The sequence below is a fragment of the Eumetopias jubatus genome, unplaced genomic scaffold (genome assembly GCF_037043125.1).
Source record: "Eumetopias jubatus isolate StellerSeaLion01/CBP00866 unplaced genomic scaffold, mEumJub1_p1.0 scaffold_13, whole genome shotgun sequence".
Lineage (NCBI taxonomy): Eukaryota > Metazoa > Chordata > Mammalia > Carnivora > Otariidae > Eumetopias > Eumetopias jubatus.
The window spans coordinates 52,680,102-52,752,190 of NW_028274819.1; the positions used below are offsets into that span (position 1 = coordinate 52,680,102).

Genomic DNA, 72,089 nt, shown 5'->3' on the forward strand with positions numbered 1-72,089 from the left:
AAGGGAGAAAAAAGGAGAGAACAGAAAAGGAGGAAATAACAAATGTTAGAAAGCAAGAAAAAGGCAAGCAGAGAAGGAAGGAATCTAGTGGGAAACAGAATGGCAGAACAGATGGACAGATAAACTGGAAGTGAACAAGAAGCATGGAGAAAATTGAGACACACTGATTAATGGAAGCAAAGACATAAAGAGAGAAAAGAAAATGTGACCATGTGTTTATGATAGGAGTATCTTTGTTCAGAAATGATCCCACCTGCCCCCACTCAAATAGGAGACCCAATTCCTCAACCAAATTTTCCCATCTCACCCTGGACACTCTGAGTCCTTCCCTTTACTCTCTTTACTACATTCTAGGCCCAAATGAAGACCATCATTACCAACACCTGGGCTCCCAGAGAGTTCTAGCATTCCTACCAGGTAAGGTCTTTACCTCTGTATGAAGTTGACCAATGTTCTACTCTGTCAAAGTGGGTAACTCCTGAAGGTCCAGAATTTGGTAAAAAAGCATGACCTAAGACACCACCTGGTCCATCAAAGGGCCAACAATCTCCATGGGCTGTGGACAATGACAAGCTATTGTCACAATGGGGGATCAGGGAAAGGGCAGGAATGGTCCTAGTAAGCCTCAGTGCCTTAGAGTACCATGCAACTGGATAATGCTAGAGGTGTGAGAGGGCTAAGGCACCATCTATGCAGAGGAATGGGGTGGCACCAAAAATCTATTTATCTTCTGTGGTAAAAGAAGAGGAGAAGATGGCAGAGATTGAGTGAAGGTTATATGTTGGACAGAAAAACTTCTTCCCAAAATGAAAGGAAAAGGGAGAAGGAAACTTAGACTCTATAGTGTTTTATAAATAGGTTGGATCAACTTTGAACAGTGTTTCAATAGATTTGAGGGCTACACAACTGCCTTTTGACAGGCAAATGTACAGTCACCCTCCTTTACTCTGTTCACACAACAGTGCATCTCCTCCCCTATCTCCTGCTACATTGTACTAAAGATGTCTTTCTGTGTTATAGACTTACTGATTTCCATTAGGTTTGTCTTTTTTCAAAAGCTGAACTAAGTGGACTAGGTTTTTCTTTATGGATTGAGACCATTTGCCCTTTACATGGGACACCATACCCTCCTTCCCATGTCTGTTTCTTACCTAAGTCCCAGAAAGAAATCTTGATGTCTGCATCTTGATTTTTCACTTGCTGGAAAATCAAGAGGGTCACATTGCTCCAGATGGAAACTGTGTCTTGCATAATGCCTTTCACTATGGATGGGTTTATATCTCTTGGGTAATTGATAATCCTGAAAGAAGAAATCTTTAAGTGGAATAGCTCAGAGGTATGGGAATTATCCTACGTCTAAAAAGAAATGACTGCTTTGGGGCAAATCACTTAATATTTTTGGGACTCATTTTGCTCATCTGTAAAATAAATTCCCAAAGAATTAAACCTGCAAAATATAGATTCCTAAGAATTTAGACATTTGTTAGATTTCTGAGAATTTTATCAAATTCCCCACATTCCTATATAAACCAAAGTCTGAAAACCATAGCCCTACAAAGTAGTTATGAAAAAATAATCAATGTGGACTCAATTGAAAAATGTACAGCGTTCTATATAAGTTATTATTAGTTGGCTTTGGATGTCTCTAACATGCTTTGGATTCCCCACAGAAAGAGTACCCTAGATAGGGAGCAAAAATACGTCAAAATTCTCTGCTATAAACAACCCCTCCCCCACCACACACACACACACACACACACACACACACACACACACACACACACACACACACACACACTTCAAAAAAAAAAAAAGTTTTAACTAAGCAGAAGTCAGTAGAAGTGCTTCCAGGAGGCACTCATTGCTCCAGGCTTTAACAACAAACACCTGTAGGTCAAAGTGTGCTTATCCCATTTAGAACTTCCTGGGAAAGTGGAGTCCCATCAGCCCCATCAGTTACTCCACAGTGGGGATGGTGTGGCACAGCCAGCGTCTGCTCATCCTGTAGGTCTGTCTCATTCAGATGGAAGGGCGGCAGGTGCTGTATGTCTTCCCCCTGGGTGAGGAGTGGTGACTCTTTCTTGGTCCGGAAAATCTGATGGGAATAGTCCTGGATGAGAGGGAAGGGATGAGTACTTAGAGAGGATAAGGGCAGACTTGCGCTACCAGCAACCTGGGGCAGAGCCTCTTTTGAGGTTCTGGGAAGGATGGGGCTTTCTGTATCTGGCCTTCTTAAACCTCCTGTTCTCAGTTGAATGATGACATCTATCCCTGATTCTCCTGTCACGGGGAGACAATAAAATAAAAGTGACCTAGATAGCCTGTTAAAAATTCTCCAGAAATAAAGCATCCAGTGTCAGGAAAGAGAGGCCCAAGAATAAAGGTATAAGGTGTTAGGTGGGACTTGTCCAGGGAAGATGGTGTCTGGTCTTCCTGACCAATTGAGGTGTTCTCAATCAGGACAGAATCTATGACTCCCATGACATAAAATTTGGCCATTTCTGCATACCCAGTTCATTTGCATTTATACGTTCCATTCCATTAAGATACTTTTTTAGAACTCATTCATTAGCTACTCCCTGTCTCCATTAACTTTCTTACCATCTGGTACTGAATTTCAACTTCTGGGGGAAAAAAGAAGTACACCTTATATTACAGTCAGGCTCTATCTGTATCTATGTTTGAACTCTAGTATTTTAAGGGCAGTACTTATTCTAACTTGGCCTACACCACAGTTCTTATGATAGTACTTGATATAAACTCATGATTAATTTTTACATTTGGTATAAAATTACATTTTTATGCCTTTATTTTATTGTGGACTTGGCTGGGCACTCAGAGGCATATGATTTAGCATGTTTTTCTGGACTAAGTATGAGCAGGAAATTTTACCCCGTCCTTGAGTAATTATGAAGTACACAACTAACACCAGTTTCAGTTATTTTGGATGCTTAAAAAGTCTAGAACAAATTCACAGTTGCTTGACAAATTTCAAAGTGTGTAGTAGACAGTTTGAGAGGTTTCTCAGTCCATAGGAAGGACAAGTTTATTAGTCCATTTAAATCACTTCCTCTGATTGCTCACCACCTGCCAGATTCAGAGATGCAGACCCTGAGTGTTCTTCTATGCCCTTCCAGGAGTCTAAGAGTAGGGGAGGGGAGCACTGCAATTGCATTATTCACTAGGCACTATAAGAACAGTACTTTTAGGGGCCCAAAGATGATTTCATTACTTCTGAAATCAGAAGAAAAAAACCTGAAAGATTAAAGAAAATGAAAAAAGATTTAGTATGTAATATTAATATATTCATTTCTAGACCATGTGGTAACTGTATGGATATAAAATATAATGGAAGAAGAGCCCACAACAGACCAATGTTACAACATGGTCAAATCAGCACACCTACCTTAATAAAGTCCAGTCCTTTAAGGTCGATAGCAGGGGGCACTGGGAAGGCCAGGCACCAAGGCAGGAAAACAGTAACCTTGAAGACGGCACGCTGCATGGCAAATGCTCATTCTCCCCCTGCCTTAACTCATGTACCTAACATTGATCATGGAGCCTTTATAGCCATGCTGGCCACATCCAGTGACTCATGCTGCCAGTTTGCCCTTTCCTTGCACTGGTTAGTGTCGTCATTGTCCTTCCCGAGCTGAAGGCAGAGTGGTCAGCCTGGCAGGGTGACGACAGCAGCCATGGGATTTATTTTGCCATTCATTTCACACCTAATGGCCCTCAGAATACCTGGCCACAGCCCTGTCAGAGGAAATAATGGTATATCTCAGGTTATAAAGGACATTATTATTTAAAAATGGAAGAAAAAAAAAACCAAGAAACTGGAGACATAGAAACAATTTATTATACCTTTGCATATAGAATAATTTCTTTACTAGTCACAAATATTACCTTGCTCCAGAAGCTAAAAAGAGAGAGGTATGTGAAATTGAGGAAGAGAGTAGCATCCACTATAGTGAAAATTTAGATCAGAATATGAAAAAATCTCTGAGACCCATATAGAGGAGTTATAGGGACACACAGAATGATAAAGTTGCTAAAAATATGTTTGAGAAAATAAGTCAATTGACTATAAATTGAGAGAGACACAGAAATTTATATACACAGCAAAAGATTTCAGTTGATAGCCTTCGAGATCACACAAATATGAGTATGAACATTAACTCAGCTACCTAAAAGTTGATCTACCTTAAGCAAGTTTTTTAATACTGTAAAGCCTCCATCTCTTTATCTGTAAATTAAGGAAACTAATAATATTCACATAATTTGATGTGTAAGGGAGATAGAAACTGAGCACTGGGCTTGGTAACAGTAATCACAATAGGCAAGAGCTATTTTACAATTATTTTTACATTCACACGGACACAAAAATTGAAGCAGAAACAAAGACCTGGAGACACCGAGAGAGAATGATTCAAACACCAAGCTTTACTGAACACTTTCTGAGTGCCCAGACCTGAAATTGCCTCCAATGAGGGAGACACGGAGTGAACAGATGCAGTTCCATTTCTTGCTCTCAGGAGCTCATTCTTTGGCAACCCCAGGGACACCTGCTACACTGCTCCTCTGAGGACTATGCCTCTCCCTCCTATTCCTGCCAGTTCCTCCAGATAAACCAAAGGGGATAAAACGACTCTGGGAAGAGAGTGGAAATAGGATAGGGAATGAATGGAGAAAGTAGGGGTGTTCATTACTTCTGACTCACCCCCAAAACTCTAGATCCCCGCTTCTACATCAATTCCTTCTGACAATTGATCTTAATCAAATTTCTTTCTTCTTCTTCCAGGGGTGCCTACTCCCTGAATATGATACCATCCAGGTGTTGTCCCTGCAAACACAGGCTCAATAGGTCCAATTGGTCTACCTTCACCTATTCTCTGAAAACATGCCCTTCTAGGGAATGAAACTTCCATTCATGCTCCTTTGGAGAACTGTAGCCCTCTGCTCTGTCTTCCCATCCCTGTCTTCCTCATGGCTGGGAAAGACACCATATTTGATTGCTATTTCTCTGCCTTGGCAATATTTGGCATTGGGGAGTGGTGAAAGAGGCTGTGAGGACTGTGCCAACCATGATCTTGGCATTAAGACCAGGTTCACAATTTCATTAAATGTTAGCCTGATAGCAAGATGTGATAGAAGCCAGAGTTCCAGGCCTTGGGCCTATAGTAAAAACAAAAATCAAATAACAGGTGTTAAGGATGAAAATTGAGGATCATATAAGAACTTGTAAAACATAGGCAATTATTGAGGACCTATTATGAAATAAGTCTGTATTTTATGCCTTTGGCAAATATTATAATAACTTTATATGTTAAAAGATGGGACTTGGGGCGCCTGGGTGGCTCAGTCGGTTAAGCGTCTGCCTTCAACTCAGGTCATGATCCCAGGGTCCTGGGATCTAGCCCCGCATCAGGCTCCCTGCTCAGCAGTGAGTCTGTTTCCCCCTCTCCCTCTGCCCCTCCACCTGCTTGTTTGCTCCCCACCCTGCTTCTCAAATAAATAAATAAAAATTTAAAAAATAGATAAAAAAATAAAGATGGGACTTGAAAATAAGAGATAACATACTAATGTTATGTAGTTAAGGAATAAAGTTAGTTTCAAATTCAACACTGAAATGTTCCACCAATAAGGGGGAACAAAATTATATATAGACGACAGATAATCAATCCATCAATAGACGATAGGTAGATAGATGATAGATGGGTAGATAGATAGATAGATAGACAGACAGATAGATAGATATAGAAAGATAGGTAGATAGATAGATAGATAGATAGATAGATAGATAGATAGAGGATAGAAAACCACTACCCAGCAGCAACAGGGAACAAATCACTGACACATACAACAAAACAGGCAACATCAAAAATGTTAGTTTGAGCTAAACATGTGTGATTATAGTTACATTTATGTGAAGTTCAAGAAAAAGCAAACTAATTTATGGAGAGAAAACTGAACAGGGATTTACTCTGTGGAAGAGAGAGAGGATTGATGGTAAAATATACACACAAGGGAACTTTCTCAAGTGATAACACCTTCTATTTATTGACTAGAATCTGGATAATACAGGAGGATTCACTTTTCAAAACTCACTACTTAGTTATCTGTGCATTTTACCACATGCTAATTATACTTCCATAAAAATAAGTATCATTTATTTAAGTAAATAAGAGAAATGTAGATCAATAAGGTACCAGATGTTACACACACTTCATCCTGAATGATACAGGACTATAATATAAATGGTAATATCTGCGGTCAAATGAGCATATATATAATAATGTTGATTTTTTTTAAGGTGGGAATGCTATAAACTAGTTTACATTCTAAGAGAAGGAAGTTATATTCTAAAGATATGGGTAAATAAATAATGGATATTCCAACATAAGAATTAAGAAGATTGGAAGTATTTGTGGTAAACTTGGAGAAGTGAATATTCTAAATCTGGAAAAGGCAAGATGGAGTTAAGATTGCCTATAAACCAGAGGTGTTTATTGTTAGGTAGGTATAATATAAAGATAGGTTATTTCTTATAGCCTTTTTCAAATTTGTAAAATATGATTTTGTTCACTATGTTCCCATAGGCCTTAATCTTCATTTCCAAGATGAATAAACTAAAGTTTAAGAAATAGTACAACCTCTCCATAGAAAAGGTAAAAATAATAAGATTTGCATCTCTATCTGGTTAACTCTAAAGCAAATTCTATTAAATGAGCATGCTGCTTATATTTACTGGCAGATATCCATCATTATACCATCAACACATCCTTGGTCCTTCAAACAGAATAAATTCACAAACCTTGGAGCCTAAGCTCAGGGGAGTCACAATGTTAGAAATAATGCCTAACTGTCAAAAGTTACTAGAAGTTTTCCAAAATGTATTGTAACACTGAAAAAAGAGCACAAAACTTTTTGAATCTCTTATGTCTCCTCAGTTATTCTGAAATCTCTTTTTTAACCCCTCCCACTCATCAATCCCTGAAATGCTCCTGCACACATTCTTTGTCAGTTCTTCATTACTCTCCTGTCCCTCAGAAGTGGCCAGTTGGAGGTTGGCTTCACCATCTAGGCTAGATGTCTTCAGGAAGTGAGAAGTTGGGCCCTCCCTGACCCTTGACAGGACATGATCAGAGTCCCCCATAAAGGGCAGTTCTTCAGTTACTCTGACTTGTTCTTATAATTCTGGTGCAGAATTGTTAATAAATGAAATCCCCCATGTTTCCCAGTCTGTAAACTACACCATAGACTCATTAAGGACCGACGGGGACTTTTCCAATTTGCACTGATAGATATAGCAGACTTTGGAACCAAGAAGGAACTCATTATTTATTAGATGAATAAACGTGTTCAGTGAAAGAATCTCATAGCTACTAATGAGATTAAGTTGTTTGTATCTATTTTGCTAGTGGTAAATGGGAGCACATAACTCAAGTTTCTCAACCTAGGGCAGATAAAAGTTACAATAATTTATTGAGTACATATTCTATGTCAAGCATGTACTATCTTTCTCATTGACACAACCATTTGTGAAGTAGGAGTTTTATTACTTTCTTCTTAGACTTAAGGAAACGAGGACTTCACATTTGACCATCATTTGACAGTCATAATACTCAAAAAAGAGTGTCTTAATCTGAAGGCAGAACAGTTCATCACTGAAGTGGACTGCCAATTTCAAAGAGATTGCTTCATCACTTGTGGTGCTACACATCACTGCAATACTGTTTCTGGTGATCCCAGGGTGCACTACGCAATGTGATAGGGTGGACTCAGATGAGTAGACACCTGTAAGACTGACCCAGTACTCAAGTAAATGAGTGCTGGGTGCTGAGGCCTCGCTTAACCTAAGAAAGTAAATGAGTGACATATTAATAATTCAGCCACAGACAAGAAGTATGTGTTTGAAGTACAGCAGCGTTTCTTGAAATGCGACGTAAATATGAATCATTTGAGGATGCTGTTAAAGATATAGATTCTGATTCACTAGTCTTAGATGGTCCTAGTATGTTTATAAGTTTTTATTTTAATTCCAGTTAGTTAACATACAATGTTATACTAGTTTCAGGTGTACAATACAGTGATTCAACAATTCCATACAACACCCAGTGCTCATCACAACAAGTGCATTCCTTAATCCCCATTACCTGTTTCACCCATCCCCCCCACCTGCCTCTCCTCTGATAACCATCAGTTTGTTCTCTACAGTTAAGTGTCTGTTTCTTGGTTTGTCTTTCTCTCTCTCTTTCTCTCTTTGCTCATTTGTTGTGTTTCTTAAATTCCACATATCAGTGAAATCATATGGTATTTGTCTTTCTCTAACTGACGTATTTCACTTAGGATTATACTCTCTAGCTCCAACCATGTTGTTGCAAATGGCAAGATTTCATTCTATTTTTATGGCTGAGTTCAAAATATATATAAAATACATCTTTATATATACATATATAAAATACATCTTCTTCATCCATATATATATAATACATCTTCTTCATCCATATACATACAATACCTCTTCTTCATCCACTAATCAATCAATGAGGACCTCATATTTTTAATTTCTAACAAGTTCTTAGGTAATGCCAATGCTGCTTATCTAAGGATCACACTTTTTGAGCAGTTACAAGGCAAGAGGTTTTGAAAACGTAGGGAGTGTAGAAGCTGTGAATTCAATAAGAAAGCTTTGAGAATGAATACTAGATTTTACATTTTACTTTAAAAATGAACAGCTATGAGAAACAGTAAGCCATTTCTCCTCCCCTCCCTACCCACACTTTCACCCTCTTCATCATTCCAATAGCATCTGATGCCTGGGGCTAAAAAATCTGGCTTAGTCCCAAAATCTTTCCCAGCAGAGTATGGATTGTTTTCCAACTCCTTCTGGGTAAACTTTCATAGTGGCAGGAGAAAAAAGCATTTTCAAAGTACAGGAATGCATAAACTACATTTGTGTGATTAAGGTAATGAGGCGGCAGGGGCTGGGAGGCATTTTCCAAAGCTGGGAAATTGTTGCCTTTGTTATGACACTGGAAACTCTTCTGGGAAAAAGTGACTCAGTATCTCATTCATCTAGATGTAGAAGAAATGTTTCCACAACAAAACTAGACTTTGGGCTTAGACTGAGAAAAGAATTACTGGTAGAGAACGTAGGGGACAATCAGAGATGGGAACAAGGGAATTGTACAGGCTGTGAAGAGTCATCAGTACCCCTACGGCAGTACAGAGCAACAAAAATGTTTATCATCATGTTTAATTATTTAATTATTATCAATGTATATTTTCTCTCCTGAAACTATTCTGTATTCACAATTTATCATTTCTGTCCAGAGAATACCATGTCATTTGTGATACAAATGTTATTAAGATACAGAGCCTTCCTTAAATTAGTTTGCCATCTCATAGAATGTTTTGTAAATTAAACATATAATTGTGAGACAGTGCTAAGCCTTGTAATAAATATACACAAGTTAGACTAGGGACTGACTGAATGAGATGTTGACCTGGGTTGTAACCTGGTTTGGTCAGAGGAAATAAATATAGGAGTAACCCAGCTCTTGTATTTAAAAAAGTATCATAGGAATAAAATAAATAAAATTAAATAAAATAATAATATTAAATAAAAATAAAATAAAAAGTATTGTAGGAACTCAGGGGAAAAGCCTGGAACTTTATGTCAATCCTTTTGGTTGGAGTGTAGCTTTATATTAAGCAAATCTCTTTCATGGATATAAGAATGTAGAGAGAAGGGGCGCCTGGGTGGCTCAGTCGTTAAGCGTCTGCCTTCGGCTCAGGTCATGATCCCAGGGTCCTGGGATCGAGTCCCACATCGGGGTCCCTGCTCAGCAGGAAGCCTGCTTCTCCCTCTCCCACTCCCCCTGCTTGTGTTCCTGCTTTCGCTGTCTCTCTCTGTCAAATAAATAAATAAAATCTTAAAAAAAAAAAAGAATGTAGAGAGAAGTGGGAAACAGATTATCCAGCCTTAAAATTATGTAAAATAATTTATATTATTTACATTTTATAAATGTACATTTACATTATCAGTGTTTGTTCAAATAGGTATAATAATAATTATCAAAAAATAACCACAATAATAAGAGCAGCCAACTTTTACTGATTGTTAAGTGTCACAAGCTATTTATATGAATTAGCCCATTTAACCCTATTTTATAGATTAGGGAATTAAAACTCAGAGAGTTAAACAATCTTCTTAGAGTCAGAGGACTTTAACTGGCAAAACCTGCAATTTTTACCTATAACACATATACACACACACAAACACACACATACATACATATACACAAAAACACACATATATGTGTTATAAAAATTGTACATTCTTCACCAAACAGACTGACCACAGACTCTGAGGCTGCTCCATGACCTGGCTCTCACCCTGTTCAACCACGGTCTCAGGCACTCCTGGCTGGCTGGGAATCTAGGAGGAATTATGCCTGTCCACACCCCTAGTAAAAGGTCCACCTACCATAAACATGACTGAGCTCAGAAGCAGACTTGTGACCTGGCTCCAGTCTCATTCAACCAAAGTCCCAGAGGCAGTCCTATCTGTCCAGGGACCTGGCAGGAGAAGGTCTTTACCTACCAAAACCAGTCTATAAAGACTGGAAGAGGTGACAGCTTCTTAAAATACGCAGACACAAATGGAAGGCTACCTGGATCATGAAGAATCAAGCAAACATGACACTAACATAGGAAACCAATAAAGCACCAATAGCTAACCATAAAGAAATGGAGATCCATGAATTGCTTGAGAAAAAATTAAAAATGATCATCTTAAAGAAACTCAGTGAGCTACAAGAGAACACAGACAATTAAACAAAATCAGGAAAACAATACAAGAACAAAAAGAAATTCACTAAAGAAATAGAAACCATAAGAAAAGAACTATCGCTGAAAAATACAATTACTAAGCTGAAAATTCAATAAAGAGCTTCAACAGCAAACTGGATAAACAAAAGAAAATGAGGGAACTCAAAGAGAAGTTATTTGAAATTATGCAATTAGAGGAACAAAAAGAAAAAAAAGTATGAAAATAGTGAAGAAGTCCTGAAAGAGTTATACAACACCATGAAGAGAATGGATATACATACTATAGAGGTCCTAGGAGAGAAAGGGGCAGAAAGCTTATTTAAAGATATAATGGCTGAACTTCTCAAATCTAAAAAGGTTACTGACATTCAGATTCATGAATCCCAAAGAAACACAAGTACATTAAATCCAAAGAATTTTACCCTGAGATACATTATAATTAAATTATCAAAAGTCAAACACAAAGAGAAAATTTTAAAACAGCAAGGAAAAAGTGAATTATTATTTTTTTGAATTATTATACAAGAGAGCCCCTATAAGACTATCAGCAGATTTCTTACCTTGCAGGCTAAGAGAGAGTAGGAGGTTATATTCTTAGTACTGAGAGAGAGAGACAAAACAAAACTTCAAGCTAGAATGCTTTGTACAGAAAATCCATCCTTTAAGAATGAAAGAGAGATAAAGATTTTCCCAAACAAGAACTGAGGGAGTTTGTCACCAGGAGACCTGCCTTAGAAGAATTGTTTTAAGTTGTTCAGGTTGAAGAGCTTCAAGTTGAAGAACAAGTTTTTCAAGTTGAAGTCCAAGTAGAAGAACTTCAAAAAGTTCTTCATTTTGAAAAAAGGACATTAAACAAGCAAAAAAGTAAAAGTAAAATAGCTCACTAATCTTACATAAGAAAAAAAATCTCAATGCTGAAGATAAATATAAAGAGAAACAGAAAGGTGTAATGGTAGTGTGTAAATCACTTAACACTAGTATGTAAATTTGAAGACAAAAATAGTAAGAATAACTATAACCACAGAAATTTGCTAATGGAAAGATAATGTAGAAAGAAGAAAAAATTGGCATCAATTACATAAAATATGCTGGGAAAAGTGTAGATTATAGAGATATAATTATAGTTAGTTAATAGTTATCAGTTTAAACAGACCACTATATCTATGATTGGTAAGTGCAAGTCCCATGATAAGTACACACACACACACACACACACACACACACACACCATACAGTAGATACGCAAAAAATAAAGAGAAACAAGAAAATACAAAACTGACAGAAAACAATTAAAAAATGGAAATAGTAAGTCCTTACCTTACTAAATGTAAGTGGACTAAATTCCTCAATCAAAAGCTACAAAGTGGTTGAATGGATAAACAATACACAGCTATATGCTCTCTACAGAAGTCACACTTTAGATTTAAGGACACACATATGCTGAATATGAAGTACTGTTGAAAGATACTTCTTATGAATGCTAACTAAAAGAAGGCAGAGATGGCTATACTTACATCAAACAAAACAGATTTTCACTTCCAAATTATCACAAGAAACATCAAAAGTTATCATATAATGAAAAAGAGTCAATTCAACAGGAAAATATAACATTTACAAAAATATATGCAACCAAACATAAAGCACCTAAATATATAAAGCAAACATTGACAGATTTAAAGGGAAAAATAGTAGTACAAGAATAGTAGGAGGCTTTAATATCCCACTCACTGCAATGGGCAGAAAGTCAATAAAAAAACAGCAGAACTAAATGACACAATAGAAAAATGTGGAGCTAACAGGTAAATGCAGAGCATTCCACCCAATTCTTTCTTCTCAAATGCATATGCCCCATTCTCCAAGGGATCACATGCTAAGTCACAAAAAAGTTACTTAACAAATTTAAGAAGATTGACTCATTCCAAGTATATTTTCCAAACAAAATAAAACTAGAAATCAGTACTAGAAAGAAAATAGTAAAATTCATTAACACATGGAAATTAAAAACACTCTTAAACAACTATTGGGTAAAAGAAGAAATTTAAAAAGTTACCAAATATCTCCAGACAAATGGAAACAAAAACACACATAGCACACCACAACTTATGGGATGCAAGAAAAGAAGTACTAAGAGGGAAGTTTGTAGAAATAAACATCTATATTAAAAAAGAAGAAAGCTGTCAAATAAACATCCTAACTTTATAACCCAAGGAATCAGAAAAACAAACAAACAACAAAACAAAACAACAAAGCCTAAAGTTAGCAGTAGGTTTCTGATTCGGATGGACTTCTTATCTTTGTTCCCATATAGGTAAGGTGTTTTGTTCCTTTGAATTCTTTTAGGATTTTTTTTTTTATCTTTGATTTTATGTAGTTTGAAAATGATAAGCCTAAGTGTAGTTTTTTTGATGTTTATCCTATTTGATGTACTCTGAGCTTCTTCAATCTGTAACTTGGTGTCTGACATTAATTTGATTTTAGGCTTCTCTCTTTTTTTCTTAGTCAAGCCAAGGGTTTATCAATTTTGTTTATATTTTCAAAAAAGCAATTCTTTGTTTTGTCAATTTTAAAACTATTTTTCTATTTTCCATTTCATTTATTTCTGATCTAGTCTTTATTATTTCAGGTTTTCCAACCCCGCATTAGTTTCCAAAGTGGTTTCTGCTAGTGAATTCTGCTCCAGTTAACTGAGACTCCTTGTATTCATTTTTCTGTCTCTCTAATCTTGGGTGCAGGGGCTTGTCTGTGTCCTCACCTCTTAGTGCTTCTAGGAGAGTTGTTAATTTTTCACTCACTTCAGGATGGAGAAGCAATTTCCAAGCTCCTTACATATGGAACCAGAAACCAGAAGTCCCTATTCTTCATGTTTGTATCAGTATTTTGAATTCTTTATTGACTATGCTAAACAGTTAAACAATATGCTTATAATTGTTTTGTTATTCAAAGAAATATGAGCATACATCTTGACTTCTGGCTTAGTAAAATGAGGCTATTTGTGTCCACAAAATTTCCTTTCACTGACTATATTTTTACTTCCAAATTGTTTATACTGTTTTGTTACCACTAAGAAACCTCTCATGTTTTTTCCTTTAAAAGTTGAAGATATACATGGAGGGGGAGATGAACCATGAGAGACTATGGACTCTGAGAAACAAACTGAGGGTTCTAGAGGGGAGGGGGGCAGGGGGATGGGTTAGCCTGGTGATGGGTATTAAAGAGGGCACATATGACTGGAGCACTGGGTGTTATATGCAAACAATGAATCATGGAACACTACATCAAAAACTAAAAAAAAAAAGTTGAAGATATACAAATAATGGTCTTAATTTTATGACTGTGGGAATATACATAGTGCATAATTATTGCACACCCATTTTATTTGCACAGTTACTTAAATTTTCTTGTTTTTAAATTAATTTTATTTTTTAATTATTTTGCTTTAATCACTTTCTTACATTGTTTTAAATTTGCAAGCATAATGCAAATCCTAGACTTCCCATGCATTCCTCTAGATATTGCCCTATTAGAGCTCTCCCTCATCTTTTTCCAAACTAGACTTGACACCCTCTAGCTTGTTGCACATGTGACTTCCTGGGACTTACTTTAATTACCTTATGGTTTCGCACTGATTTTTAGGGCTCATGTATTCTCCTTCTATTAATTCACTTGGTTTATTGGAAACTACCCTCAAATAACTTCTTAGGTTAAATTAATTATATCTAAGTACTTAGAAACATTAGCTCCTTTGTCTTCTAAAATCCTGTGTAACTACTGCAATTTTTTACCCACATCTAATTTTATTTGTTTTGCAGTCAAATATATTATTTTTAGATGTTCATTTATTTTTCTCTAAAACCTCTTGTCATTCTATCTTTATCACTAATGCTTTAAATTTTCACCACAATATGTTTCATATAGATTTTTAAAAAATTCATAATCCTGGGAACCATTAATCCAAGACTTCCCATTAAACTGATAACATATGACCTCCTGGATTAATTTTTTTTTCTTTTTTAATGTTTTCCATCCTCATGTTTTGTTTTTGCTGGAGATTTTCTCATATATTCAATATACACATTGACTCAAAGGTTTTTAGACGTACTCTGACAACCTCCCCCCAAAAAAGAATACGTGGGTCACAGGGAATGTTGTGCCTTCTGTTCTCACAACTGTGGATTCTGCAGGATTGTAGGTGGTGACTTCCAAAGGTGGGGTAGTCTTTGCTACAACTGCATGGAGTTCAACTGCTCTGTCCCTTAGTCCTATTTCTTTCTTTCCCACCAGGTCTTTAACCCCAGAGCACTCTCCAAATAAACTCTGCACACAAATACTCACCTCAAAGAGAACCCAACTTGTGATACCATCACTAACAAAGACAAGTACAAGCAACCTGAGAGGAAAAACTATATGCATACACATCACAATAAAAGGCTATATTCTTTAATATAAAAAGCACTACCACAAACTAATAAAAATTTTTTAAAAGAGCATACACTCTCACAAACTAATAAAACTTTTTTGGGGGGGCTCCCTGCTCGGCCAGGAACCTGCTTCTCCCTCTCCCACTCCCCCTGCTTGTGTTCCCTCTCTCTCGCTGTGTTTCTCTCTATCAAATAAATAAATAAAATCTTTAAAAAAAAAAAAGAGCATACTCTAAGAATAAACAAGAAAAGAAGACTAATATCATTGCTTTTACAAGGTACAAATTGCATTTATCAGCAGTAGCAAAACTGAATATGAAAACAAAGGCACAAACATAATGACCTTGGAAAGCAAATGTGACACTCCTCCAGAAGAGCCACATAGAGACTCTCTGAAATTGCAGGTGACAGAGGAATCGATTTTGCGTGATGCAATGGGAGAGGCCTCCTAGGGCAGGTCTTCTAGGGCATTAAACATAAATAGCTTATATACATAAAGGGAATTCAGCTGAACACTGCTTGAATTAATTCATTTAAGCGCTTACTTGTGGGTCTTTTATTACTTCTGGATAGTTTCCTGAGTTCTCATCCCCAGAGGCCTTTGTTATGCTAAAAAGGCATCCAGGTAGAAGGACTAGAATCAGACTGTCCTGAACAACTTTGTGGCCTAACAACTAGGATTGGGGTGGCTTCATCCTGCATTCATTTCCTTTTTAATCTTAAAGTATAAATGCAGTGGCCAACACCTTGGTAAGTACCTGAAAACCCTCATAATCTTATCACTCAATAACATTAAGATATGTAACTTTTCCCCTGGCAAGCTATCATGATTTTCCTGCTTAATTCCTGCTTCAGTTTCAGGATATGCTCAGCACCTTAAGCTGTCCCGATGACACCATCCTAACTACATTAAACATCGCTCTACCTTTAACATAAAGAACATGATAAACAACCTTATTTAACAACTTCCATATAAATAGTAAACTTTATTTAAACCCCATCCTTTAAGGACATCCTGTGTCTGTTACTTAAACTGCATTTTTTATATTTTTGCAAAGTACAGAATTGGGTTGGGTGGGTCTTTCTGAGATGGAAACAACATACTGGAAATGTTTCTATACAGTGTTTTACTTTCCTGTAGACTCTAAAAATGTCACACTTTAAAGCAAATAAAATAGCCCTTCCAGAGAGGTAGAGCATTCATATATATATATATAAAATAGCAAATAAAATAGCCCTTCCAGAGAGGTATAGCATATATATATATATATCACCTCATTGAATTCTCTCTTTTTTTTAAGATTTTATTTATTCATTTAACAGAGGAGAGAGTGTGCACAAGCAGGGGAGCGGGAGAGGGAGAAGCAGGCTCCCCACTAAATAGGGAGCCCGATGCTGGGGTTCGATCCCAGGACCCTGGGATCATGACCTGAGGCAAAGCAGTTGCTTAACCAACTGAGCTACCCAGGTGCACTGGTATAGCATTTTCTAAAGATTTATATATATATATAATTTTTGGAGAAGTAGAGTTGATAGTGAAGAATAAATAATGTGCTCATTGAAAATGTTATTACCCCATTTTTCTTGATTTATCAATAAACAAATTTTTTTATTACATTAAGAGAACTATATGTCAAAAAACAATGCCAAGTTATCGACAACCTATGAAGTTTGGGAGAAATATAATATCATTTATTATAAAATCCAAAACATCCTAGGCATTTATCTAATTGTCTCCTAAACATCTCATTTTGGGGGGGGAATAAATGTCACTAAAATGTTTACAGACAACCCAGAGATAGAAGTAGTTTGGGCAGAGGAAAATATATATAAGAAGTTGGAGGTGGAGTTCAGGCCAGAAAATCCATTCAGAAGGCAATGAAAGTTTAAGAAGCAACAACAACCTAGAAATAACTGAGGGTGGATTACAGTGATTGGAGTTTGAGATTATAAGATAAACAAATAGCAGAAAAGAAATAGTTAAGAAAAAAAGGGAACATGAGTTTTCAAGAATTCTATATCATGTCAACAGAATCATTGTGACAAAGTGGTTGAAGATGTATGTAAAGATAAGAATGGAAGTACTAAGAAATGGCCTAAATAGTTCAGATCTGAGAGACATTATCAAATTCCTCATGACAAAGATTGATGAAGAAACCTGCAATTAGCTCTAGTGTATTATTGAATAAATTAGTAGATTAACTCTTATTTTCCAAAAAGCACATGATTAAACAATTCTCAAAAAAATCAACTTTTCCTGAATATAAGCTCTAACAGCTTGTATTTTTTAAATTGTATTGAAGTTTTGATGGAGAACTTTATTCAACATGGTGTGGTAAGCTGAATCAGGTATGTCAATTTGCACTTTATGCCAAACATGTAGTAATAATAAAATATAAAGGTAATAAAAAGACATTGCCATGCTCCTTAGATAGACAAATAAAAAGACATTGCCATGCTCCTTAGATAGACAAATAAAAAGACATTGCCATGCTCCTTAGATAGACAGATAGAAAATACATGATAGATGATAGATAGATGATAGATAGATAGATGAGATAGATAGATAGATAGATAGATAGATAGATAGATAGATGATAGATGACAGATAGATAGATAGATAGATAGATAGATAGATAGATAGATATGAGACACCATGTAAAAACATATAATTGTGTGTTGAAGTTGAATCCACAGACCCCTGTGGCTGCTGGTCTAGAGGCATATTGGTGATTGGCAGCTCAGCACCTGCATGGGACTCAGCATGATAGTGCTCCGTATTTGACAAGGGACCAGTATAAGTTACCCTGTTTGGTACATGAAGCTGTTAATCCACGTGGAGAGTGGAAATAGGTGTTGTCACAGCCCAAGTCTACTCCAGGTCTTGAGATAGTTGGTGGGTGGGGAATGGGAAGGGCAAAACTACTCAGTTCTCATTTGAAACAATATCCTTTTACCACTATAAAAAGACAGTACAGTTGACAAATGAGGAAGGAAGGAAAAGTCAACTGCTACATCTAAGTATGGGGCATAAACAAAATAAATCATCAAACAAACAAGGAAATTTTCACTCAAGGTGAGATTACAAGTAAAATTCTAAAACATATATGAAGACGAACACTGATAAACTCTATAATCTCAATAATACTCACTAATGAAAAAAGAAAAACTAAAACAATTTAAAAGGAGTTTTGAAGCAGGCATGCTTAAGATCCTCAAAACTTGAAGGCAGCATAATAACAATATAATCAATGAAAAATTATGGAGGTATAGGTAGATATAAATTGAAAATAAAAATATGAATTGAAAAAGAAAAATAATGAAATAAAACTCAATAGTTGGAAGACATTTCAGACCAGCCACAAATGAAAGCAGAATTAGTGAATAAGAAAGTAGTACTGAAGAATGCACCAAAATGCAACAAAAACAAATGAAGAGTTTGAAAATATGAAGCAATCTAACTAGGAAGTTAGATTGAGAAGGTTCAACATGTCCCGGCTAGATATATTGCTTAGCAGGTAATGTTGAAAGTTATAATGGCAGAAGATATTCAAAATTGAAAAAAAAATACATGACTTTTCAGGTTGAAAACACTAAGTTACAAGCAAAATAAGTTAATTGTAAATCTCCACCTGTGTATTGCATGTTGCACTGCAGAACATCAGTGATAACGAGAACAGCCTAAAGACTAGAGGAGGAGGAGAAAATCTTAAATAAGGGGAATGAAAGACCATGTGCCAGCAAGAAACAGATGCACATGAGGAAGTCAACTGAGGAGTGTCTCCTGAAGGATTTCTTTACAGAAGTACACACATGGTTAAGGGAGCAAAAGAAGATAAGGAGGCACTCAGAGATCTATGGTAGGAAGGGAGGATACAAAAAGAGAATGGCCAGCATAAACAGGCTTATAATGGGCTTCTATAACAAAAATCTGCAGTATTCCTCTACATGACCAGTAATCATTGCAAAAATAGAAAAATAAGAGAGAAAAAATGATCCTATAAATAATGGCAACAACTGCATAAGGATTCTAAAAAATTTTTACAAGAGATGTAAAATCTCTGTGGAGAAAGTGACCAAATGTGTTGGAGAGACATAAAAGATTTGAAGAAAGAAAAAACCCATGTCTACATTGGAAGACATTGTGTAAAAATATATTACTTTGTCTCTGAATTTTATGTAAATTAATTGAAATTTTAACAGTATGTAAGTTATAATATTTACATTAAAAAGTGAAAGTATCAAGTTCTCAAATTGGAAAAGAAGGACCTGTATAATTATCTTAGTTGACCAATCAGTCCTTGTATAGAACTTATACCTTTACAACTTGTATCTGTTGTAAGATTCAAATTTGATATAAATTTGTTTTCCTTTTCTCTCAGTTTTTGTTTTCAGTTGGATATTGATGACCACTCTTCCTATCTTTCTCCATTTAGGTTTATATCTAAGAATTATATGCATATTGCTTGGAATCACAAGATCTCTATGACTGCAATTGGATAGAGTCAGGCGTCTGAGCCAGTCTATTTGCAGCACTGCAGGAAGCCTCTCCCAAGCCTCTCATCTTGATTCCTTCATTTACCTGGCATGTCTACCTTCAACACCTCTAAAATTAAAATCTCTACCTTCTTCTTGATTGGGATCCTAGGAATGGAGCATGCCAACATTTGGATCTCCATCCCTATTTGCCTCATGTACCTCGTTGCCATCCTGGGGAACTGTACCATTCTGTTTTTCATAAAATCAGAGCCATCTCTGCATGAAACTATGTACTACTTTCTCTCCATGTTGGCTCTCTCTGACCTAGGACAGTCCCTCTCTTCTCTCCCTACCATGATAAGGATATTCTTGTTCAATGATCCAAAAATTTCCCCTGCTGCCTGCTTTGCCTAAGAGTTTAAATTCATGGATTCTCAGCTATGGAGTCATCAATTCTTCTCATCATGTCTTTTGATTGCTTTATTGCCATCTGCCACCTTCTGAGATACATCTCCATCCTGACCAGTGCCAGAGTCACCAACACTGGTCTTTCCTTTTCTTTGAAAAATGTTTTATTGATCCTCCCTTTCCCTTTCACTCTAAAACATCTAAGATACTGTAAGAAGAACCTCCTTTCTCATTCCTACTGCCTCCATCAGGATGTCATGAAGCTGGCCTGCTCTGACAACAAGGTCAATGTCATCTATAGCTTATTTGTGGCTGTCACAGGCATCCTAGATTTTACATTTATTTTCATGTCCTACATGATGATACTGAAAGTGGTATTGAGTATAGCATCACAGAAACCAAGGCTCAAGGTCAAGAATGTAAACCCTGATTAAGACTAATTTTCAAAAAAGGTAAAATTATAGTTCTCACAAAGACATAAAATGAACAGCCATTAGAGATCTAATTTAATTCATCCTTTTTTGTAGGCTCCACACCCAGCATGGAGCCCAAAGTGGGGCTTGAACTCACCACCCTGAGATCAAGACCTGAACTGACACCAAGAGTCAGATGCTTAACCAACTGAGTCACACAGGTGCCCTAAATTTAACCCACTTTTAATGAAAGAACCAGATAAATGATATAACCAGTTCAAAGGAGACCCCATATAAAAGACATAAGAATATTGGAATTAATTTGCAAATGAGTACAAACAGCCTCTTCCACTTCATGGAACACATGCTTATTGACTTTCTACTAGGCAGAATTTATTTGCAGGTCTACCTACATGAAATACTTTGATTGCTATTAGTATCTACAACTTATAGAGTTGGAAAATAGCTCAAAGGCATTGAAAACACCAAGTCCACAGACTCAGAATCAGATAACCCATAAGAATGTGTTCTAAACAATGTAGTTTTCCACTGAAGCACACATTTTCCCCTATGGTCTCCCCCATTTTAAATAAAGTATAATTTCAAAGAAAGATTATTCTTGATCACAAAATAAGGCTTTCATTTGATTTTACCTCATTATTTACACAGATGCAGAAAGAATGGTAATATACCAAATGGGCCTTCTTAAGTTTTCAGTTCTGGAGATTTCTATACAGAATCAGATTGGTTGTTCAAAAGCTGCTATCATATGCTATATCTAGGATAGGGAGTTACAACCAAGACGTTGTCTTCATCAAATTACTCCTTCAGGTATCAATACATTTGGGCAATATTTTCTTTTCTCAGACTCCCCAAAACATCCCAGGATCCTGGTCTGTCATGGAAGTGACCTCCCTTACCAGCTTTAAGGGCTATGCCTGTAAGTCAAGTAATAGGCTAATTTACTTGAGAGAGCTTTGTCAGCACAGATTTTTTACAGTCAATTATAGTTCCCTAAAAGTCACTAATCATACTTGATTAAATGAGCAACATTTTCAAGTATGAAATTCTAGGAAAGGCCTTGGTTACATAACCAATTCTTCAAATTATATCCTAGGTAAAAAGAGGACAGGTTCTTATTGCACCCAAGCAAGTACACATTGTAATGAAAAGAAACACACTTGGGGCACTTGGGTGGCTCAGTCGGTTGAGTGTCTGCCTTCGACTCAGGTCATGATTCCTGGGTCCTGGGATCAAGCCCCACAACCAACTCCCTGCTCGGCAGGGAGCCTGCTTCTCCTTCTTCCTCTGCCCTCCACTCCCTTTGCTTGTGCTCTCTCTCTCTCTCTCTCTGTCAAATGAATAAATAAAATATTTTTAAAAAAGAAATACACTCGGGGCACCTGGGTGGCTCAGTCATTGAGCATCTGCCTTCGGCTCAGGTCATGATCCCAGGGTCCTGGGATCAAGCCCCGCATTGGGCTCCCTGCTCAGCGGGGAGCCTGCTTCTCCCTCTCCCTCTCCCCCTGCTTGTGTTCCCTCTCTCGCCGTGTCTCTCTGTCAAATAAATAAATAAAATCTTTAAAAAAAAAAAAGAAATACACTCAATGAGAGTTTCTGAACTCTAAAGAATCAATAACAATCAGCTACAACCTCAAAATGTTTCATTTTATAAAAGCAGAATCTATTGGATTATTGTTGGTTGGAAATAGCTTAAGAGAAAGAAAAAATCCTCCTTATATATTCAGAAAATAGAACATAAGATAACACCAACAATATTCCAAACAAACATAATAGAATGTTACCCATCAGTTCATTCAGTCCTATGCAATTAATTCTTGTTCTCTTGGATCTTGGGTTAACAGTCTCATGAAGCTATCATCTACTGACTGAAAAGAGTCCTGAAAATCACCACTCAACCCACTGGAATAATCTGAAAGTTACCCCAAGAGTCTATTCTTTGAAGTTTGAAGTACCTGGTGTAGGCCTTCTCCACAAGCTCTGGCTGGATCCTTTTCAACTGAAGACAAAACTCTGGCCTGTTGCTAATTGCAGAACTTTCATGAATGTACAAAAAACTATCTATTGTTTTAAGATATTTAAGCTAATATAAGAGTGTTACATTAATCTTAAATGTCCATTGTTAATTTTACTTACACCATTCAAATATTAAAAGTCTAATGAAAGTTCATAATATACATAATGCAACTGACAAGTAAATTCTGTTGTTTCCATGATAAGCAAAACAAGATAATAAAATTATTATCAAAAAAAGTTTTAAAAAAATGTCTCTAAGGATAATGATATAGCCTACACACAAGGACAGTAAATGTTACATCTATTGTATACAAATCAATAAGCATAATTTTTACAGTGAAAACAATACTGATATATAACATAATAATCATGAGAAATAATTTATATAATATACCAAGAAAACACCAACACTATACCATGAATATCAAGGAAAGAGATTCAGTGAATCTGGAGCAGGCTTAGAAATCTCTGTTTATAAAATTCCACAGTGAAGCCTGAGTGCAGTTGAAAACTACCATCTTTCCACAACCCTCAGTTTGTTGCAGAAAAGGAGGTGGGTGGGGGGATGGGCATCGAGGAGGGCACGTGATGTGATGAGCACTGGGTGTAATATGCAACTAATGAATCATTGAACATTATATCAAAAACTAATGATGTACTATACATTGGCTAACTGAATTTAAATAAAAAAATAAAGAAATAAATAAAATGAATTTCCACATTCTTAAAAAAAAACTACCATCTTTGCAAATGCTAGATGATAATTAAATTTTCCAAAACTTTGTCAGTTTGTAGAAGGAAACACATATAAGTTTAAGGGAGTAAAGTTCACTGGAGGAGACAGACACATAAAGGCACAGTTATACACCGTGAAACTGTTCTGATTATAGCATATTCTGCCAGAGGGAGCAAAGGAGGCTTAAGGGGTGTTTTGCTCAAAGGATTAATTCTTATTTACAGGGGGTTGGATGACTCTTCTGGGCTCCAGTCCCCTTTGAGTTTGCACCTACAGGGAGTTTTCTTTTTCTCTGGGTACAGCCTGCTGAGCTGGAACCCTCAATGTTTTCTGGGCCAGTAGGAAAGCAGCAAGGAGGCAGGACTAGATTCTGAAGGTCAGGATAGACTGTTGTGTCTACATAGCAGTGAAATTCTGGTGACTGCATGCCAACTCCACTTCCTCTTTACTCTGACATGTGGGTCCAACAACTTACCAACTTACTAGTAGGCTTCCTGATGTTCATAGCTACCACTCGCCTTTGCACCAGCTTGAGCAAAAAATTCACATAGTATCTGCCTGGCTATGGTTGCTGAGTGATTAGGATGGATGCCATTACCTTAACCCTCTAAAAAGTCCAACAATTCTGTAAATGCACGGTACAAGTCCAGAGTCCTGCTAAATGATAGCAGTCAACCAAGTGCTAGGCCAGAATCATGGACCAAGCACAGAGAGAAATTCAAAGCCTTGAACCTGGCTGGCTCTGGAGTGGCATGTTGGCTGAACGGTCCAGTTATGGCTGTGCAGATACGAGAGACCTCTGAGTTTGCAGAGGGCTTTGGTAAGAAAGCAGTAAGGACCACAGGGAGTTACTTTATCCATAGTCTGTCCTAACTCCACATCCTTCTTCATAGTTTTAAATATCTGCTTTACATTTTCTCTCTTGTGATGAATAGAAAGCAGTCTTATGATTCTAACAAAAACTATGAGTTCACGGATTTTAAGTATGGGTGTGAAGGTGAGTTTTGTATAAATTTCATTTAATCATTTAATTTGTAAATAGTGGCCTCCAAATTGAGGGTATAACTTTTCATTCATTTAATTCTGTCAGTGTACATCAAATGATATCTGCTTATATAAGATCCTACGAAGCCAGAAAGAGGACAAAGAGCACCAATGATATCACAGACCACACAGCCTCAGGTGACAAAAACTTACCACCTAAGTTTCCTTCTAAGACTTTTATTGTTTTAGCTATTTTTAGGTTTAGCTCTATAATGTATTTTGAGATAATTTTTGTGCAAGATGTGAGATACAGGCCTACCTTCATTCTTTTAGATACGGATATTAAGCCTTATTAGCCCCGTTTTTGAAAGAATACTGTTTTTTAAAATTAATATTATTTAATAACTACAAATGCAATTGTAGTAAGTGTTGTCCTTCATTCATCCTATATTTCTCCAAACAGTCTTCAAACTTAAAGGCAAAACTATCCTTAAAATGTTGCTACAGGAAATAGAGGCTATGAAATTTACTGCTTCCTTCATGCATGATGAGCTCAAGAAAAGCATTTAAAATATTTAAAATATCTATCTGCTGGAAATTACTTGTGCAGATTAATATGCATTCATGTTTCTCTTGATATCCTATCTACATGGGTCACGCTATTACTCCTAAAGATATAGTTTAAACTATATTGTTTTAGTCCAAGAATTCTTATACAAAAAAGCTGCAATCCCCAGATTTCATACCAACGTTTAAAGCATACACATTTGAACTAATTTATTCATGCGATTGCAGGAAGGCTTTTCTGAGATCCATATTCTGATCCCCTCACATTCCTATACACAAATTAAATGATCCTCTCACATTCATTCTTTAACACCTCAGAAGTGGAAACCTCTACCTTCTTCCTCATTGGGATTCCAGGGATGGAGCATGCTCACATTTGGGTCTCCCTCCCCATCTGCCTCAGGTACCTCCTTGCCATCTTGGGGAACTGCACCATCCTCTTTTTCATAAAAACAGAGACCTCTCTGCATGAGCCTATGTATTATTTCCTCTCCATGCTGCCCTTTTCTGACCTGGGACTGTCCATCTCTTCCCTTCCAACCATGCTGAGAATCTTCTTGTTCAATGCCACTGGAATTTCCCCTGATGCCTGTTTTGCCCAAGAGTTCTTCGTGCATGGATTCTCAGCTATGGAGTCATCGGTACTTTTCAGCATGTCCATCGATCGCTTGATAGCCATCTACAGTCCTCTCAGATACACCTCCATCCTGACCAGTGCCAGAGTCATTAAGATTGGCCTTGTATCTGCTATAAAAAGTATCTTATTGGTCTTCCCTGTCCCTTTTATTCTACAGAGGCTGAAATTCTGTAAGAAAAACCTTCTATCCCACTCCTACTGCCTCTACCAGGATGTCATGAAGCTGGCCTGTTCTGACAATAGGGTCAAAGTCATCTGTGGACTGTTTGTGGCTCTTACATCTGTATTGTACTTGGTGTGCATTTCTGTGTCTTACGTGCGGATCCTGAAAATTGTTCTGCGCATTGCCTCACACAAGGGCCGCCTCAAGGTCCTCAACACTTGCATCTCCCATATCTGTGCTGTGTTCATCTTCTATGTGCCTATTGTCACCTTGGCCGCCCTTCACCGCTTTGCCAAAAATGCTTTCCCAGTTGTTAAAGTCATCATAGCTGATATCTTCCTTCTGTTTCCCCCTCCAATGAATATCATTGTGTACTCTGTGAAGAGTCAGCAGATTAGAAATCGGATCCAGGCAAAACTATGTGAGAAACAAGGTTGATGAGCAGTTTCTGCCACAGTGAAAGCTCAACTCTGCAATTTCTGAACAGCTATAGAAACCTGAAGATGGTAATGACAGAATAGAGACTGAACACAAAGAGCCACACTGCCTGTACTCAGTGGGCCCATGAAATGTCTAGTTATTGATTTAATTAAGCAGCAACACAATCTAGATTAGATGTTTTAGGAGTCAGGATTGGGGTTGTTGTCTTCTTATAGCTAAGTGTCCCATTTCCTTTCTGATTTTTATCTCTCTGTGCAACCAGCTATCTATCAGTCTTAGCCATAGCAGTGCAGTCCTAATTAGAGTTAAAAGATTTTTAAACTATCATTCTAAACAAAAATAGAAAAAAGTAAAATAACATGTTCATGGCTTTAATTATCTTAGGCGTGATCAGCAGTAACTAAAATGTGCTGATTAAGCACACATACTCAACCCACACACAGACTCAGCATCTCCTGAACATCTAGTGTGTATATGTGTGTGTGTCTGTCACCAGCAATTCATATAAACTATTAAAAATTCCTCTGTCTTATAGTAGTGTGATATATGTTTCAAGATACAAGGTTCACATACATAAAATGATTTAAATTAAATGCAAAAAAGCCATCAAAAGGAATGAGATCTTGCCATTTGCAACGACGTGTATGGAACTGGAGGGTGTTATGCTGAGTGAAATAAGTCAATCAGAGAAAGACATGTATCATATGACCTCACTGATATGAGGAATTCTTAATCTCAGGAAACAAACTGAGGGTTGCTGGAGTGGTGCGGGGTGGGAGGGATGGGGTGGCTGGGTGATAGACATTGGGGAGGGTATGTGCTATGGTGAGTGCTGTGAATTGTGCAAGACTGTTGAATCACAGATCTGTACCTCTGAAACAAATAATGCAATATATGTTAAGAAAAAAAAAGAAGTTAGCAGGAGGGGAAGAATGAAGGGGAGTAAGTCGGAGGGGGAGACGAACCATGAGAGACGATGGACTCTGAAAAACAAACTGAGGGTTCTGGAGGGGGGATGGGTTAGCCTGGTGATGGGTGTTGGGGAGGGCACGTTCTGCGTGGAGCACCGGGTGTTATGCACAAACAATGAATCATGGAACACTACATCAAAAACTAATGATGTAATGTATGGTGACTCACATAACAATAAAAAAATTAATGAATTAAATGCAAAAAATAGATATGCAAATATTTCACTCATTTATATTTTTAACTGTTTGAAATTGACTCCATAAATTACCTCCTTTAAATGTATGTTGGGTTAGCTATTCTTCATCCAAATATATTTATATATATATTATATACATAATATTCTCTATTTACTACTGCTATGACGTTAAGCAGCAGTATTTTTTTTATTGTCTATATCCTTAACATGCAAGTTATTTAAGAAGCAATCTCACTTCTGTGGCGCCTGGGTGGCTCAGTCGTTAAGCGTCTGCTTTCGGCTCAGGTCATGATCCCAGGGTCCTGGGATCGAGCCCCGCATTGGGCTCCCTGCTCTGCGGGAAGCCTGCTTCTCCTTCTCCCACTCCCCCTGCTTGTGTTCTCTCTCTCACTGTGTATCTCTCTCTGTCAAATAAATAAACAAAATCTTTAAAAAAAAAAAGAAGCAATTTCTCTTCTGTTTTTGTCAATATCAAGCAAAGTACCTGCAATATCCTAGTTGTTTATTGTGCATTTATTAAAAATTTCATGATTTGACAAAGCCCTGCTGTGGGATCTAGATGACTTATCTGTCCCAGATTGTTCTCATACAAATACATATGTTAGAAAAATGTGCACACATTTTCAAGTAGAAGAGGGAGATATTTTTTAGCCTTAGAAATCACTGTAATAAGAGATGTATGATAAATCATTAAAATCTAAATGTAGATATTTTTTATGTCTATCAGGGTTTCTTATTTGGAAGTGTGCTTTCACCATTTCCCTTGTTTAAGAGAGTAAAATGGTTCTAAGCATTTATGAAGGATATGCATGCTTGCTCTAGAGGTTCTAGTTCCATCCACATCATTGCAAATGGCAAGATTTCACTCTTTTTGATGGCTGAGTAATAGTGCATGGAAATACAAATCAAAACCACATGAGAAACCACCTCACACAAGTCAGAATGGCTAAAATTAACAACTCAGGAAACAACAAATGTTGGTGAAGATGTGGAGGAAGGGGAATCTTCTTACACTGTTGGTGGGAATGCAAACTGGTACAGCTACTTTGGAAAATAGTATGGAGGTTCCTCAGAAAGTTGAAAATAGAGCTACTCTACGAGCCAGCAATTGCACTACTAGGTATTTATCCAAAGGATACAAATATAGTGATTCGAAGGGGCATATGGACCCCAGTGTTTATAGCAGCAATGTCCACAATAGCCATGCTATGGAAAGAGCCCAGATGTCCATCGACAGATGAATGGAAAAAGATGTGGTATATACATGCAATCTATTTTTAATAAACTTTGTAAGTATATAAAAATATTCCATGATTTTAATCAGCTTTGAAGATATGAATAAAATGTATGATAGTAAAGTCAAAGAATCAATTAAACTATGTCTAGGGAGCCCAACTAATGTAGAACTCACTTATTCTACAAATTAATTAACTGAGGCAGAAAAGAGAATAAAAGCAAAGGAAATAGCACTTGGAAATCATTTTAAAAATGGAGTAATCTAGGTATCAAAATGCTAGATTTCAAGATACACTACAGAGCTGTAGTTATCAAAACAGTATGGACTGGCACACAAAAACAAACACATAGGTTAATGGAATGGAATAAAGATCCCAGAAATAAACCCATGCTTATATGGTCAATTAACACCATAACAGAGGCAATAATGTACAATGAGAAAAAGATAGTCTCTTCAATAAATGGATGCCGGGAAAACCAAACAGCGACGTGCCAAAGAATGAAATTGGGTCACTTTCTTACACCAGACATAAAAATAAACTCAAAATGCATTAAGGACCTAAATGTGAGGTGTGAAACCAAAAAATTCCTAGAAGAAAACATAAGCTGTTACTTCTTTGATATCAGCTATAGGAACATTTTTCTAGATACGTCTTCTAGCAAGGGAAACAAAAACAAAATTAAACTATTAGATCCCAGTCCAAAATAAAAAGAGTTTGTGCAGTGAAAGAAAATATCAATAAAATAAAAAGGAAATATGCTGAATAGAAGATATTTGCAAATGATATATATTATAAGGGTTTAATAGACAAAATCTATAAAGAACTTATACAATACAACACCTAAAAAACAACCCAATTAAAAATGGCCAGAAGACCTGAAGAGACATTTTTCCAAAGAAGGCATACAAATGGTCAAGAGACATGTGAAAAAGATGTTCAACACTACTAATCATCAGGGAAATGCAGATCAAAACCACCGTCAGACATCACCTTACATCCACCAGAAGAGCTAAAATCGAAAAGACAAGTAATGACAAGTGTTGATGAGGATGCAGAGAAAAAGGAACCCTCAGGCACTGTTAGTGGGAATGCAAATTGATGCAGCCACTGTGGAAAACAGTAGAAAGGTTCCTCAAAAAATTAAAAATATAATTACCACATGACCCAGTAATTCCACTGCTGGATATTTACCCAAAGTAAACAAAAATGCCAATGTGAAAAGATATATGTAACCCTATGTTCATTGCAGCATCATTTACAATAGCCAAGGTAGGGAAGCAACCCAAGTGTCCATCAAAAGATGAATGATAAGCAAGATGTAGTGTGCACATACATTTGCAACAAGGTATAATGCTAAGTGAAATAAATCAGTCAGAGAAAGACAAATACCATATGATTCCACTCATAAGTGGAATTTACAAAACAAAACAAATGAACAAATATTAAAAAAGAGAGACAAAACAAAAACAAAAACAGAACAACAAACTAAAAAAAACAAAAAACAAAAAACCCAGACTCTTAAACACACAGAACAAACTGGTCATTACCAGAGGGATGTGGGTAGGGGGATGAAGGGGTGGGTGAAATAGATAAAGGGTATTAAGAGTACACTTATCTTGATGAACACATTTTTTTAGAATTTAACTGTAAAAAATGGAGTAATCTCATGTGTATATAGGATCTCATCAGATATATGGGATCTCACTAAAAGTTCCCTACTGAATTTAAACCTAATTCTAATACTAATACCATTACTCCACACTCAACTCTGAAAATCAAAAAGCTTACTTTAGTGAGATACACACTCCATTACAAGTGACAACAAACCAAATAATATTATCTTAAAACATTCTTAGATAAGATATTATAATGGCCTACAGATATGGAGTGAAATCTGTAGGACTCTGGGGAGCTACTGCATACTTCAGTACAGGAAAGGTCATTTGTACCACCAACTCTCAGTGTCTTCACCTCTCTTTTCTATTTTGTCAGCGTTCTCAATGAAGCTAACCCACATGGTATGGTGAGTGGTCACAAGCTGAATAAACAGGCAGTGGGGACACTTCTTACATCTCATCTAACAGAGAACTTTCACTATCAGCTCCACTTAAAGGATTAAATATAGCTTTCTTAATATCCTAAAGAGAACAGACACTATAACCAAGGAGATGAGTTTAAGGCCAATCGCAAAATTAGTCATGGCAAATGTATTTAGTAATAACTGTGAATCATTATGGAAAAATAAAGTCATCTTTGGAATGTTATGCTTCAGAATAGAGACAGGCAGTCAGGTATATGTTATCTTAACTGATAGCACCTACACAAGATCCATGAAAGCCCTCTTCCTGAATATAACTGAAGTTGTATCTTTGTTTTCAAATATTCTTTCCTAAAAATTGAACTTTACCTATATGTTTCCATTGAGGGATTGCTTAACCTGCAGTCCATCTCTTTGATATGCATATTTTTATTAACACTTGGTATATAAGGCCAAGAGGAACTTCAACTAACCTGTAATGCCTTTTATTTATTATAAGAAAAATGCTTCAGGGACGACTGGGTGGCTCAGTCTGTTAAGCGTCTGCCTTCAGTTCAGGTCATGATCCCATGGTCCTGGGGTCAAGTCCCACAGTGGCCTCCTTGCTCAGCAGGGTGCCTGCTTCTCCCTCTGCTTGCAGCTCCCTCTGCTTGTGCTCTGTCTCTCTCTCTCCGACAAATAAATAAAATAAAATCTTTAAAAAAATAAAAATGCTTCAAATCTATATGATCAAATGTTAATAATTATGATATATACACATAATTCACCCCATTGTGTCAATACTCCATATTTGAAATATTATCTATATGCAAATAAAACTTTCAAAATAATATTATATAAATGACACATGCAAAAATATAAACAATGTCAGCTTACACAGTAAAAATTCACATGAATAGATGTTACATTTACCAAAATCTGTCCTTTTACTCCACAGCAAGCCCAGCCAAATGGGAAAGATACTAAAGATAATAAAGTTAAAAACAGAATACGATTGGGGCGCCTGGGTGGCTTAGTAGTTAAGTGTCTGCCTTCAGCTCAGGTCATGATCCCAGTGTCCTAAGATTGAGACCTGCATCTGGCTCCCTGCTCTGCAGGAAGCCTGCTTCTCCCTCTCCCACTCCCTCTGCTTATGTTGTCTCTCTCTGTCAAATAAATAAATAAAATCTTTAAAAAAAAGTATATGATTTAAGATGCCATTTTTTTACAATTCAATTCATTCATTCATTTATTCCACAAACATTTACTAACCTACCACATGCCATTCAATGTGCTAGAGACTGGGCATACCAAAATAACAATAATAGATATGATAACTGCCCTGTGGTAGCTTATTAACATTGTCATAGAACAAATGGAATCAGTCTCTAAAGTTGGGCAATAAGCCAATAAACACATAACACCACCCTCCCAATTGTGACACACACACACACACACACACACACACACACACACACACACACAATGATAATAAAAAACCCAGATACATTCTGCCTTCTCCTTAATGAGAAGGAATCGGAAAGTGCAGAGATAAAGCAAGAGTTGAAGGTAGAGCATTCTGACAACATCGCCAAGGGAACTTATTTCCAAGGAGGATGAAAACAATAGGACATGTGTAAAATAAAGTAACTATCATAAAGTTAAAGAGAGATTATTACAGAGGATTATGGTAATACTCTGTTACACTTTCTCTCTTAAATCAACTCAATATTAGCTCCCATCCAAGACTATATATTAATGGAGATAGTCTTGGATGGGAGCTAATATTGAGTTGATTTATATATATATATATTACTTCAAGAGCATTTTCTCTGGAATCCCTAAAAAGTATTTTCTTTGTTACAAAGGTCAACAAATGTGAGATTACATGTTCCATTTAATACCCTAGAATTAACTAATAGGCAGTTTAGAATGAAGAGAAAACTGTAAGATTCTATCATCCATTCATCCTGTAACTCCATAAATACTGATTGACCATCCTCTTTGCATGAAATACGTTCAGTTATCAGGCATCCAACAGACCTGAGTTCCTACCTTACCTCTACTGTACAACCCTTACATGATCGTGAAGAGACAACTTGACCTCCTTGAAAAATATTTTCTTCATCAGTAAAATTAAGATAATAAGTGTACTTGTCACTATTCGAAAGATTCAAGGACTCAAAATCACCATCCAATAATGAATGAAAGTCAGTAAGTGGAGCAAATTAAATTCTCAATAAATGCTGACTATTACTATGAACAAAATGTGAGCCTGAAGAGATTAAAGGGATCAAATCTGGAGTTTATAAAATATTAAGCATAAAGGCTTATTACGGAAATGGGTCCTAAGAAGATGTCAGAATTGGAAAAGGAGAAAATGAAGTCTATTGGAAGTTGATTTTAATGGATATTTATATTCATTTTATTAAATGAAGTTGATGTTAAGGGATATTTAGTTAGTGATGTCCAGGAGTAAATATGTGGAAGGATGAATCCAGGCTTCAGGAGTTAAGCCTAGGCTAAAAATGTATATCATAGGATGTTTGCCCTACATCATTTCCTTGAATGCAGATTCAACTCACAGCATTTCTGTTTTGACTCTGTTCAGAGCAGAGGAGTAATATCTGAGCCAAATACCCAACGGAAGTGTTAGAGACTTTGCACAGGATTTACTGTGCCTTTACCACCCCTGGTTATTAAGGACATCTCTCCAACCAAAATGGTCCCTAATTCACAGTCTAGATACTTATTTCATTTCTTTGGTATTAACCATCTCTGTGGATTTACTGCATCTGCACATGTTTATTCTTATTCTCAGAACAGATTCATCCTGGCTGCAATCTCCCCAGGATTCAATGCCCCTTGGGATATTGAGACAAGACTTTGTATATAAGGAGGCACCTATGGCGACAGACTAGTCATTGATTTCTAGGATCCTTCAGCTACTCTCAGAAGTACTCTCCAAAATGTCCACTCTCTGGTGACTGCTCAAATATCTTCATCTCTTTTGCTTTCATTCTCTTTTTTGGCAATCAACTGCATACAACTTCATATAGAGCAGGAAGAAGCCTCCAAAGGCCACATCTCTAGGAAAATTTTTCCTTTCAGAGATGTATAAATGGACTATTTACCTTTTAGGGGATCAATCTTCAACAGAATTCAGATTCTTCTAAATTGTGATACTGACTTCATTATTATTGTCTCTTGTCAACACTACACAAGTGGTCACAAATTCCAGGCCAGGAGAACATGAGACATTATCTGTCAGTAATCTCTGCAGTGATTGCTCTTACAAATATATACATGATTTGAAAATAGTGGGAATTTTTTTAGAGGATATTTAAATAACCAACAAATTTCAGTTGGCAGGGAATAGAACTAAGAGTAGTTTGTGAAATCATACTTTTGTGGGAGTTCTGGGAGGTAGGAAGAAATTGAGTTGTGAGATTCCTTTGCCTTCATAGTGTCATTCTAGAAGTCATGTATTCTACCCAACATCCTATTTAGGATGTGAAAGCAAGGAAGAATAGAGAATTCCACATTAATTGATTGGAGTTTACTAATATTTCACAGGGAAAATGAAATTAGATTAATATCTGAATGTAAAATATAGTTTTTAGTTTCTCTATAGGAAAAACATGGTCAAAAGGAATTTTCTTCATTATATAGCTAGATATCAGTCTAGATTGACATCCACTGCTCACTAAATGATAGTCACATAACTATTTTGCTCTGCTGAAAAAGAGCTAAAAAGAGCCAAAATTTCAACAACTGCATTTTTTTCTATCATATTTCCAGATATCCATATTTACTAATTCAAGAATCTCTGTTTCATTGTGTGGAGCCCTCTAAATGCATCATGTCTATTACTAATAAATCGAATGTTGAAATCACCACCTTCTTCTTGGTTGGGATGCCAGGGCTGGAATATGCACACATCTGGTTCTCTATCCCCATCTGCAGCATGTATCTTTTTGCTATTCTGGGAAACTGCACCATCGTTTTTGTCATCAAGACAGAGCCCTCCTTGCATGAGCCCATGTACTACTTCCTTTCCATGTTGGCCGTGTCTGACATGGGCTTGTCCTTCTCTTCTCTACCCACCGTGGGGAGGATCTTCTTATTCGATGCCCCTGAAATTTCTGCCAGTGCCTGCTTTGCCCAGGAATTCTTCATCCATGGATTCACAGCAGTAGAATCCTCAGTGCTCCTGATCATGTCATTTGACAATTTCCTAGCCATCCACACCCCCCTAAAATACAGCTCCATTCTGAATCCTGTCAGGGTTGCCAAAATAGGAATAGTATTATTCCTTAAGAGTGTCCTCCTGGTGCTGCCCTTCCCCTTCACTCTGAGAAGTTTGAAATATTGCAGTAAAAGTCAATTATCCCATTCCTACTGTCTCCACCAGGATGTCATGAAGTTGGCCTGCTCCAACAACTGAATTGATGTCATCTATGGCTTTTTTGGAGCAGAGCGCTCCAGAGTGCTCTGCCTTATGATAGACTTTATGCTCATTGCTGTGTCTTACATTCTGATCCTCAAGACTGTGCTGGGAATTGCACCCCAAAAGGAGCAGCTCAAGGCCCTCAATACCGTGTTTCACACATCTGCGCAGTGATCATCTTCTACCTGCCCATCATCAACCTTGCCACTGTCCATCACTTTGTCAGACATGTCTCACCTCTCTTCAATGTTCTCATGGCAAATGTTCTTTTACTTGTGCCTCCAATGACGAATCCCATTGTGTACTGTGTGAAAACCAGGCAAATTAGAGTGAGAGTTCTAACAAAATTATGTCAGAAGCAGAATAGTCATATATTGTAGAAAACCTATCTTGGGAATGTCTTGGATAAGAGTTTAAAGGTGAGTTGAGAAAACCTAGTATTTGCCACAAAAAATCATCGATACTTTTTTCTTGTTATTATCATCAGATTTATTTTATTCAAACTGGATACTGAATAAGGACATAAAACAAGAAATAGGAAGTATGTTTTCTGAGGTTTCCATCCCAATTTAAAAAAAATGAAAATAGATGTCTCATGATGTCATCTCTGAAAAAAGCAATAAATTCCAATCAAGATAGTGATATGGTAGTTTATCTTTCTACCAAAAATGTATTTCTTAATCCCATATTCAATCTACCTATACTAAATTCTTTTGACTCTAGACCCAAATTACATCATAATTCAGCGCCTCATTATCTCCTTTTTAATACTCCTAGTGTGTCACCAGCATTTCTTTAGTAAATCATTTCAATAACCTCCATAGTTTCCAAATGTCTACTTTTGCTGCTTTCTGATTTTCTTTTTAAAAGAAAGACTGAATGATACACTATCTCTTTTAATTCTGTACTCTAACTTCTTTGGGATTAGAATTAAAACTATAAACACATACTAAAAATCTACACATGTCCGTGGCCCTCTCTATATCTCCAATATTATCAGATAAACTACAGCTACAGTGGCCTTCTAAAAATTTGTTGAATTTACAAATATTTCTGTTTCTTTCAGGTTTTCATATCTGACCCTTATTCTTAAGATGCTCTTGTCCTCAATTTCATTTAACTTTATTATTCACCTTTTTAAAGTTTGGACATAATTGCATAATAGATTACCTGAGCTCTCAGTTCAAAGTATGATCCTCCTTTTAAAAAATCTTTTTATTACTTGTTTATTTTTTATTCTTCATGATACCTATTATTATTTGCAATTACAGATACAGCTTATCGGTTTTTTATTTCTACTTTCTAAATAGAGTGTGCTATTAATGGGAGGAAAGACCATATCTTTTTTTTATATCTCTGTGCCTATTATCTATGATAATTCTAGCACAGAATAGATCTCCAATAAATAACTGTTAACAAATGAACGTGGAAATGAGGTCATGTTTTATAAAGGGTATTTTTTGTTGAACAGTTCAAAAATACTCCATTTAGATGGGATATAACTTTCTTAAGTTGTTTGTTTCAAAAGTAGGCATAGCACAGATGCTCACAGATTTTGAAAGTAGGAAAAAATAATATGGGATTAGGGAGGAATTTTTTGTTTTGGGTTTGATGGATGACTAATACTTCAAATTCTCCTCCTAATGTCATTGAAAACCTTGTGGATCATAGAAAAAGTTTCTTACATCTTCTTATCCCCACTCATTAACCCAAGTCCTCTCCACCACCCACACCAGTTCTAATCTCCTGCACTTTTATCCTCAGGTAAGTAGACAATTTCCAGCAGTGATAAATGCTTAGGAATAATAATCAGCCTTTAAAGGGATAGTTTCTCACAATTAATGAAAAACTTTCAGATATAAGCATTGTATTTGAAATGTTAATATATGCAAAATATACTTCTAGGCATTTTCAGGCACACATTCTATTTTGATTCTCACAATACCCAATTTTATAAATCATTCTTCCTATTTTTCCATTGAAGAGACTGAGGTTCTGAGAGATTATTTTACTGAATTCCACACACACAGGAAATCAAAAGCTGGGAGTCACACCTTATCCTTTATAACCCAGGATACTACTATTTGGCTACATTTTAGCTTTCACATTCAGCATTGCCTCTCTTTCCACAATTCTGTCATCAGATCTGGGAGCTAAGTGCTTCTGTGTCTGAGATGCATAATTTTCCATAACCTCACAGATGTAGCCATGGGCACTGAGTGCTATAGCACAACAAAGCCCATGTTGACATACTTTATTAATTGTAAGAAATGGAAGCACATATTTTCCCAGTGTGGAAACAGGCAGCACAAAGAAGGCTTTGACAGTGTCTGTTAATAAGAAGAGGGATAATAAAATGGATTTGAAGGCTATTAAATTCTCATGGTTTATTGTACGGGCATGTCACACTCAGCACAATTCATGTTTCAGGTTGTTTCTGACCTCCTTAATAAAATAAGACAAAGGCAAGATAAAGCTACAAAAATGCCAGTAGAGTTAGGGGGACTTTATGGTCACCCTGATTATTTCCACATGTTCCTGGAGGAATGAAAGCCTAACTCCGGGCCTCCTAAAACAAGGGTTCCCAACTGGGAACAATTTGGCCACCAGAAGACATTTAGCAATATCTCGAACAACCATTTTTGGTTGTTGCAGCCTGGGAGGTGAGGTGTGTTATCAGCATCTAATGGGTAAAGATTAGGGATGCTGCCAACCCATTCTACGGGACTCACTCTACAATGCACAGTACAGTTGCTTACCAAAGCTAACTATTCAGTCCAAATATCATAGTGTCGAAGATTATAAACCCTGGTCTAAATGTAACTGTCAAACAAGAAATGGTTACCCCATGGTTACCCAGATTGCCTTGAGCTAGACTACACAGCACTTGAGCATAATCTGCTGCCAGGGAAGTCCCTCAGAAAGGCACTCAGTGGAAGACTGAGAAAACTTCTGGAAAAGCAAAAGAATCCACTTTTAAGATGCTGGAAACACTCTTCCTTTACAAGAAGAAACAGCAAAGACATATGAAATGCATATAAACCTTATCAGGGGACGATAGTTTAAAGATTTTTAAAAATTATGATGTTTTATTTTTTGGTGTTTTTGTTTTGTTTGTCTATTGGCCAATTACGATAAATTTGGGGAAAACATTGCAAGGGATGGTACACTGTATAAAAGTAAAAGGACAAAAAAGGGCCATTATTTCCTAGATGTATTATGCCTGAGAATCAGGCAGAAAGAATATGCCTTTGTGATACTACAGTTACATGAGCACATTACTGTAATTTTCAAAATAGATGACTATTTGCCTGTGTAGCCTAAACATCTTAGTGTTATTAGGGCCCTTTCTTTAGCATATTTTCCTCAAAGATGACCTTACAAATTAAAACCTCAAGCAAATTGGAAGCCTACTCCTTTCTAGACTTCAATTCTGATGTGCAGAAGTGAGTGCCCAGTTGCATCAAATCAAAGACACCACTGATTGTAAACTGCATTCCAATTTCAGAGATCTTAAAATGTGAAGAATGTGCATCTTAGAATACATACAATATATTATTATTTATATGTCGAAGTTGTTCCTGGTCATTTTGTCTAAGGACATTTTCAGACTTATGCAGGTTCTGTAAATCTTAAATTCATCAGTGGCAAGAGACTCAGAAATAAATGCCTCCATTTCTTGTACATGTTTAGAAAATAATTTCTTTGCAGTGTTCTCTTTTTCTGTCTTTTTCCCTCTCTCACAGGCACTCTGTTTTTATTCCTGTATGACCATTCATCAATCAGTTGTTGTTGTTTTTTTCCCTGAGATTCTTCAATTTCAGTTGGAGATGTTCTACATTTCCCTTTTGCCATCATAAGCTGTTTGATAAGTTGTTGATCAAAGAAACAGTCCAAGATTCTCATTATAACTGCATATTAAAGTGCTCAGTGAAGACGCATTTAATTATTCAAAAGCCATTTGTTAAATACCTACTTTGTTTCAGTCACTTTACTACATGCTTATGAAAAAATGATTAATGTGATGAGAAAATTTTCTATAATACATTTCAATTCATTGAGTATAATCAACCAAGTGAATTTAATTGTAATATAAGCACTGTCAGCTGGTTTTCTTTTTTGTAATGCAACTCACTTAAGTTTGGTTGACAAGGCAACCACTTCAAAGAGACAATCCACTTCAAAGATAAATGTATGGACAGCCACTGAACTAGATAAATGCCAGGCTATCCACTGCAGTCCAGACCTCACATCTACCCACCAGGCTCCTTTGTTTCAGAGATCTTGATTGATTTCCATAAGTGACCATTTGGACCACTTATTTTTTCTCTACCTGCAATGTACATTCTGGCTCTTATGTTTTAAAATCACAAATAAAGAATGAGCACATAAAACCCTGAGCCCCAACAAGAGCAGAACCCCAGACCTGTGCCATGTGCTGGCAAATGAGCCAAGAACAAAAGTTGATAAATAGCTGTTGAATATCAATATGACCTCCAAGCTCTTATCATACTCAATTTTCTCTATTTGAGTTTGTATTATGAGCTCAGGCCTAGATCCATGTCCCCCGAGTCAACCCCTTAGAAGATTTTCCATGAGGTGTGTGGTGTTATTCTCCAAAGAGCTCTTGCTTGTAGCCATCTCCAAGGACTCTTCTTGGCTTCATAAGATATTGTCTGCAAAGCACAAAGGGGAGTCTATAAATTCTTCCCTGATTCTAATCTCTTCCTTTCCATTGACTTTGGGGTGGAGTGTTACATTGGTTTAAAAAAAGTCACAAAAGAGGTAAGATATAAATCTACTCTTTCAGAATATTTGACATCATTTGTATTCCATTCTCTATCTCTTTGGATCCTGAAAAGATGGGCTAGATGTTAAAACAAAAGTAAATCAGGGGGTGCCTGGGTAGCTCAGTCAGTTAAGTCTCTGACTGTTGATTTTAGCTCAGGTCATGATCTCAGGGTTGTGAGACCAAGCTCCAAGTGGGATTCCACATTCAGTGTAGAGTCTTCTTGGGATAACTCTCCCTTCCGGTCTGCTCCTCTGCCTGATCTCTCTCTTCCTCCCTCCAATAAGTACATACATACATATATATATAATACATACATACATGCATGCATGCATAAAATCTTTTTTAAAAAGGCAAATCAGAAGATTTGCTCATAGAAATTGAGACTCTTTCAAAATTACCAAAGAGAGATAGAATGTATATGTTGATGGGAGTCTATCTAAGGAAATTTCAGAAATCCCCAGTCTGAATGAGATGTATGAGAAGGGTCTATATCTCAAATACTGCATGATTTTTTTCTTTATGTCCCAGTGGCAGATAGATACAGGACCTTGGACAAATTATTATACCACTCTAAGATTTTTTTATCTATAAAACAGATAAAATTATAGCATAACAACATAAATGAGAAAATCTACCTAAATCATTTAGCAGGGTGTCATATTACTATATAAAAATTTTAAAATAATAAATATATGATAAAATAATTACATTTATGGATGCTTGTCATATACACTTAAATTAAATCTCAGTAATACCTAGTTCTAAAAAAATATTCTTCAAGACAGTGGTGAGACCAATGTCAGAATACAAATGGTCAGTCTGTCAGTCTATCGTCATAAGATAATTTTGGTCAAATCTAGGCGTCAGAAAAGCAAGTAAGTTCTATGGCTTATCTTACTGATAAGATAAGGAGTTTCAGAAGATGGGCAAACTCATAAAATGGTGGATATCATTTTCTTTTTTCAGCCTTGGCCTTTCTCTTGTGTCCTAAACACTCATCCTTAATAAGATACAGATCCCAAGGAAACCAGGTCCTTGGACAATACTATGGGTGTTCACTCATTTGGAGGTTGAGAAGAAGAGCAAAATCCAGCAAAAAAGCAGCCAGTATGATACTGAAACACTAAGAGATTATACTTTCTTAAAAGCCAAGTTTCTCCCACATTCTTGACATTCTTGGAAAACTCTTAAGAGTCAACTCTAACAGGTAATTAAAAATGAAGGTGATTGTGTGGATGATTGCATGGAGAGTTAATAATTAAGAAAATGGGGGGCAAAAACCAATAAAGTTAATGACTTTGGAAAAGACAGACACTCCTTTGGACGAACAGCCAAGGAATTGTGTTGTCAAATGTTAACAAGCACAAATATTTCTTAGTAATGAGCACCAAATGAGGAATCTAAAGGAAAACAAAAGGTCAAAATTCACATATATGTTGTTTCACAAAATAAATGAAGTTTAGTCTAAAAGGAGACAGCTAATGGAAGAAAGCATTACTCTCTTCAATGCTGGGGAATTACATTCAATTAAATAAACAATTATGAAGCTGCAACTGTGTTTCACTAGTAAAAATGCGAGGCACTGGAAATGCAGTAGTGACAGTGTGCCCATGATTCCCTACCCTTATATTCTAGCTGTAGGAGAAGACAGATATCAATCAGGAACTAATGGGGGAGATAATAAAGAAGTTATTTTGTGTAAATGGAATTATATTCTGTACCTGCAGAGAAAAAAAAATGAATTACATATAACCACTTTGTGATAAAATGAAAAACATGGGACAGATTCCAAACTGGTTGGGAAACAAAAACAACAAGTGTAAATTAGGCCCACTGTTGGCAAATTAGAATCACACTCACTCTACTAATTATTTTAATAATTGTGTTTACTGAGAATCCATTAAGTATCAGCTATTCTGTTCAGGTGTTCCCTCCAATTGTTAAAATCAATTCTGGAAGAACTCGATACACATGTTGGGAGTTAAAATGGGTTGATGAACTATTTTAAGGTATTAAACTGGTATTTGGAGTACAAGTTTCTGAATTATGACCCAAACCACATGTGTACTGAGCAGAATATATAGGGAATGGCCAATAGTAATTAAGAAACTCATAGTTTATGACTGAAGGCCAAGGTGGACATTTCTTCTCCCTAAACTCAAACCAAATTATACTAGTTGATAACTCTAAAACATGCCTGATTGTACCAGGCTCTGAATAAAAAGAAGAGGGAAGAGGTTCCCTTTTTAGAATATAAGGAAATAATTTTTCTGGCAGATTAATTTTTCCTAGGTTGCATGGTCACATGGTTAGAAAGTATCAGAGATAAGGTTGGAATCAGCTTTATCTTTTATCTGAATCTGAATCAAAATACTCTCTCTCTCTTGCAATACTGCACACCAAGCCACCTAGATCTTTCTTATCTAGTTTCAGAAAATGATATCTAGAACTAGAAGCATCCTAACAACTTGAAGTTATCCTTTGCCCACATACAGAATTGAAGTTTCTCAGCTTCCCATGGCCTCCATCCTCAGCTAAGCATCTTGAGAACTCTTCAGGGAATTCTCAGCCTCAACAGAGGTCCCGTGGGAGAAGCTGCTGGGCTCTTCAAAAAGACCCTGTATTTTAAGCAGAGAATATTCTTTTGCTGTGCTAGCGCTCATCCTGAGTTCTAACTGGTCTCTCCAGCTTTTGGTATGCTCCTGTATATATTGCAAGAAGAATCTGCAGATGGCCACCAACACAGATGCTGATAATCTTGAACACCTTTGTGTGAAACTATTTGAGGAATAAGTCGGAGGAAGTCAGAGTGTCATTGAAATCACTGCTCAACACATCTCTCCTCTTTTCTGCCATAGACATTAGGATGACATCCCTGGAACCCCAATAAATTAAAGTTGAAGGGAGGATCAAGGATGTATGATATATTCTAGTGGAGGAACTAGCCAACTTTCTCTGATCTGTTAATCTGGAGGTGAGTGCCTTGGAGAAGAAAATGTAGTCATTGCACTAAAAATTATGGTTTAATCTCTACTGCATCTCATCTCTTTTTTCGAACCACTCACTTATGCATTTATTCAGCAGACTTTATTAGGTTCCAAATCTGGACCAGGGTTGCAAGTCTCTAGTCAGTCATACAGCAATTCCATCTCTCCTGTGCTAGTTATGGCTTGCATTTGTTTCCCCTCCCATATCTGGCACACTTGCCTCTTACCCATGCCCAAAATATAATATGCAAGTAATATATTTGGAAGGCAAGATAATAGCAGGGTGAGAGATACAATGGATGCAACTCTTCACTAAGCAGCAGAATGATCTTTCCTGTCTGGAGATACAGGAGTGAAACACATTGCCTCTAAATGTTTCTTCTCTTTCACAAACTCTGAAATGGCTCACCGTAAGATGGGTGGAAACCAGCTTCACTGTGAGTCTGCTGGCTGAAAATCTACACATATATTTAAACTCTTGTTTGCACCTCCCCTTAACTGATGGAAAATTCCCCCTTCTTTCTTATCATTCCTTTTTAAAAATTCTGTTGCTATTTTCTGTCTTGGTATCGGAGCGAGATTGCATTGTCCCCTGTGCTGCCCACAGCCTACCCTGCAAATGCTGTGATGGTGTCTTTTCCTTCACAGCTCATCTCCTTCCGGTCTCCACCTCACTTCTTCATTCTTTTTCTCTTTTCTAACTCTGGCTGGAATCACAAAATAAGAGGGGTTTTATTGTTATATGAATTATTGTATTATTATTTTATTATTCCTTGCTTTGATTAACACACGAAAGGCAAAAGCTGGGTACAGAGTTTTCTTCTGTCTTTGTCCTCACTCTTCAATGTCCCTTTACTGAGAAAAAGAAAAAGAAGCGTTCTGAAAGAGTACCCTGAACTCCCCATCTGTCCTCCTTAAAATATCCTGGTATCTTCACTCATCCTCTAAGAATTTCTCTTAGAGGAAAACTACAAACACTTTTTACTTATTCCTCCCCACCCACTGATAATTTCAGCCCTTATAATCTTTCTCTAATCTATCAAAATATTCTCTAAACAACTGATGATGACCTCACCATCATGAGTGCAATACCTTTTTAGAAACCTTTTTTCTCTTTTTTGTAGTCACAGTGGTGACGTGACTTTAGTGATATAATACACTGCTATTTTTGTTCTGTTTCCCTGATTCTCCATTGTCTGTCTCTTTTAGCTCTTTTAAGCTTTTTATGCATGTGATAAACAATATACTAGTCACACTGTATTAATATACATAGAACCCATTATAGTGTAATTGAATAATTATTCAATTATAATTAATAATTGCAATTAATGTAATTGAATAAAAGTTCTGAAGGCAGAAGTTAAATAGAGCCCAGTTCAGGCATTACACAGACAGCCCTATACCTGTGTGTCATATTGATCCAAACCCCAAAGCCATAGCTTACTGAGAGCCTTAAAGTTTAGTTTCCTTATTATAAGCTAAAGATTAGAGGCTTTTCCTGACCATTTTAGGCTTCTCTTTGTTATTTCTGTTTCAGATCTGAGGCATACTTCCTCTGTATCCTCATCTCTACATCTAACCCCAGCTTAACTGCCCTGATGTTGGAAACTCACATCTCTTCTGATATCTCTCCGAACTAAGCCCCAATGTGCCCTTTCCTAGAATTACTTGTTTTCTGAAAATCCTGTTTCTTCTCAGAAATTTCTCAGTTCCAGACTTCAGATTTGCACAACATAATTTGCATCCTTAGTCAACAAAGGTTTTTATGTAGATTCAGGAAAGGCATCACTCTGGTCACAAGTTACAAGTTCAAGGAGTTCAACAAACATTTACTCAATGCTTCCTCTGCATTTCCCTGCAGGCTAAGCATTGTGGAATAAAGCACAATCCCCAGCCAAACTAAAAATACATTTGAAGGCATATTATATGCACTTGATCATAGTACACAATTATGCAAAATGGTGTACAGTACTAACTCCCTACATATATGATACAGATTCTGAATTCTTTAGTGATTAAATTGGATTTTTCTCAGGGAGGAGCATGTGAAAAAGGTGCCATCTGAGATGACCTCATGAAACTGCTGAGAGTCCCAACATTGGCAGACATACCACCATAAGGCTAATTCATATGGCATCCACAGACTACAGAAATCCCCTGTAAAAGCCCCCATCTTAGGCACCCCAAAAAGACTAATAGATCAAGTCCCCTAATTCTTTCTCATTTTATCTGCAGATCCTTTCTCTCTCACTGGTCCCAGGACACTTCGGTGAGTGAGAATTCAGTTCTGTCACTCTCCAGGAATCCCATTCGCTATTGTAGGTTGGTGAATCCAAGATTGTAAAGCCATGACAATCTCTTATAATAGCAGCCTCCAAAAAGCCACTTTCTTTCTAACGGGCTTCCAAGGTCTGGAAGATCTCCATGGCTGGATCTCTATTCCTTTCTGCTTCATCTACTTGACAGTTATTGTAGGAAACCTTACCATCCTCCACATCATCCATACTTATGTCACCCTCCACGAACCCATGTACTATTTCTTGGCCATGCTGGCCCTGACATTTTGTCTATCCACACTGCCCACTGTGTTGGGCATCTTCTGGTTTGATTCCAGAGAGATTGGCATCCCCGCCTGCTTCACTCAGCTCTTCTTCATCCATACCTTGTCTCTGGTAGATTCTTCAGGTCTATTGTCCATGTCCATTGACCGCTATGTGGCCATCTGCAACCCACTGCGTTATTCCACGGTCTTGACACCCACACATATTGTCAAGATGGGGCTGAGCTCAATGCTTAGAAGTGCCCTGCTCATCCTGCCCCTGCCATTTCTCCTTAAACGCTTCCAGTACTGCCACTCCCATGTGCTGTCCCATGCCTATTGTCTGCACCTGGAGATCATGAAGCTGGCCTGCTCTAGCATCATTGTCAATCACATATATGGGCTATTTGTTGTGGCCTGCACTGTTGGTGTGGATTCACTGCTCATCTTCCTCTCCTATGCCCTCATCCTCCGCACTGTGCTAAGCATTGCCTCCAGCCAGGAGCGACTTCAAGCCCTCAACACCTGTGTCTCCCACATCTGTGCTGTGCTACTCTTCTACATTCCCATGATTGGCTTGTCCTTTTTGCACCGCTTTGGTGAACATCTGCCCCATACTGTACATCTCCTCATGTCTTATGTGTATTTGCTGGTACCACCTCTCATGAACCCCATTGTCTATGGTATCAAGACCAAGCAAATCCGCATCCGCTTTGCTAAGAAGTTTGAGTTTGTAAAATCCCTTAGGGGTTTTCGATAGGACTGGAAGGGAGGGAGTTTGCGGCATAAAGCCTGTTGATATTTTTAGTTTCCAATGAATCAGTAGCAGATTACCTCCTCAAGCAGCTTCTAGAAATTCTCTGGTGATTCCAGCTGGTGCCTCAGCTGCTCTCCAGAAAGTCAACAGTAACCACCATAGCTGGCTTCCTGGAAAATTTCATCAGTCTTCCAGCAAGTGGTTCTCCATCAACCAGTCTCAGCCTAATTGTGGACCAGATTTGGCCCAGAACAACCTAGTGAACTCTCCGTCATTCAATAAGCTTCACTCACATTCTCTCCATCAACATCCAAATACTAGCTTTGGGGAGGAGTCTTACCCTGAAAACTTGTTTCTTCCTTAGAAACTCTCCCTCAGCCCTAGAGTATCTTTTATGGTTCTTTCTTTCCCACTCTTAGTTGAGTCCCTGTTACTGTAATCTTTTGTTAAATCCTTCTATGAAACTTTTCTGTTAAAAGTACTGGGTGGTTTCTTTCTTCTGATTGGACCCTAACTAACACCCCACTCAAAGTAAGTTTTTTGTTTTATCAGATCTACTCCACATTTGGATCTAGTAACTTAAAGGAACCAGTTAGCATCTAGGAACTGTGACTTGCCAAATGAATCCTATTTCTGTGTGAACTCATACTCTTTGGGTCTCAGACTCAACTCTCCCATGCTTCAGCCAGTTGAAGTTGAAGATTTTCTTCCAGAATCTTCCAGAGGCTTTGCACCAATCTTGGACTCATTTCTATTGAATAGTTCTTACAAAACTAAGTTTCAGAAGGCAGCTTAAAACCAAACTTGATAAAAAAAATAATAATAATAACCTCCTGTGTTGATGCCTAGATGTACATTCAAAATTCTGTCAGAGGACATACGAGTGTTGGGGATACGGGAGCATTCTCTAATATGTACACATTTTAACTTTCAAAATAAACAGAACACCCTGTATTTCCTCCCTACCTCTAGCTTTCTTAATGATTATCTGGGAGATAACAATTAAAAATAATAGTGACAATTGTGGCAATAGCAACTAACAATTATTGGGCATCTACTATATACTACAGTCTCAATGCACTTACATGCAATATCCAATTTGACTCTCCTTTGGAAATTAAGATGGCAGAGTCAAAATTTTAAAATATTTTTGTCAGTTATAAAAACTTACTGCAAGAAGCTGTTCTCCAAGTAGCAGCTAGATGACTGCTATGTTGTGATTATTTAATTATTGACACATCAAAATTATGAATTTTTTTTATACAGAACTATGACCTAGGATCCAGATCAAGAATTGGCATGTTTATTTCTGAAGAATAGCTTCCCAGACACTTAAGTAGGGTAGAAAAGACCTCATAGGAGTTAAAAAGGTATGCCTTATTAAAAACTTCAGGAATGTTAATTGAAAAGCATGCTTATAAGACACATTTTAAATGGTCATGATGTTTACCTAATTACTACAACACTGAATATCAATCATTTTGTTAAAATTTTAACTTCTCAAACTATTTTTATTAAGTGCTATCTTACCATTTAAGATAGCCAATTTCCTCTTAATTCTCATATAATCCTTTTAGATGGGAGGTTCAGTGAGGTAAGTTACTATAGCCAATATCACATCTAATAAATGGAAAACCCAAAAACCACATTCAGGTCTGTCAGATCTCAAAACCTAAACTTTCAGCATTGTGCTGTTGAGAGTTTCTGGACTCTATTTTTCCCACATATGCTAAAATTTCAGATCAATGGGCACCTATTTTCCCTCAGTAGAGACAAAGGAAAAAAAGGATATGAAATAGCATGGCATGTTCCTGGGAACTATACATTGTGGATATTCTGTAAAGATAGAAGGGCAACACAAAAACAGACACATAGATCAATGGAACAGAATAGAGAGCCCAGAAATGGACCCTCAACTCTATGGTCAACTCATCTTTGACAAAGCAGGAAAGAATGTCCAATGGAAAAAGACAGTCTCTTCAACAAATGGTGTTGGGAAAATTGGACAGCCACATGCAGAAGAATGAAACTGGACCATTTCCTTACACCACACACAAAAATAGACTCCAAATGGTTGAAAGACCTAAACGTGAGACAGGAATCCATGAAAATCCTAAAGGAGAACACAGGCAGGAACCTCTTCGACCTCAGTCATAGCAACTTCTTCCTAGAAACATGGCCAAAGGCAAAGGAATCCAGGGCAAAAATGAACTATTGGGATTTCATCAGGATAAAAAGCTTTTGCACAGCAAAAGAAACAGTCCACAAAACCAAAAGACAACCAACAGAATGGGAGAAAATATTTGCAAATGACATATCAGATAAAGGGCTAGTATCCAAAATCTATAAAGAACTTATCAAACTCAACACCCAAAGAACAAATAATCCAATCAAGAAATGGGCAGAAGACATGAACAGATTTTTTCCAAAGAAGACATCCAAATGGCCAACAGACACATGAAAAAGTGCTCAACATCACTCGGCCTCAGGGAAATCCAAATCAAAACCTCAATGAGATACCCCCTCACACCAGTCAGAATGGCTAAAATTAACAAGTCAGGAAACGACAGATGTTGGCGGGGATGTGGAGAAAGGGGAACCCTCCTACACTGTTGGTGGGAATGCAAGCTGGTGCAACCCCTCTGGAAAACAGTATGGAGGTTCCTCAAACAGTTGAAATTAGAGCTACCATTCGATCCAGCAATTGCACTACTGGGTATTTACCCCAAAGATACAAATGTAGGGACCTGAAGGGGTACGTGCACCCCAATGTTTATAGCAGCAATGTCCACAATAGCCAAACTGTGGAAAGAGCCAAGATGTCCATCGACAGATGAATGGATGAAGAAGATGTGGTATATATACACAATGGAATATTATGCAGCCATCAAAAGGAATGAGATCTTGCCATTTGCAACGACATGGATGGAACTGGAGGGTGTTATGCTGAGTGAAATAAGTCAATCAGAGAAAGACATGTATCATATGACCTCACTGATATGAGGAATTCTTAATCTCAGGAAACAAACTGAGGGTTGCTGGAGTGGTGGGGGGTGGGAGGGATGGGGTGGCTGTGTGATAGACATTGGGGAGGGTATGTGCTATGGTGAGTGCTGTGAATTGTGCAAGACTGTTGAATCACAGATCTGTGCTTCTGAAACAAATAATGCAATGTAAGTTAAGAAAAAAAAAAAAGAAGGAGACGATAGCAGGAGGGGAAGAATGAAGGGGAGTAATTCGGAGGAGGAGACGAACCATGAGAGACGATGGACTCTGAAAAACAAACTGAGGGTTCTTGAGGGGAGGGGGGTGGGGGGATGGGTTAGCCTGGTGATGGGTATTAAAGAGGGCACATTCTGCATGGAGCACTGGGTGTTATGCACAAACAATGAATCATGGAACACTACATCAAAAATTAATGATATAATGTATGGTGATTAACATAACAATAAAAAATTTAAAAAAAACTGTGTAAACTCAGATAAACAGGAAAGAATGAAGAATGCTCAAAAGAATGAATACACAAATAAACATAAAATATTTTTTATCTTTTCTTAATTTCTGTACACTATAAGTTACTCTTTAAAGTAAAAGAATTACAATGTACTGAGAGATCTGTAACATAGATAGAAATATGTACTTGGCAATAACTGCATACAATTTTAAAATGAGATAAATGGAAGTATACTGTTAAAGGTTTCCTAAATAATTAAAATCTTTAAAAAAGGGGGGGGGCACCTGGGTGGCTCAGTCGGTTGTGTCTGCCTTCAGCTCAGGTTATGATCCCAGGGTCCTGGGATTGAGCCTTGTGTCGGGCTCCCTGCTCAGTGGGGAGTCTGCTTCTCCTTCTTTCTCCCCTGCCCCACTCATGCTCGCTCTTTCTTTCTCTCTCTCTTAAATAAGTAAATAAAATCTTTTTAAAAAAAAAAGTTTCTTGCATTATCTGTAGGGAAGTATAATAAATTATTATATTTATTAATATAATAATTAATAGTTTAAATTAAAAGTTTTCATACCATAATCCAAAGAGCGACTACAAAAAACAAAACCCAAAAAGTATAGCCAAAAACCCAACTGAGGAAATAAAATAGAATACTGAAACATATGTGAACTGATTTGATTTAAAGATTTTTTTTTAAGAAGTGAATAAAGTCATAAAACAGAGAAGAGAAAACAGATGGGACAATGAGGGAATAAATAAAACATGATAAACATAAAACTAAATGTATTAATGATTACATTAAATATAACGGGCTAAAGACCCCAATTACAAAATAGCACCAGTCACACTGGATTAAAAAACATGCCAGTTATAAAAGTTTGGAATGAAACACAAAGACACAGATAGGTTAAGAGTAAAAAGAGAAAAGATGTACCATGCATACCAATATATATGGTGAATGTGGCCATATTATCAGAGCATATGCAGTTTAAAGCAAGACATAGCACCAAGAAAAAAGGAGACATTTTGTAATGATAAAAGGGTCAATTCATAAAGTCATAAAGTTATAACAACTTGAATATTTATACATCTAATAAGAAAGCTTCAAAATACACAAAGAAAAAGTAACAACTAAAAAGTAAAATTCATAATCAGATTTGGAGATTTTAGCACATCCTTGATTGTTACTTGGTTGCATGTGTAGGTAAAAATCAGAAATCTGTGTCTTTCTTTTTTTTTTAAAGATTTTATTTACTTATTTGAGAGAGAGAGAATGAGAGATAGAGAGCATGAGAGGGAAGAGGGTCAGAGGGAGAAGCAGACTCTCTGCCCAGCAGGGAGCCCGATGCACGACTCGATCTGGGACTCCGGGATCATGACCTGAGCCGAAAGCAGTCGCTTAACCAACTGAGCCACCCAGGCACCCCTGTGTGTCTTTCTATATGTAAATTATATTGGCAATAATAAAGACAGGAAAAAACACTTTTCACCAATGAAAAAAAAGAAGAAACAAAGAAATGGTGAACCAAAAATAATACATCAATTAATTTGGAATTAAATGATTTCTTGAAGCCTCAACTGCTTTCCCTAATCTCTGGGGCAGGCTCTCCTTGATATGTGCAGGTCTCCAAAATCTGTGGGACATCCCAGTCTGACCTTTTCATGGACTTGTGGGAACCAACGAGTTAGAACTACGGTCCTGATCCAAGCCCTCTTCCAGGAATTCCTAGGAAATTTCTCAGGGAAATCATTTGTTTACAGAGGGTAGCCAAGCTGGAGGAATTGTTGTCCTCATGAGTGCAAAACTCAGAAGGCAGCTCAAAAAGTCTGTGATCTATACATAAAGGTCTTAGTCAACAGATGTGGTACACTCAGGCTGAGAAGCCTGTAGCCTAAAGTCATTTCTGTTTCACTATGTGGTCAAATGGTAAGTGCAATGGGGCCCAACATAATTGTGCCTTATAATATGGCTTTGTATCCTTAAGTGTGTCTGAAACTTGAGTACCCAAAGAACTGGGTACTATGCATAAGGGGACTGGGAATGAGGAGCACTGCATGGAAGCTGATATAAGGAGGGCTAAGAGGTGAAAAATAATTAGTTAATTAGTTAATTAATTAATAAGATTGCAAAGAGGGGAAGGGAATGGAGGGAGCTTTTCTCAGAGCAGTGTTTGCCTGACAAGAGGAGAATTTAACTTAAATTTGGAGAAGAAGCTATGAAAATTAAAATTGTACTGAATCTTCTTTTAGCCATCCACTGGCACTGTTCACTTCACCCATCCATGGTTGATCTTAGAAAGCATCCAGTTGTTCACGCAGTTAGACAAAATGCTAGACAGAGTGAGAGAGGGACTGGGAAATAGGAAAACCAGTCTGATGAAAGCATAAAATTTATCTGGCTAGATTAAAAACAGAGAGGGAAGCAAACCATAAGAGACTCTTAACTATAGAGAACAAACTGAGGGTTCCTGGAGGGGGGATGGGTAGGGGGATGGGGTAACTGGGTGAAGTGTTTTAAGGAGGGCACTTGTGATGAGCACTGGGTGTTACATGTAAGTGATCAATCACTAAATTCTACTCCTGAATCCAATACTACACTATATGTTAACTAACTTGAATTTAAATTAAAAAAAAAATTATCTGCCTAAGCAAAGAATGGGAAGGCAGATATCCCAGGTTGAGTCAGGCCATGGGTAATAGGGTCTCAGTCGCTAGACTGGAATTACAGGAAGGGCTTTAGTCTTGGAAGAAAGAGCAGCTGAGATGACATTATAGTCTCAAGTTATTGGAAGAACTTTGGAACAGGGACCAGAGGACAACCTAGTTAAATTAAATGAGTCACAGGAGATTGGAGAGGAAGTAATATAAGGAGCAGTAGAAGGTAGTGCTTGGCATCTGGCAGGAGAATAAGACACACTTGGGTTTGAATTCCAGTTTCATCCTTTACTAGCTGTTTCTTTCTTTCCTAATTCATAAAACAGAAATAATAATAATACCTGCCTCATGGGGTTGCTCTGAGAATTAAATAAAATGATGTACACAAAGAGTTTAAGGTACCATTCATCTAAGAGGAAGTATTCCTGGATTTTAATTCTTATCAGTAATAACATTTAAGACTTTCTCTCAAGACAGTCAATTTACTAAAGAAATATTTCAGTAATGTCTCTGCATGAGGCACGGTACTTGAGAAACAAATGCATTGGGCCCTTTTTGATAACTATTTTTGCAGGATTTCTCTGCCTTTAGTGCCTGCAGTTCTTGGTGACGCTGCTTCGAAGAATGAAGAGGTAGACCAGACGAAGAGTGGTGGGCAGCAAAGCAAAGTTTATGGAGCAATAGTACAAAACTCCCAAAGAGGGAGGGGACCTGAGAGGGTTGCCCTTGGAGTTTCTAAGTGTAGGGGTTTTTATGAGCTCTTTTGCAGAACTAGTTTAAGCAATCAGGGTGTGCTGAGTCGTGCCAATCAGAGCTTTGGTCACAGTCACCTATCTATCTACCTATTAGGTTAATGTCTATGTGCTGATGGTCTTTTTGTTGTTGTTGTTGTTGACATCTGGGGACTTACGTCTTAATTGCCCCTTGCCCATGATACTGACAAATGCTTTGGGGTTAATTGACTTATTTTAGGACATTTTGCAAAAGTCATGTCTGCAAAGGCTGCAAAGCAGAATGCTAGTGCAGTCCTGTCTAAGCTACAGAACAGGATATTAGTGCTGTTTTATTTTAGCTGTCCTGACTCCATATTTCCTTATTGGGGACCCTGGCCCTGACTACCTAACTGTCCAACTAACTCCTAACATTATTGCTGGTAGGTTTATTTTGTTTCAGACGGATCAGGGCTTTGCCAGTAACCATATCTTCAAAGAAATTCTGCTACTTTGCTCTCTCCTGTTCATTAGTAGGGCTGTGAGGCTTCACAGATATTTATTTCCAAGTTCACATAAAAATGTGAACAAAAATTTTGAAAGCAGAAATAGCTACATGTAAAAATTGTCTAACACAATGTTTAACACATAGTAAAAGTTCCCAGTGCTTTCTTTTTTCCCTATTTTTTAAAATACCTACACCACTTCTCCCCCCTCAGCTTAAGAACCATCTCTTACCTTCCTCACCCCTTGATCTGGCTAAACAGGTACTGATTACATACTTTTGCCTTTGTTGTTTCACAGTAGGTTCTATTTGCTGGATTTTGCTATCAACAATCTCTGTTGGCCTTTTATTTCTCATCTGAAGCAATTTTGTCAGAAATGAAATTGAAATGACTTATGTTGATTAAAATAGCTGTGGAGGTAACTCTATAGGGCACTGACACTGGAATGCGGTAAAGTTCAAGGCTTCAACCTTTTTTGCCATTTATATTACTTACTACCAACACTAATTTTTTATGTCTTCCAACAGAATGCAATTTCCTTGTGATGTATTCAGTTTTTAAACTTATTAATTAACATGAGATAGGAAGCATGGTATAACTGAAAAAGCTTGAAATTCAAATGACATTGGTTCAAACTGTAAGCAGAAAGAGTCATGGGTCCCCAGAAAAAGAAAGACAAGATGCTGCATTCATGACACTAGAGAAGTCATTTTAGGCCACCAGCTATTTTCACTATCTACACCCTACTTGGCCAAGCACACTTCTTGCTAAGAACTTCCTAAGAGTTGTCAGAATTACAAAGAAATGCAAAAACCTCAGTAGTTAAGAACTTTAAGGGAACAAAGGAAATAATACAAAAACCAACAGTCTCTCTGAGGCCAGGAAGTAGCCTGACCAAATCAGAGACAATCAAGCAGTGATAAAGCTCTTAGTGCTATTTCAAAACGGAGCAAGACCCTGCCTTCCTTACCCAAGATAAGGAGTCCAGTCAGTTTAGACCTGCTCTCAAAGCTTGCCCATAGTCCCTTCCCCTCCTCTGACAGTTACCTCTGCTTCTTTATAATGTCCAAGTCTCTGCCCCCAAAAAAGCACAAGCTTCACTGACGTAAGACAAGATGCATGCATGGGCATGTTTTCTAAGTACTCCTGCACCACTTTATGCCCTCCTTTACGTGCGATGACGAAGCTCCCCTTTCTGAATATTCATCCTAAACCCTAAATAATAGGAACCCACTCACCTCTGCTGGGTAGTCACTGCTTTGGAAGTTACTCCCCTTGATCTTATTTGCTGCAAATAAAGTTTCCTTGTGTGACAACTCCCCCTGGTGTAGTCTCCACCTGTTACTCACCAAGGAGCAAACTCGTGTTAAGGTTACAACACCTCATGTCTGTTCATAACAATATACGTTTTTTCAAGAAATTAGTCTCTCTATGCTCCCATTTTCAAATTTGTCAATCAGGAATAATAATACCATATGAGGATTAAATGAAGTAACAAGTATAAACATGCAGCATAATTCAATAAATCCCTCCTGTTTCCCTATTTTCTCTTTCAATCCACTCTACTGTTCTTCCTTTCTTCTGTAGACTTTAGAATATGGGGATAAAATGAAGTGTTATATCTGTCTTTCTATGAAGTGATTTATTTATGCATTTATTAATTACCTAATGACATACACAAAGGTTAACAAGCTATCTTGACAAGTGTATTTTTTTAGTTTAAGTATTTTATTTATTGCCCTTAAGTTCAATTATTTTAATATTTTATAAAGAATATACTTTTAAACTAATGCTAATCCCAAGATCTTCTAATAAAATGTATTTTCAAAATACAAAAAAGACTCTGTTACTTTAATAAATCCATTGATATTGTCCTTAAAAGATTTTTTCATTTATGTAACAAATATTTGAGGATTTACTGTATGCCAGAGATAAACAAACTGAAGTTAATACTGTAATTGGATCTGAGCAAGGGAATAGAACAGGACCGAGGCAGCTAGGGTATTCAGGGAAGGCCTTTCTGAGGATGTGACTTCTGAGAAAGCTGTTAGAGCTGAGGAAAGGGCAAGTATATTAGGGAGATAGCAAAGCTGCTGGAATGTTTGAGGATATTTAAGACAAATATTTAGGGGCATAAATGCTTTGTGAGTGAAAGAAATTAGTCATTGCAATATTGTGATTTATAATAAATATATTTGGTCTTCATGCCTGTGTTCGGCATTGATTTCCCTTGGAATTTGCTGTGTGATGAGAGAGATAAAGTTGTCTTTTCTCATGTTAATGTGATAACTTTTGGACCTCACCCAAGATTGGGGGCTGGTTGTCTGGAGAATCAACCAGGTGATAAAAGGGTTGGAATTCTCAGTCCCATCCCCTGACCTCCCAGAAGGAGAGAAGATGAACTAATTGAAAAGCTTGTGTTTCTGATTCCTAATAAGCAAGAGTGCTCTGTCAAAGCCCAAGCTTCTCAATTAAACCCTCCCTTCTCTAGGCAAAGGGGTAGAAACCAATATGCTCTGTGTATCGTGGAACCCGTTGTCCCTGATAAGTTAATCCATAAAGAAAGAGACAACTCTAAGGGTGCTTGGGTGGCTCAGTCAAGCGTCTGCCTTTGGCGCAGGTCAAAATCCCAGGGTCCCCCACGTCAGGCTTGCTGTTCAGCAGAGAGCCTGCTTCTCCCTCTCCCTCTGCTTGCCTCTCTGCCTACTTGTGCTCTCTCGCTATCTTTCTGTCAAATAAATAAATAAAATCTTAAAAAAAAAAGAGAAAACTCTCAAAGTTACATAGTGAGATCAGTTGTCTATAAAAACAAACAAACTACAGTTGTAGAACATCTATTTACCTTATGGAGTCAGAAAAAAAAAAAAAAAAAGGACAGAGAATACCAGTCTCCCTCATCACCAACATACTATGTCTCTCACCTTGCCACCCACCATGGCTGGCCTATAGTCCAGTTGGCTGAGTCACTTTGTGTTTATGAGAGTATATGTTGGCCTATAAAGCAAGTCTAAGAAAGTCTCTCTCCTCCCATGCTCATGATAGAGAGCACTGATATGGATTACTCATTTTAAAGAACATTCTATCTGCTTCCATACAAGAAAATGGGGTTTTCCACTATACTGTAAGAGAGGGTTAACAGTCAAGCACACACGACCTATTTTCTGTCCTTTCTTTGTACCTCTTCCTACGGAGAGCTTGTGAGTAAGGTCAGCTTTAGAAGCTCAAGTCCTGGCCTGAAAAACGTCTGGAGGGAAAGACTATAAAAATTGGAGAAACCACTTAGTATCTGCTCTCTTAAAAATCTACTTTTGGCAGTTTCCAGCTTTTTTTGGGGGGGGGGGCTCACTCTAAACCAAGCAAAAAGTGTTATCTATGGTTCAGCCTAACTGTATAAAATTTTTCATTGGATTGGGGCTGGGGAGGGGCAAATCCTAATAGAAAAGGAGGAATTTATTTGCAGGTCACTGCTCTTCACGTAGGTGTTTTTTTCTGAGGACTTTATGGAGAAATGTGGTTGGTTAAGATAGTTCCTATATTCTCGGTTCTCCTTACCAATTAACATTATCTGACTCTATTATCAATAGCTTGTTCAGAAGAAATACTTCCTTCTTTTATTTCTTGATCTGAGTCCTTCAAAATTGCATTTCCTTTTTTTTTTTAAGATTTTATTTATTTATTTGACAGAGAGAGACACAGCTAGAGAGAGAACACAAGCAGGGGGAGTGGGAGAGGGAGAAGCAGGTTTCCCGTGGAGCAGGGAGCCCGATGCGGGGCTCAATCCCAGGACCCTGGGATCATGACCTGAGCCAAAGGCAGACGCTTAATGACTGAGCCACCCAAGCGCCCCTCAAAATTGCATTTTCTTTATGTCTCAGACAAAAGTGCTGAAAGGAGGGAAATGAGCATAACAGACTTATGTTGAAAGTGTCATTTCAGATCTGGGAATAAATACTTTCCAACTGATGCATCATGCACACTCTCAATTCCTCTAAAATTGAGATCACCACCTTCTTCCTGATTGGAATCCCAGGACTGGAGCATGTTCATGTTTGGATCTCTGTCCCCATCTGCCTCACGTACCTGGTGGCCATCCTTGGCCATTGCACCATCCTCTTTGTCATCAGGACAGAGCCCTCACTCCATGCCCCCATGTACTATTTCCTCTCCATGCTGGCTGTCTCTGACCTGGGCCTTTCCCTCTCATCCCTCCCTACTATGCTGAGGATCTTTGTTTTCAATGCTACAGGACTTTCTCCAAATGCCTGTTTCGCTCAAGAATTCTTTATCCATGGATTCACAGATATGGAGTCTTCAGTGCTCCTGGTCACGTCTTTTGACTGTTTTTTGGCCATATGCAACCCTCTGAGATATAGCTCTATCCTCACCAATGCCGGAGTTGCCAAAATGGGACTGGTGTTTCTCATTAAAAGCATGCTTTTAGTGCTCCCATTTCCTTTCACTCTCAAAATATTGACGTATTGTCAATTCTTTCTCATTCTTTTTGTCTGCACCAGGATGTCATGAAGCTGGCGTGCTCCAACAACATGGTCAACTTTTTCTATGGTTTCTTCGTTGCCCTCTGTATGATGTCAGACAGTGTGTTCATTGCTGTGTCCTACATATTCATCCTGAAGACTGTGTTGGGCATTGGATCCCATAAGGAGCAGCTCAAGGCCCTCAACACCTTTGTCTCCCACATCTGTGCTGTGCTCATCTTCTATGTGCCCATCATTGTCTTTGGCCTCCATGCACCGTTTTGGCAAGCACAAGTCCCCAGTGGTCATGATCCTCATTGCTGACATTTTCGTGCTAGTACCACCTCTGATGAACCCCATTGTATACTGTATAAAGACACGGCAAATTCATGAGAAGGTTTGGGGAATATTATATCTAAAATGAAGGTATGGGAAAAAGTAAGGCAAGGTCAGCCAAGATCAGAGAATAAAATAATATATTTCAGATAGCCACTGATCGTTAACAACAAGATAAAAACAACTATGGATATTTTTTCTTATTATGGATATTTATTATGAAAAGTATTATGGATACTTAGTCTTATCTTCCTTAACCATTCTTATAATCACTACAACATATGAGCTGGGCACTGAGGTCTGTGAGCCTAGGACTGACATGGGCATTGACAGGTAAGGATGGAATAGTTTTGCAATACTATTTTTTAAAGATTTTTATTTATTTATTTATTTGACACAGAGAGAGAGAGGTTTTGCAATACTATTAAAATCACGAATCAATATACTGATTTGGAATTTTAGTTACGCTATTTATTACAGCACAAGGATAAATACACATGGGAGTAGAGCTTGTGCCCCCTTATAGAAAATGAATACTAAAGGAACTGGAAGTTAAAGGATGTTACCCCAATCCAATTATGGATTTCTTTCAGGCAGACTTCAGACATGTATCTGTTGAGGGGTCTTCAGTCTATTTAATGCAAATCCTTGATTTTCCATTTAAGGAAAGAAGTGTATTGTCAAATGCAAATTGGTTAAAAATTTCCTCTTTGCTCTTTCCTTAGTAATCAAATAGAGACAATCAGTGATTCTCTTTTATGTTAGAGCTTTCATAGCCTTGAAATATGACAATAAGCTCTCTCATAACATTCTTTAAGACAGACCAGATTTTTTTCTCCCTATTACAACAGGGTTCAAAGAAATTATAGTTACTAAAAGGAGAAGAGAGGAACAATTCTGCTATTGGTGGAAGACAGGGAAGCTAGTAGTTCAGTAATTTTTAAAACACTGATATTCTTTACTACTTTAAAATAATGGAATTCATGTTTGTTTAAGCACTTGGTATTTTGAACTATGATATATTCAATAACACTAAACAAGCTTGAAATAATTTTAAACTAGCAGAAAATATGACCATATGTTAAGCAATATAAAATGATATTCATACATATATGGTTCCATTTTTAAAAAATAGTCAACTAAATTAGATTGGCTATCTCAATATACTCGATAAAATTCATTTGTTTCCTGTTCATCTTTTATTTGTGAGTACTTCATAGCAGACGGAGGTATAAAACATAAAATTTAGACTAAGTCAACCAAAACCCTTAAAAAGTTTGTACTGTGTATTGGGAAAAAAACTATTGGTAATCAATTTTAATGTTTTATTGCCTCTGTTGAACTCACAAATAGTTAGTATTATTTGTTCCAAAGAACCATTTTTGAAGAAGTTGTTCTCTGATGAGTAAATATTCATATACATTTTATGTCCCCAGGTGAGTTTAACTGAGTTCTTATTGTTCAATAGCTGACCTTATCTAGATGCCCATAGTTTAGTCAAGACAAACTTTTGGGCTTCCTACCAGGTTGTTTCCAATTATGTTCTTAGTTCACCTGTCTGTTTTTCTTACTTATACTTTGTTTCCCTAAAGAAACTGTATACATCATATTTGTTGGCATATAAATGACATGTGGATAATAGTCTGACACATCTCCCAACTTGTTTAGAAAAAAAGACCACACAGGCACACATACAAAAAAAACCTTTGACAATTCAGGATATGATAATAAATTACAAGTATACAGAACATCTAAAATGATTAAAAAAAAAAAAAAACTATTGCCAAAATCAGTAAGGAGTAACTATAAATTTTAAGTCAAAGAAGCTGCCCTGATAAATGGTTCATGTCCTGTGTAGCCACAAGGAAAAGCAAACAGGTTGTCATGTGAGAAACAAGACAGAATATTTATCTTCCATTCTTTAGTATTTGCCCTCAACTCAGAAATTCAGATCTTTACAAGAAGAAACTGATCAAGTCATAAGGTGTCAATAAATGTTTTTCTGGATCATAAGAGTGAATAGGCTACAATCTGTTTTCCTCAATTATAGTAGAGGTTTAATGCATTTCCAATCAAGCTTCCAGTAACATTTCATTGAAAATGTACCAAAATAATTCTAAAAACAGATTTTCAAGTGTCAACCGGGAATATAAGAAAAAAATAAATAGCAACTGTAAAAAAGTTTCATAAGATAGTGAAATTTATTAAACAGCTATAAAATTGTATGTAGTTTGCTCAACAAATCAATGGGAAGAACAAAGAAGAATAAACACACTGCAATATACTCTAAATGATATGAAAATAATGTATAATTAAAGAATATCAGAACCTTATTGAAAATAGGTTACTCAAATAATAGTGGTAGAAAAAATTACAACCTACTTTAGAAAACATATTTGTGTGTGATCTTTTATTACACACAAAAATAAACTAAAATAAACTAGGAATTAAGTACAAAGATAAGTTTTTATTTAAATTCCAGTTAATTAACATACAATATAATCCAACGTTCACCAGGCACCAGACATTAGGCTATATACTTACTTGTATAAACTCATTTAACTTTTGTAAGAACGTGGGAAGGCAGATTTTATTACTTCCTCTTGTTTCATGGATTAAGAAGCTAAAGCTCTGAGAACTTAAACAATTTTTCCAAAAACAAAGAACTATAAAGTGTTAGGAGCTTTATAAACCCAGATAGTACATTTCCAGAGCCTACAACCTCATGCACTACACCAGACCAACTATTATTTTGCTTCTTTCTAAATTTAGTAATTCATATTCTAGGAATCTAAGAACATAATCAGAAGTGTGATCAAATATTTATTTATAATGTATATCAAGGATTATTTTCTATGATAAAAATACATAAACTACTGAAATATTAAGTAATAAATGATAACATAAACCATGATATACAAATAATAACAAATATTATTCACCTATGCAACACAGCATCAACAACTAAGTGGCATTTGCTAAGCATTGTATTAGATGTTAAGGATTAAATGAAACAAATTTAGACACTGTATCAAGGAGCTTACAGTCTGGTGGTGGGGAAATCAAGTAAATAAATAATTAAATTCACTGAGTAAAGTGTGGTAAGTTTAAGTACACATATAAGAAAGCAAATAAAAGACTGGTAATGCCTATTTTAGTGGAGAATCAAAGGAGAGAGCTTCCTAGTGGAAGTAAAGTCTAATATAAAGTCTAATATAAAAATCTGGTATATTATTAACAGAAAATGATAAATAATATCAAGCAAATAAGTAAGATATATATTTTGAGTATACACTACTATCCTAGTTTATAAATGTATGTGTGTGCAGGGGTACCTGGGTTAGCTCAGTCATTTGAGCATTCAACTCTTGATTTCTGCTCAGGTCATGATCTCAGGGTCCTGGGATCAAGCCCTGAGTTGGACTCCATGCTCAGTGGGGAGTCTGCTTGAGGATTTCCTCTTCTCCTCTGTCTGCCCCTGACCCCTGCATATGCTCTCTCTCTCAAATAAATAAATAAATCTTTAAAAAAAAACTATGTGTGCACACATGTTGGTAATTAAAAAAAGATTCACTTATATATCATAAAATCTCTCATTAGTAGATTGTGAATGATTTTTGTTATCTTTTTAATCACAAAATTTTAATTATATGTAGTATATATAGGTGTGTATAAGTATACATTTATAATCAGACATGACATTTATAATCAGAACAACCTCCAAATATATTAAATACATTCCTTGAAATAACAACAAAACAAATTCATGTCCTATTAACAATTGCTAGGGGGATGAAGAACACTGATAAAAGTGTTTTTGGTATTGAGCAGGTGAGTTGCCTTTTGAGCTAGATATGAAAAGCACATTTGGAATAGTAAAAGATGAACACAAATGCAGCACACTGCCTTAAGTATTGACCATCATAAAACTGGAAGAATGCTTGCACATTTCTACAAGTGTTCAACTAAAACTCTTGGAATTCAGAATTTTCTATACTCTAAAAAGGCCCTACAACCCTGAGGCATTACACTAGCTTGAGCTGAACCGAAGGCCAGGGCAAACACACCAGAGTTTGGAAATGGTATTCCCTGTCTGCCAGGAGTAGGAAGTTGATATAGGGAGAGGAGACAGGTGGTTTAGATCAGAATATCTGTTTGTCCTCCTGTGCTCAGACATGAATTATCCTGAGTGGAACAAAGTTTCATAACTCTATGTGAAAAAAACAGGAAAATTCCAACATCCCATCAACTCGATAGTGAGGTTACTTCTTGACAAAACAAATATTGTTAAGAAAGGTACTCCAAAGATTTCCTACTAAGAAGCATCAAAGTCACTGTGCAATTCTACAATGACAAGTACACCAAAAGGTAGAGAAGCCCAACAGATAGGTAAAAAATTAACTACCCAAGAAACAAGGGCAAATGGAAAAAAAGGTGCTGTTGGGAGGCCGAGGTGACACGGAAGAGGTGTTATGGAATCAGAATCAAGAACTGTATTTAGATTATCTAGGCAATGGGAAAAATAACGAAAGGCAATATGTGACTTTAGATATTGGACTCACTGGAGGTATAACAAGTAGCAATTAGTTCTGTGACAGTTTCACTTTTGCTAAGGAGAGAAAAGATTCAAGAAAAGATAGAGGTTCGGGGGGTGCATCTGTAAGGAGATGGGGCTCCCTAGAGGTGACTTTAGGAACTGAAACCAGGGTGCAAAAATTTCCTAGTTAAATTACACATTGCAATGTGCATGTCTTTGCACACACATAACTCTTTCATTTACCAGCTCAAGGAAAAATCTGTGATGCCCCCTGGGAAATTTGACCACAGAAATAAGTGATTTTTGGTCATCTGAGCGCAGACAGAAAATTATAGTCATTTATTTTTGGCCTAAGAATTATCATTTTTAAGCAGTTAATTAAATTGTTCAACCAGAATAAAATGACCTTATTTTGTTTTTAAAGTGCATTTATTTTTGGTCTAAGAGTTGCCATTTTTGAGCAGATAATTAAATTATTCAACTAGAATAAAATGATCTTATCATGCTTTTAATGTGCAGAGGAGTTCCATGTAATTGTTTTAAATGTTTGAGGGGCAAACACAATTAATTTGTTTTTGAACTGTGGTGTTTTGTTTTGTTTTGTTTTGTTTAACTCTTCAGTAAGTTTAGGGGAAATGTATTCTCCTCTTTCTGCTCCAGTGATTTAATTGAAACTGCCTTAGTAACCAAAATGCCTGAGGATGACACAGACCCAAATCCCTTTCCTACTTAAATGTAACTTATCTCCCCCTTCAATCCCACTGTCCTCTAAGACACCTCACACTGGGGGTCCGTGAGCCCTTAAACTGGAGCAGCTGGAGCATAGCCTGGCAGATCGCCTTGGTCTTCAAGCTATAAATGACAGGGTTCAGTACAGGCGGTAAAAGCAAATAAACATTGGCCAGAATGCTACAGACCACTCTTGGGGTGGAGCTGAGAAGGCGGTGTGTAAAGGACAGGCTGATCATTGGCACATAGAAAACAGTGACAGCACAGATGTGACAGACACAAGTGCTCAGAGCTCTTTGTTGCTTCTTAGGGGCCACGATGCTCAAGATGGTTTGGAGAATCAGAACGTAGGAGAAAAGAATGAACAGCAAGTCAGTGCCAGTCAGGTAGAGCTGAAGAAACATGCCCAAAAAATTGTTGATCCAGGGGCTGGAATATGTGTATTTGATGATATCTGGGTGGTAGCAAAATGGGTGGGAAAGCTCTTTGCCTGAATGGAAAGATACACTCTTCAAGGCTAGAACCATGGGAAAGGTGAAAATAACTTGCCACAGGCAGATGACCAGTCCAATCACCAAGACTATCATGTCTGTGAAGACAGTGGCATACTTCAGTGGGTTACAGATAGCCATGAAGTGGTCAAAGGCCATGGCTACCAGCACTGAGGACTCCAGGAAGGAAAAGCCATGCACAAAGAACATTTGAATGAGGCAAGCTTTCAAGCTAATTTCCCGGGCATGAAACCAGAGAACCCCAAGCACAGTGGGAAGGGTTGAGATGGTCAGACACAGACCAACAGTTGACAGCATGGAGAGGAAATAGTACATGGGCTTGTGGAGACTCCTCTCAACGACAATGATAAACAGAATCATGCTGTTTCCCAAGAGTGCAATGATGTAGAGACAGCAGACAGGGATGGAGATCCAAACGTGAGCAAGTTCCAGCCCAGGAAATGCAGTGAGTAAGAAGTTTGGGGAAGATGATGTGGTGTTATTGAAAATTACCATGGTGGATTGAGAACACACCCTGAAAAGGGAGACAACAAGGATAATGTTTGTCATAGTGATCCTTTTTTCAAGTTCTAACTCATTTATAAACTCTTCCCAAATTACACAGTTGTTTCTCTATATTCAAAGCCCCCAGTCCAGTTATGGTACCTATCACATAATTCCACAGTATCTTGAATTTTTCTTGTCAAAACTTGGCCCCGTTTTTCTTCCTCTACCCTCTCCCAACTACAACCATCAATCTCTTTAGGCTCATTCCCCACCCTACTGCCCAGACTAGTCCTGAGGCTTGAAGTAGGAAATGCATATAGGCTTATGTCATACACATGCACATACACTTGCATACACATACACCAACAAAACAACAACCAAAATTACAACTGATGGGTCTTTGCATTAAGTCTCCAAGCTGTATAAATTGCTTAGGAAACAATGGACAAGCACACGAGAGCCACTGGGCACGTGTGATAGCATACTCCATAATGTCTTTGCTGGAAGCTGGTCTGGGATATTGTATCCAGAGGTATCCTTGTACTTCTATCATCAGCCACACCCTCCTAGTAGACTCTATTAGAAGTCTCCTTTTGGTATCAGGGTTTCTTTGTTCCTTTTCCTATAGTGGAATAGTCTCTATAATTTCTCCCTTCCCCACTCCACATGTGTATGGGACTTGAATTTACCTTGTGTTCTGATTCTGTTTCTCCATGTACTTTTCCAGGTCTACTGAAAATAACTAGGTCTAGATCTTTTCTCCATCTTACATCTTGGGATACTAGTTTCTACTCCTTTCCATGGATATTTAAAATTAGCATGTGACTTTGGACCAACTCACTAGGAGTAGACTGCTCCAATGAATTCTGTGAAAAATCCCAAAAAGTATTCTGGAATACATGATTTCAGGCATCCTAAGCTAGGCAAAGTAGGTAAGCCTAGACAAAACACCAGTATGAAATTCATGGGAAGCACTCAGCAACACGTGATGAGTGATTGTAAAAAGCATGGGTGGGATGGAAGTAGGGACTAATAACTAAAAGGGAATCACTGCAGGACATGGAAGGCTGAGGTGACATCAGAAATCTGGAATGTTGGAATATCAAGTAGCTCACGGAGTGAGAAAGTACATAGAAGGGCAGCTGCACAGAAAAGAGATGGTGTTATAAAGGAGGCAGAATCTGGAATCCATATTTAAGATGACCGTTGCAATTCTATTTAGGACTTGTTCACTGAATGCTGATGCCATCATCGCTGATTTTAAAATTTGTATGTAGGGCATTGAATCATCAATGGAGAGCTAGCAAGGAATGATGTACTCAGCCCATGTGTTGTGTAGATATGGCCAGCCATAAGTATTCTTATTTTTCAGTATGTAGGTTTGCTGTCTTGTGTCTGAGTGGATGCAAGTAATTTGCTAGTACCAGGCCCTGTCAATTGTTATATAAACATAAATATAAGGGATTGCTGGTTATTTTCTCCACCTCCTCCAGTCTACTGAAGATGGTGATAGAAAGGACCACTTGTTACTCCAAAGGGAAAAAGAAAAGACTAATTGCTTTTTCTGCTATAATATTTAATATTATTATATTATACATGGTTAAAAAAAACACTAAGAATCAGGAAAACTAATGCCAAATGAGATATGGATTACAAACATGCTGAGTTATGTCAGCCATTTAGACTCTAAATTATTATTTTAATGTCAGTTACTGCTGATGGCCAGGGAAACAGAAATGAATAAAGAACAGTTTCTGCATGCAAACTCCCTCAACTCGGTGGAATGATAGTGTGAGAAGCCAAGGCAAAATATTAATGAAGGGCTATTACCACATGGGGACACACGGGAAGACTAGCCAGAAAGGAAAACAGAAGGCTGTTGAGATTTCTGATTTCATTCTTCTTCTCAACCTGATGAACATAGATATTAAGAGTGAATCTCTAACCAACAATTACTGTGTCATCACTGGTGAACTCATATGAGGGAACTTCAAGGATGAGAGGTGCAGACCCCTTCCTGATCCTGCCAGAAGTATAAGTGTGACCCATGACAGGGGTGGTTAGAAACCTGGACTCAAGTCCTAGGCTCCTTTCAGTCTTCACATCACCTCAGAAGACTTATAAGCACGCCTTCTGTCCTTAAGTTGGTTGATTTGAAATATTTAAGAATTGCTAATAATGTATTTGCAAACATTAATGTGAAGTAAATTGAATTTAATGTTGAATGCTTTCAATAAAAAAAAAAAGGAGTGAATCTCCTCTGTGAAAACCTTCCAAGAATCTCTCTGCAACACCAAATCACTCAATCTATTGACTTTCCTTCAATAATACTTTACATATATTTTTTTTAAGGCACTAAAATTCTATTGCTTGATCACATTTCTTTCTCCCTCTAGAATGCTGGCTCTCTGGGAATACAAAACATATGTGTTCATCTTTGTATTTTTTCTAGAGACAAGCTTAGTGATTGGTACATGATAAAAACTCAAATAATCTAACTTACATTAGATGTATTGATGGGTAGATAAATAAATGACAGATGATAGAGATATGGATAAAGACTAGATGAGAGAAATATATATTGAGCCTGGAAATTTTGAGGGAAGAATGAGCTAGCCACCAGGGAAACTAAGGAGAGTAATATCCTCTTCACTGACTGGAAGAAGGAGGGTAGATTAAGAGAAAAGGAGATGAATTAAGAACCTCTGTATATGTCAACATTTACTAGCCATCTTATATATAATTTTATATAATCCCAGGAAAAATGGATATAAATGTTTTTATCCTATTTTAAAGAAAGGAAAGTGGCCTAGCAAGATAAAACAGTATGGCAAAGGTAAAATAGATAGAGATTCAAAATTCAAAACCAGATTTACTAACTCTAAGGTCCATCATTTTTCGTTAAACCATAAACCATTTAGAAAAGCTAAGTTTATGAGAGAAGTTGAGTAGTTGGACAGTGTGATTTCTTTCTTTTAAAATATAAGAATTGTTTATACTCTGTTGTATATATATGTATATAATCATATATATATGTGATTTAGAGGAGCAATAGAGATGAGAAATCAGTAAAAGACAAAACAATATCCTCATGGCTTATTTAAAGAAGAATATTTGGGACATCCATGTGTGTTTAGAAATATGTGTGAATGTTTATGTTTATATTGTGTGTATCTCTATGTTCTGGTATATGTAGAGAGGAGTTTTGGAATGGAAGAGTAATTGAGAGACAAGGTGATCATAGAGCAGATTTCAGTTATCTTCTGTTCTTTGAATTTTATCACATAAAGGACCAAAAGATGACACTGGATGATGTGAGGGGGTAGAAGGAGAGGAGACAATGGCTCATTTTGCTGCTGGAGAACATGTTCCCTATGGAATGTAGATATGTGGACAGGAGAAGGAGCAGAGGGCTTCCTCTCTGGTCCAATGAACTCATATACTCCGGAACCAGTTGTAGGATAAAGTTCAGTGCCTCAGTTCATCAAGGTTTTCTCTGCACTGCCCACTAACCAGAAAAACAGGCTAGTGCTTTCTATTTTCACTTCTCCATCTGAATGGCCAGAAAGTAATGTCTACCAATTCATGTACAAAAGCCTAGATTAAATGACTTGGATAAGATCCACCCAACTCAATAATTTAGTGATCCACAGGTCAACATCCCTGCTTTCCAGCATCAATAAAGGTAAAAAGCAATCCATTTTATCTACCAATCCCAAACCTTCTGGTCCTTTCTCAACACTGAAATCTATTCTCTTCACAATCCAGAACCTGCCCTGACAGCTCCAGGACATGTTAACCAAAAGCCTCCACTTCTCTGCACCACTTCATGCTTGGACCTTTCATTTGACTCTTAATATTGAGGCATGGCTGATATTAGTAATTTATATAAGCAGATGTAATCTTCTTTATCTGCTTGGAAGGGGAGTTCCTCAAAAGTTTGGGCATTCTTGTGTTTCTTTTTTTTTTTTTTATTTTTTTATTGTTATGTTAATCACCATATATTACATCATTAGTTTTTTGGTGCAGTGTTCCATGATTCATTGTTTGTTCATAACACCCAGTGCTCCATGCAGAACGTGCCCTCCTCAATACCCATCACCAGGCTAACCCATCCCCCCACCCCCCTCCCCTCTAGAACCCTCAGTTTGTTTTTCAGAGTCCATCATCTCTCATGGTTCGTCTCCCCCTCTGACATACTCCCCTTTTCTTCCTCTCCTGTTATCTTCTTTTCTTTTTTCTTAAAATATGTTGCGTTATTTGTTTCAGAAGTACAGATCTGTGATTCAACAGTCTTGCACAATTCACAGCGCTCACCATAGCACATACCCTCCCCAATGTCTATCACCCAGCCACCCCATCCCTCCCACCCCCAACCACTCCAGTAACACTCAGTTTACTTCCTGAGATTAAGAATTCCTCATATCAGTGAGGTCATGTGATACATGTCTTTCTCTGATTGACTTATTTCACTCAGCATAACACCCTCCAGTTCCATCCACGTTGTTGCAAATGGCAAGATCTCATTCCTTTTGATGGCTGCATAATATTCCATTGTGTATATATACCACCTCTTCTTTATCCATTCATCTGTCGATGGGCATCTTGGCTCTTTCCACAGTTTGGCTATTGTGGACATTGTTGCTATAAACATTGGGGTACACGTACCCCTTCGGGTCCCTACATTTGTATCTTTGGGGTAAATACCCAGTAGTGCAAATGCTGGATCGAACGGTAGCTCTAATTTCAACTGTTTGAGGAACCTCCATACTGTTTTCCAGAGTGGTTGTACCAGCTTGCATTCCCACCAACACTGTAGGAGGGTTCCCCTTTCTCCACATCCCCGCCAACATCTGTCGTTCCCTGACTTGTTAATTTTAGCCATTCTGACGGGTGTGAGGTGGTATCTCATTGAGGTTTTGATTTGGATTTCCCTGATGCCGAGCGATGTTGAGCACTTTTTCATGTCCCTGTTGGCCATTTGGATGTCTTCTTTGGAAAAATGTCTGTTCATCTCTTCTGCCCATTTCTTGATTGGATTATTTGTTCTTTGGGTGTTGAGTTTGATAAGTTCTTTATAGATTTTGGATACTAGCCCTTTATCTGATATGTCATTTGCAAATATTTTCTCCCATTCTGTCGGTTGTCTTTTGGTTTTGTGGACTGTTTCTTTTGCTGTGCAAAAGCTTTTTATCTTGATGAAATCCCAATAGTTCATTTTTGCCCTGGCTTCCCGTGCCTTTGGCGATGTTCCTAGGAAGAAGTTGCTGCGGCTGAGGTCGAAGAGGTTGCTACCTGTGTTCTCCTTTAGGATTTGGATGGACTCCTGTCTCACGTTTAGGTCTTTCAACCATTTGGAGTCTATTTTTGTGTGTGGTGTAAGGAAATGGTCCAGTTTCATTCTTCTGCATGTGGCTGTCCAATTTTCCCAACACCATTTGTTGAAGAGACTGTCTTTTTTCCATTGGACATTCTTTCCTGCTTTGTCAAAAATAAGTTGACCATAGAGTTGAGGGTCCATTTCTGGGCTCTCGATTCTGTTCCATTGATCTACGTGTCTGTTTTTGTGCCAGTACCATACTGTCTTGATGATGACAGCTTTGTAATAGAGCTGGAAGTCCAGAATTGTGATGCCGCCAGCTTTGCTTTTCTTTTTCAGTATTCCTCTGGCTATTCTGGGTCTCTTCTGGTTCCATACAAATTTTAGGATTATTTGTTCCATTTCTTTGAAAAAAGTGGATGGTATTTTGATGGGGATTGCATTGAATGTGTAGATTGCTCTAGGTAGCATTGACATCTTCACAATGTTGATTCTCCCAATCCATGAGCATGGAACGTTTTTCCATTTCTTTGTGTCTTCTTCAATTTCTTTCATGAGTATTTTATAGTTTTCTGAGTACAGATCCTTTGCCTCTTTGGTTAGATTTATTCCTAGGTATCTAATGGTTTTGGGTGCAATTGTAAATGGGATAGACTCCTTGATTTGTCTCTCTTCTGTCTTCTTGTTGGTGTATAGGAATGCCACTGATTTCTGTGCATTGATTTTATAGCCTGCTACTTGACTGAATTCCTGTATGAGTTCTAGCAGTTTTGGGGTGGAGTCTTTTGGGTTTTCCACATAAAGTATCATATCATCTGCAAAGAGTGAGAGTTTGACTTCCTCTTTGCCGATTTGGATGCCTTTGATTTCTTTTTGTTGTCTGATTGCTGTGGCTAGGACTTCTAATACTATGTTGAATAGCAGTGGTGAGAGTGGACATCCCTGCCGCGTTCCTAACCTTAGGGGAAAAGCTCTCAGCCTTTCCCCATTGAGAATGATATTCGCTGTAGGTTTTTCATAGATGGCTTTTATGATATTGAGGTAGGTACCCTCTATCCCTATACTCTGAAGAGTTTTGATCAAGAAAGGATGTTGTACTTTGTCAAATGCTTTTTCTGCATCTATTGAGAGGATCATATGATTCTTGCTCTTTCTTTTGTTAATGTATTGTATCACGTTGATTGATTTGCGGATGTTGAACCGGCCTTGCAGCCCAGGAATAAATCCCACTTGGTCATGGTGAATAATCCTTTTAATGTACTGTTGGATCCTATTGGCTAGTATTTTGGTGAGAATTTTTGCATCCATGTTCATCAAGGATATTGGTCTGTAATTCTCTTTTGATGGGGTCTTTGTCTGGTTTTAGGATCAAGGTAATGCTGGCCTCATAAAATGAGTTTGGAAGTTTCCCTTCCATTTCTATTTTTTGGAACAGTTTCAGGAGAATAGGTATTAATTCTTCTTGAAATGTCTGATAGAATTCCCCTGGGAAGCCATCTGGCCCTGGGCTTTTGTTTCTTGGGAGATTTTTGATGACTGTTTCAATTTCCTTAGTGGTTATAGGTCTGTTCAGGTTTTCTATTTATTCCTGGTTCAATTTTGGTAGCTGATACATCTCTAGGAATGCACCCATTTCTTCCAGGTTATCTAATTTGCTGGCATAGAGTTGTTCATAATATGTTCTTATAATTGTTTGTATTTCTTTGGTGTTGGTTGTGATCTCTCCTCTTTCATTCGTGATTTTGTTGATTTGGGTCATTTCTCTCTTCTTTTTGATCAGTCTGGCCAGGGGTTTATCAATCTTGTTAATTCTTTCAAAGAACCAGCTCCTAGTTTCATTGATCTGTTCTACTGTTCTTTTGGTTTCTAGTTCATTGATTTCTGCTCTGATCTTTATGATTTCTCTTCTCCTGCTGGGTTTAGGCTTTATTTGCTGTTCTTTCTCTAGCTCCTTTAGGTGTAGGGTTAGGTTGTGTATTTGAGACCTTTCTTGTTTCTTGAGAAAGGCTTGTATTGCTATATACTTTCCTCTCAGGACTGCCTTTGCTGTATCCCAAAGATTTTGAACAGTTGTGTTTTCATTTTCATTGGTTTCCATGAATTTTTTTAATTCTTCTTTAATTTCTTGGTTGACCCATTCATTCTTTAGTAGGATGCTCTTTAGCCTCCATGTATTTGAGTTCTTTCCGACTTTCCTCTTGTGGTTGAGTTCTAGTTTCAAAGCATTGTGGTCTGAAAATATGCAGGGAATGATCCCAATCTTTTGGTACCGATTGAGACCTGATTTGTGACCTAGGATGTGATCGATTCTGCA

The 72,089-nt window shown here is 37.3% G+C and overlaps 7 protein-coding genes across 7 annotated transcripts in view; 5 read left to right on the forward strand and 2 right to left on the reverse strand.

Annotated features, from left to right (window-relative positions):
* The window catches only part of MMP26 (matrix metallopeptidase 26), a 3,835-nt gene extending 330 nt beyond the window's left edge, over positions 1-3,505 (reverse strand). The window contains 5 exon segments of the mRNA XM_028115790.1: positions 431-556; positions 1,152-1,300; positions 1,888-1,940; positions 1,943-2,110; positions 3,407-3,505. Of these exon segments, the coding sequence (XP_027971591.1) occupies positions 431-556; positions 1,152-1,300; positions 1,888-1,940; positions 1,943-2,110; positions 3,407-3,505 (595 nt within the window).
* A 16,336-nt stretch (positions 3,506-19,841) lies between these two features.
* On the forward strand, positions 19,842-20,575 carry LOC114218623 (olfactory receptor 51A4-like). The gene is given in 2 exon segments (XM_088017506.1): positions 19,842-20,151; positions 20,154-20,575. Coding segments are annotated over 2 exon segments (732 nt in total).
* A 4,614-nt stretch (positions 20,576-25,189) lies between these two features.
* Positions 25,190-26,116, forward strand: LOC114218622 (olfactory receptor 51A7-like). The gene has a single exon (XM_028115789.2). It carries the CDS (start codon positions 25,238-25,240, stop codon positions 26,114-26,116), a length of 879 nt encoding a protein of 292 aa, XP_027971590.2. The 5' UTR covers positions 25,190-25,237.
* Positions 26,117-34,404: 8,288 nt separating this feature from the next.
* Positions 34,405-35,372, forward strand: LOC114218621 (olfactory receptor 51A4). Its single transcript, XM_028115787.1, is given in 2 exon segments — positions 34,405-35,140; positions 35,143-35,372. Coding segments are annotated over 2 exon segments (966 nt in total).
* A 9,747-nt stretch (positions 35,373-45,119) lies between these two features.
* OR51G1 (olfactory receptor family 51 subfamily G member 1) lies at positions 45,120-46,070 on the forward strand. Its single transcript, XM_028115745.1, has one exon. The coding sequence runs from the start codon at positions 45,120-45,122 to the stop codon at positions 46,068-46,070; it is 951 nt and encodes a 316-aa protein (XP_027971546.1).
* An 11,279-nt stretch (positions 46,071-57,349) lies between these two features.
* LOC114218815 (olfactory receptor 51A7-like) lies at positions 57,350-58,279 on the forward strand. The gene is given in 3 exon segments (XM_028116081.1): positions 57,350-57,863; positions 57,866-58,113; positions 58,115-58,279. Coding segments are annotated over 3 exon segments (927 nt in total).
* Positions 58,280-63,480: 5,201 nt separating this feature from the next.
* OR51T1 (olfactory receptor family 51 subfamily T member 1) lies at positions 63,481-64,518 on the reverse strand. Its single transcript, XM_028115774.2, has one exon. The coding sequence runs from the start codon at positions 64,516-64,518 to the stop codon at positions 63,481-63,483; it is 1,038 nt and encodes a 345-aa protein (XP_027971575.2).
* Positions 64,519-72,089: the final 7,571 nt, after the last annotated feature.

Excerpts from the sequence above, each read along its gene's own strand:
- LOC114218622 (XM_028115789.2), top strand. The coding sequence starts at position 25,238 with ATGGAGCATGCTCACATTTGGGTCTCCCTCCCCATCTGCCTCAGGTAC.
- OR51G1 (XM_028115745.1), top strand. The coding sequence starts at position 45,120 with ATGACAATCTCTTATAATAGCAGCCTCCAAAAAGCCACTTTCTTTCTA.
- OR51T1 (XM_028115774.2), bottom strand. The coding sequence starts at position 64,518 with ATGACAAACATTATCCTTGTTGTCTCCCTTTTCAGGGTGTGTTCTCAA.